This window comes from Ursus americanus, chromosome 27, assembly GCF_024610735.1.
Source record: "Ursus americanus isolate L20-20 chromosome 27, mUrsAme1.1.p, whole genome shotgun sequence".
Classification (NCBI taxonomy): Eukaryota; Metazoa; Chordata; class Mammalia; order Carnivora; family Ursidae; genus Ursus; species Ursus americanus.
The window spans coordinates 31,354,963-31,427,051 of record NC_142153.1 but is presented as its reverse complement, the minus strand read 5'-3'; the positions used below and the strand labels follow the sequence as shown (position 1 = coordinate 31,427,051).

Below are 72,089 nucleotides of genomic sequence, written 5' to 3'. Positions count from 1 at the left end.
TGTGCTCCTGCTGACCCCTGTCTGCCCCCAAACTAGAGTATCTTTTCCTTTGTTTTTCAGGATCATTTGTATCCACTCAACCTGGATGTCTTTCTTCCTCTCCCCATTTCTACCTGTCGATCTTCATTGTTTCAAAGCTCAGCCTCAATGATACAGTTTCCTTCAACTGAAACTTACGTTTCTTCCTTCCTGGAAACTGCAGACCTCCACTGCACCGCTCAGCACTTGTATTTGTGCAATTTACACCTCTTTGCCCATAATCCTTGAGGATACTTGTCCTGTCTTACTCATCTATTTCCTAGTAGATCTCTTAGAGACACAATGGTTTAACATTTGGTAATGGATCGCGGCTGTTTGAATGTCAGGCACGCCGGCAGAATTAAAAAAAAAAAGAGAGAGAGAGAGAGAGAGAGAGGGGGAACTTCTTCCCTTCCTTACATATTCAGAATGCTGCAGCACTTAGAAAAAAGGCTTCACATCTACCATATCTTCTTATGCTCATACAATCATGAGTTACAGTTTCAAAAATTAAAAGTGACAGAAGATACCTGACTCTTTTAAGTTCACATAGTTAACAGAATTTTTTAAAAAATATCCTATCTCCAAATCTGGAACAGCGTCCCCCAGGTGGTACTGAAATCATGGTACACAGGTGACAGCTGCCCCTCCTACAGGAGAGACTATGGGTCGTATGTCACCGTGTGAAGCACAGATATTTCACAGACTTACAGGAAAAGGGCTCCTTCCTCTCTTATCCAAGACCAGGAAATCTCGTCTAATATAAGAAAAAAAAAATGTTTCCAGGGACTCACAGCATAGGAAGATCTCAAGGATGACCCCAAAGGATTCATCAAGAATTGCCCTCGGAAAATGCCTGAGAAAGTGTGCCTTCCAGCCTCTCAGTCCTGACTTCCTGCTTCCTTCCAAGGGACGCGGTGCCTCCTTATTAGAGACAATTCTCAAAAAAGGAATGTTAGGAATGCAGAATGTTTAAATCGCAAGGATCTCTAAAGTACATTATCCAATCCCTTACTTATATCTGAAATCACATAGCAAACACATAAACTGAGTGAGTCCAGAAAAGAGCTCCATAAATAAAAAACTAGCCTGCAATTATACCCGGTCCACGTTTGTTTGTTTTTTTTTTATCATAAGATAAAGTCACACAATATGTGTTTCTGATGTTGTTCTCCACAATGCAGGGTATTCTCGTCTCCTCTTTTTTGCAGAATAAAGACATTGCCTTTTATTTCATAAAGAATCAGCATAACCGGCAGAAGGATGCTCTGAGTAGTATCAAATTACCAGAAATAAAGGAGGCCTCAGGCTCACACATATTCAGCCTCTTCCATCCAAAGCAGGGACGGTTTGATTCCTCCCTCCCTGGGGTCATCATGTTAGGAGTTAGTTGGACAATCAGATAGTCAGGGCCAGGTCCCCAGCAAGAAAACAGGGAGCCGGGACAGCTAAGACAAGACCCCAGTAGCATCCTGTCTAGCAGCTTCTGCAGAAGTGACTTGTGCAAAAGATCCTGAAACAAAACAATTAACCATAAAACATTTGTCACTATCACTAGTGAAGACCTAAGTCTGCATATGTCAGATCAAAAAGACCACGAGCACTAACATTAACCCGATCGGCAGCCGTGCTGATCAGGCTATGCCTTAGCAGCCAATCTGCAGGAGCCCACACTCTGGTTGCTTAAAATAGTTCCACAAAAGAGCTTATAACAACCCCTAGATTTAAACACCAAAACGGCAACCTTCTTGGGTCCCTTCCTTCACCAGAGGCTTTGTACTATGGCTCAATAAGTTTTGCTTTGCTGCCCACCACTCCTGGTCTGGTCTATCTCTTCATTCTTCCAAGTGGCGTGCCCAGGAACCTCGGGCACCAAAGGAATAGCCATCCTGTAACAATCACACTCCCCTTCCCGCCCATCTCTCTCACAGAGCAAGGCAGGGAAAAGTATGTCTCCAAGAGAAGTGGAGCTCTAGCTGAGCAATTAGAAAATACTTACTCATCTGTGATGGAAACTATACCAGAGGAGCAGAGATTACCATTCAGACTCTTAGAACCTGACGCGGGACTGCTTTTATGAGCACAAGGAAGTGGCAGATAATAATGGCCCCTGGAGACTTGCACGAGGGCTCTCTACCTGAGTGCCTCCTGGATCCCTGGAGGCAGGTGCACAGATTGGAGTGGGCACCAGGACGCCTCTCAGTGCAGATGATTCCCACGTCCTGCAGGGCTGTTCCCAGGGCCTTGGAGACACACCTTTGGGATGTCGGGCACAGGTCCTGAGACTTGCTCCCCCAATTCCTGCCTCGGCTCCTGAGCACCTAGCCGTCCTCCAGTGGCTCTGGTACCATTGTAGTTCTGCTTCAGGAAGTCTCATCAGGAGTCAGAACCGCTCCTCTTGGCCCACAGCTGAGTGCTCAGAAACATCTCGCAACCTTTCCCCACCATTAGAGGGGATGCAGTTCACTAGTTTCTTCCTGCTCTGCCACAGCCAGTATATTCGTCCTTAGACTCTAAAATTCCCCGCATATAATCAAACTCTCTAACTGGCTTTTTCTCCGCTGACTTAAGGAGAAGCATCCTCATTTCCTTCCGGAGCTGGGGAAGCTGATATAGCACACCGAGTCTCACCAAGGAAAGTTCATGCACAGATTAACTCTTCAGCCACTGAATGAGTTCATTAAATATCCCCTTCTTTGCGGGTTATGCATAAGTTGGATCAGGACCTTGCTTTTGGTAGATTTGCTAGTTGGCTTTGAGATCTCAGCTGAAACAGAGACATATGTCTTAACATCCCAGAAGACACACAGAGTGTAGTGAGTGCTAAAAAGCTTTTCAATAAAATTGATGGAGGCACAGAAATATCTGGAGACCACTTCTCCTGTCACCATGAGTGTTCTCCCTCCCGATCCACATGTTATGACCTTAAGCCATTTTCAAAACAATTTAGTTCCTAATGTGACAATGATGACTTTATAATACCATCATTCTGTCATCTGTCCCATCATTATGTATCAGAAAGGTTATCACTCTAGGAAGCTAAAGCTAATGCTGAGAATCATGACAATCGCCTGGCCTGGATGTACCTCGACTCAGAGGGGACTTCTCTGACAGCACAGTAAAGCTAACACAAAGCAAAAATAGCTTCACAAACTGTAAGTTGCACAAAGTTGATCTTCAAATTTCTACTATTATCCCCAATTGCACCCGTGCCATGCACAACAGCATGCAAGGTTGAAAGTACTTTATTTTCAAATCATCATCTCTATTAAGTCTTTATTACGGACTTTTCCATTTCTATCAATCTTTGCCTTTCTGACAATTCACCGTCTTCTTCTGACGGTAGCGTTTCCCCCGAGTTTGTTGGTACGTGATGTGGTTCTGCCTCGGCATCATCTGACCATTATCGACCTTGTGAAAAAGCTCAGAATTCCTCGTGGATTTGTCTTCATTCTCTGTAACTTTTGTTTTTATAATCATCATGGTAAAATTTCTGGTGAATCAGTGATACATTTATTTCTTTCATTGTAGGTTACACTTCCGGGGGGGTTCCAACTGAGAGAATGTAAGGAAGCCCCCATTCCCACTGTTGCCATTTCTGAGAGATGGATTCTGTGATCTGGCATCCCGCTCACAGAAGGGAGTCAGACCTGCTCAGGGGTTTGAGGAGCTGGGGGCATCCCCTGGCTACTGTCACACACACCACTTGCCACCCTGCTTCTCTGGGACTCCTGGAAGCAACCTGCGTGTCAGCATGTGAGCAGACACGTCAGTGCAGATCTTTCTTCATTCCTGATACTGGGTATCTGTGCCTTCTCTCACTATCATTGATCAATCTTGCCCGAGTGTGTAAATTTATTAACTTTTTTATTTTTTGAGTACAGTTGATACACAGGGTTCCATTAGTGTCAGGAATACAACATAGTGATTGACAGATCGAACATCCTGCTGTGCTCAGCAGGAGTGCAGCTGCCACCTGTCCATACATCACTGTCGCAGTATCATAGACTACACATCTGATGCTGTGCCTTTCCGTCACTCCTGTGACTTAGTCATTCCAACCCTAGAAGCCTGAAAGAACCAGCACTTCACGTTGTTAATCTTACTATCATGTCTGTTTTGTATTGTATTATTTTCTGTCTTTATATTTATTCTTTCAAATCTTCTGCTGTCTTTAAGCTTGTTATTCTCTCCCTGTGAAACTTAATTGAGATGGATATTTACATCATAAATTTTTAGGGTTTTTTTCAATTGTAGCATATGTGTTTAGGCTATAAATTCCTCTTTTTTTATTTTTATTTTTTATTATATTATGTTAGTCACTATACAGTACATCCCTAGTTTTTGATGTAAAGTTCCATGATTCATTGCTTGCATACAACACCCAGTGCACCATGCAATATGTGCCCTCCTTAATACCCATCACCAGCCTATCCCATTCCCCCACCGCCCTCCCCTCTGAAGCCCTCAGTTTGTTTCTCAGAGTCCATAGTCTCTCATGGTTCATTCCCTCTTCTGTTTACCCCCCCTTTCTTCTTCCCTTTCTTCTCCTACTGATCTTCCTACTTCTTATGTTCCATAAATGAGTGAAACCATATGATAATTGTCTTTCTCTGATTGACTTATTTCGCTTAGCATTATCTCCTCCAGTCCCGTCAGTGTTGCAACAAATGTTGAGAAATCGTTCTTTTTGATGGCTGAGTAATATTTCATTGTATATATGGACCACAACTTCTTAATCCAGTCATCTGTTGAAGGGCATCTCGGCTCCTTCCACAATTTAGCTATTGTGGACAATGCTGCTATGAACATTGGGGTGCATATGGCCCTTCTCTTCACTACGTCTGTATCTTTGGGGTAAATACCCAGTAGTGCAATGGCTGGATCATAGGGTAGCTCAATTTTTAACTTTTTAAGGGACCTCCACACTGTTTTCCAGAGTGGCTGTACCAACTTGCATTCCCACCAACAATGTAGGAGGGATCCTCTTTCTCCACATTCTCTCCAACAATTGTTGTTTCCTGCCTTGTCAATTTTTGCCATTCTAACTGGCGTAAGATGGTATCTCAGTGTGGTTTTGATTTGAATTTCCCTGATGGCTAATGATTTTGAACATTTTTTCATGTGTCTGTTAGCCATTTATATGTCTTCATTAGAAAAGTGTCTGTTCATATCTTCTGCCCATTTTATGATTTGTTTATTTGTTTCTTGTATTGAGTTTGAGAAGTTCTTTGTAGATCTTGGATATCAGTCTTTTATCTGTAGCATCATTTGCATATGTCTTCTCCCATTCCGTGGGCTGCCTCTTAGTTTTTTTGACTGTTTCCTTGGCTGTGCAGAAGCTTTTTAATTTAATGAAGTCCCACAAGTTCATTTTTTCTTTTGTTTCTCTTGCCTTTGGAGATGTGTCATGAAAAAAGTTGCTATGACTGATGTCGTAGAGGTTGCTGCCTATGTTCTCCTCTAGGATTTTGATGGATTCCTGTCTCACATCGAGGTCTTTCATCCGTTTGGAGTTTATCTTTGTGTATGGTGTGAGAGAGTGGTCAATTTTCATTCTTTTGCATGTAACTGTCCAATTTTCCCAGCACCATTAATTGAAGAGACTGTCTTCTTTCCACTGGATGTTTTTCCTCTTGAACACAGCTATAACAGCATCCAATAACTTTGAAATGTTGTCATTTATCTCTCATTTCAAAATATTTCCTTATTTTTAATGCAATATTATATTAACCCATGCATTATTTAGAAATGTAGTCCATAATTCCCAATAAATATATATATTAATTTGGGACTTTCTATATTACCTTATTTTTTGTTGTTGATGACTACCTTAATTATATTGAATGGTTTCAATTCTTTGAATTTGTTAAAACTTTTAATGGTCCAACGCCCAAATTTTACAAATATTCCATGTGGGGTTTGAAAAACACATGCTCTGAATCATTGGATTTCATGTCCTATGATGAACCTTGGCTCAACTGTAATTTAATGTTGTTCGAATATTTGTCTTTATTGGTTTTAGTCTGCTTGTTTTAAGAGTTACTGAGTGAAGTGTAACAATTTTACCATATAATTATAAATCTATGTATTTCTAAATTTGGCTTTGTAAATTGTTTATACATTTTGAGGCCACTTGAAAACAACTTTAGAACTGTTTCATCTTACAGGGAAAATTCAAACACACTGATTTTTTAGTGATCCTCTTTATCACTTGGTATTGATCAAGGTTATCCAGAGAATCAGAACCAAGAGAATGTGTATGTGTATGTGTCTTACTTTATGTCTATCTATCTATCATCTATCTATCTATCTATTATCATCTATCATCTATCTACAGAGAGAGATTTTTTATGAAGAATTGTCTCATGTGATTTTGGAGGCCAGCAAGTCCACAACCTACAGAGTTGATGTCCCAATTCAGATCTGAAGGCCAGCAGGCAACACTCAGTGGCCATCAGGCGTAAATCTCTTGCTTAGGAAAAGTCACCCTTCTGTTCTGTTCAGGCCTTCAACTGCTTAAATGAGGTTCACTCACATAATGGAGGTCAATCTACTTTACCAGTCTACCAATTTAAATGCTAATCTCATACAAATACACCCTCATAGAAACATCCAGAATATCTGGATATCTCACCAGCTATCTGGGAACTCCATGGCCAGTCAAGTTGACACATAAAAATAACCATCATATTCTGATAATACCATCCATCCTAAAATTGTTCTGCTATAAATATAGACACATGAGTTTTCCTTTGGTTAATATTTGCATGATATGTAGCAGCAATGTCCGCAATAACGAAACTATGGAAGGAGCTGTGATGTCCTTCAACAGATGAATGAAGAAGATGTGGTTCATATATACAATGGAATATTACTCAGCCATCAGATAGGATGAAAACCCACCATTTCTGTCAACATGGATGGACCTGAAGGGTATTATGCTAAGTTAAATAAGCCAAGCAGAGAAAGACAATCATCACATAGTTTCACTCATATGTGGAACATAAGGAACAGCACAGAGGACCACAGGGGAAGGGAGGGAAAACTGAATGGGAAGAAATCAGAGAGGAAGACAAACCACGAGAGACTCTGGACACTGGGAAACAAACTGAGGGTTACAGAGGGAAGGGGGGTGGGAGGATGGGGTAACTGGGTGATGGGTACTAAGGAGGGCATGTGCTGTGATGAGCACTGGGTGTTATACGCAACTAATAAATCATTGAACACTACATCAAAAACTAATGATGTACTATATGCTGGCTAACTGAACATAATAAAAATAAATAAATAAATGAATAAGAAGACATTACAACTAAAAAAAAAAATACATTCAGCCTTTCTTCTGCAGGCCAAATCCTTTAAAATAGACCCTATAAGCATTTTCGAATTTTCGAATAAACCAGCAAAAACACATGTACCATAAGGTCTCATGAGAGGAAGGAAAGGCCCATCTGCTTTGTCTTCCTGGGGTTGCAATGATTTGGAGGTTTATTAGATACACTCATTAGTGGGCCAATCAACTAGGCAGTGAAGGCTCACATTTGTAGATTACACATAGAATTAGTCACATTTTATATATTATAGAGGGTGAAGATGGCAGAAAAAGACATGGTGGTACCAGAGATTGATACTGTGTTTGGGGAGTAGTTCCATAAAATGTAGATGAAAGTTACAGTTAATCATAACACACAGATCCTACGATTCAAGGGTCTGAACATCCAGACTGGGACTTGTACATTCAGGTGATATAAACAAGCCCTGGCCATTGAAAACCCCTGTAAGAGGAAAGAAGCTTCTTTGTTCATGGAGAACAAATGCATAGTCCATCTGTCATTTACTGTGTGAGGTTGTTCCTACACTGTATGCTTTACAAATCACTGCAGCAAGGGTGCATTGACCGAGAGTTTCCTGGTTCAGAATGGCCCACTGTTAATTTGTGGGAACTTGCAAGCCAGTTATTACACACAGCCATTATTAACAATGAAGTCACATAAACATACAATTAAATAAACTGTATTAAAAACAGAGGTAACATGGGCACCTGGCTGGCTCACTCAGAAGAGCATTGATCTCAGGGTCGTGAATTTGAGCCCCACATTGGGTGTTGAAATTACTTAAATAATTGTATAAATAAATACATAAATATATATATATTTTTTAAACCAAAAAACAGAGGTAACAAATACACAAAATATCGTTCCCTAACTGTTTCACTTGTTCCCGTGATCTGTGCTTTGGGGATTATTACTGTTACTGCATCTGTATGATGGAAATGCCACAAAGGGGGGTGTCCTAACTACCGCACACCTGTTCTCAGCGTTGTTTGTGCTCACTAAATCAGCCATAACTCGAAATAGGCCATACGGAAGTATCTGTGCCACAGAAATCAGCAGATGCTATCAATTAGGGCTTGATTCATGGTTTTGCTGATTGTCTAGGGTTAAGAAATTGGTGGGAAAATGTTAATGATGCCAATTATACTTATGTGTGTCCTGTTTGCAGCCTTTATGTTGTGAAGAACGTGGAAAGAAGATGAAATGTTCTCTCCATGTTCGAAATCTGGTATCTGCCTTAGGAAAATTGTCACTCACATCACTGACAAGTGACCAAAATTCAGACACACTTCTTGGATCCATTTTTGTCTTACCTATTAATATAGACAAAATATCAACCACTAATGGCATTCATCAGTGATGGGAGAGACTTCTTTGTCAAATCAGATTGTATTCAAGGACTTATTCACAGTCTAACTTGATCAAATAGCGGTGGAATTTCAGCTATAGTTTGGTTTTGGAGTCAACAAGAGCATTCTGTGAGCATCAGTTGGTTATATGGAATTGACAATAACAAGTTTTGTTTATTTCACTATTATTTGTAAATTGTATACTATACATTCTTTCCATGGGTGAAATTTATAATAAACGTGTGTGTGTGTGTGTGTGTATTTTTTTTCCTGGAAAACCAGTTGTCAAACATTTATCAGCCTACCACTGGCTACAACTCCTGAAGTTATTTCTCCTAGTATGTTGGGACCTAACCAGTTCAGCTCAATAAATAACTTGCTCAAAGGCCAACAGACAGGAAAAAATGCTCCACATCACTTGCCATCAGGGAAATACAAATCAAAACCACGATGAGATACCACCTTACACTAAAATTAACAAAAGAGGAAACAAGTGTTGGCAAGGATGTGGAGAAAGGGGAACCCTCTTACACTGCTGGTGGAAATGCAAGCTGGGGCAGCCACTCTGGAAAACAGTATGGAGGTTCCTCAGGACATTAAAAATAGAGCTATCCTATGACCCAGCAATTGCACTACTAGGTATTTATCCCAAAATTACAGATGAAGTGCAAAGAAGGGGCACATGTACCCCAATGTTCATAGCAACAATGTCCACAATAACCAAACTGTGGAAGGAGCCAAGATGCCCTTCAACAAATGAATGGATAAAGATGTGGTCCATATATACAATGGAATATTACTCAGCCATCAGAAAGGATGAACACCCACCATTTATGTTGACATGGATGGAACTGGAGGATATTATGCTGAGCGAAATATTAATCAGAGGAAGTTAATCAGCAAAAGACAATTATCAAATGGAGCATATGTGGAACACAAGGAATAGTGCAGAGGACAATGAGGGAGGTGAAAATGAATGGGAAGAAATCAAAAAGGGAGACAAACCATGAGAGACTCTGGACTCCAGGAAATAAAGTGAGGGTTGAAGAAAGGGAGATAGTTGAGGGAATGGGGTAGCTGGGTAATGGGTATTAAGGAGGGCATATGATGTGATGAGCACTGGGTGTGATATTAAACTGATGAATCATTGAACTTTATATTAAAAGCCAATGATATACTATACCTTGACTAACTGAATTTATTTTTTATTTATTTATTTTTTGACTAATTAAATTTAAACAATAAAAAAAATAGTAGATTTCGCATGTGGCCCTGACCTCATTCCATGAGCCCTTTAAACCTGGGTCTAAAGGTTAGAGTCGAAGCAGAAGCAACAGTCAGGGGTGTTGACCGAAGGGGGAAGGGGACACATGACAAGTGCAGGCAGCCTCTCATGGTCCAGAGAAGCTCTGACCAAGAGCCAGCAAGGACACAGTGCTCTCAGCAGTGCAACTACCAGGAACTGAATTAGGCCGATCACCCAAATGAGTTTGGAAGCAGATTCTTTCCCATGGATTCCAGACAGGAATGCAGTGTAGCCAACACCTCAATCTCAGCCTTTCACCAACCTTAGCAGAACACCCAGACACACCAGGCCTGGAATTCTGACCTATGGAACTATGAGCTAACAATGATTGTTATCGTAAGCCACTGAATTTGCAGTTAAACAGTAGTAGAAAACAAATAGGGTGGGACTCATAATTTGTGTTACAACATCATTGACTATATTTCCTATGCTGTATTTTTCATCTCCATGAATTATTTATTTTATAATTGGAAGTACCTATGTCTTAATTTTCTTTACCTATTTTGCTCACCCCCCCCCTTCACCCCTCTGGGAACTATCAGTTTCTTTTCTGTATTTTTGAGTTTGTTTCCATCATTTGTTCATTTGTTTTGTCTCTTATATTTCACATATAAATGAACTCATATGGTATTTGTCTTTCTCTGTCTGAGTTATTTCACTTAGCATAATACTCTAGGTTCATTCAAGTTGTTGTGAATGGCAAGATGGTGTTCTTTTTTATGACTGAATAATATTCCATTGTAAATATATTCCACATCTTCTTTATCCATTCATCTGTCAATAGACATCCATCCTCTGCCCATTTTTTAAATTTTTTTACTTAAATTCAATTAGCCAAAGTATAGTACATCATTAGTTTTTGATATAGTGTTCAATGATTAATTAGTTGAGTATATGATCCAATGCTCATCATATCACATGCTCTCTTTAATGCTCCTCTGCCTATTTTTTAATTGGGTTTATTGTGGGGTTTTGTTTCTATTTTTGTTTTTGCTATTGAATTGTATGAATTCCATATATGTTTTGGATATCAACTTCTTATCACATATATGATTTACAAATATTTTCTCCCATACCCTTTCCTTTTTTGATTGCTTCCTTTTTGATACAGAAGCTTTTAGTTTGGTATAATCCTACTTGTTTACTTTTCTATTGTTGCCTACGGTTTTGGCATCTTATCCAAAAAAAATTGCCAAGACCTATGTCAAGGAGCTTTTTTCCTATGTTTTCTTCTAGAAGTATTATGGATTCAGATCTTACATTTAAATATTTAATCTTTATTATTATTATTATTATTATTATTATTATTATGTTATGTTAGTGACCATACAGTACTTCATTAGTTTTTGATGTAGTGTTCCATGATTCATCGTTTGTGTATAACACCCAGTGCTCCATGTAATACGTGCCTTCCTTAATACCCATCACCCATCCCCCTACCCCCCTCCCCTCTGAAACCCTCAATTTGTTTCCCAGAGTCCATAGTCTCTCATGGTTCACCCCCCCATTCCCCCATCCCTTCATTTTTCCCTTCCTTCTCCTAATGTTTTCCCTGGTATTCCTTATGCTCCACAAATAAGTGAAACCATATGATAATTGTCTTCCTCTGCTTGACTTATTTCACTTAGCATAATCTCCTCCAGTTCCATTCATGTTAATGCAAATGTTGGGTAATCATCCTTTCTGACGGCTGAGTAATATTCCATTGTATTGATTTTGTGTATAGTGTAAGATAAAGGTTAATTTCATTCTTTTTATTTTTTTATTTGTTTTAATTTAAATTCAAATAACCAACATATAGAACATCGTTAGTTTCAGATGTAGAGTTCAGTAATTCATGAGTTCCGTATAACACACAATGCTCATCACATCACGAAGAGCATGGATGTCCATGGACAGATGAATGGATAAAGAAGATGTGAAACATATATACAATATATATAGGATAGCTCTATTTTTAGCTTCTTGAGGAACCTCCATACTGTTTTTCAGAGTGGTTGTACCAACTTACATTCCCATCAACAGTGTAAGAGGATTTCCCTTTCTCCACATTCTCACCAACATCTGTTGTTTCTTGACTTCTTAATGTTAGCCAGTCTGACTGGTGCATGGCGGTATTCCATTGTGGCTTTGATTTGTATTTTCCTGATGCCAAGTGATGTGAAGCATTTTTTCATGTGTCTGTTGGCCATTTATATGTCTTCTTTGGAGAAATGTCTACTTGTGTCTTCTGCCCATTTCTTGATCAGATTCTTTGCTTTTTGGCTGTTGAGTTTGAGAAGTTATTTATAGATCTTTGTTACCAGCCCTTTATCTGATATGTCATTTGCAACTATCTTCTCCCATTCTGTCAGTTGTCTTTTGGTTTTGTTGACTGTTTCCTTTGCTGTGCAGAAGATTTTTATCTTCATGAGGTCCCAAAAGTTCATTTTTGCTTTTGTTTCCCTTACCTTTGGAGAGGTGTCTAGCAAGAAGTTCCTGCAGCCAAGGTCAAAGAGGTTGCTGCCTGTGTTCTCCTCTAGGACTTTGATGGATCCTTGTCTTACATCGAGGTCTTTCATCCATTTTGAGTTTATCTTTGTGTATGGTGTTTCATTCTTCTGCATGTGGCTGTCCAATTTTCCAGCACCATTTCTTGAAGAGACTGTCCTTTTTCCATTGGACATTCTTTCCAGCTTTGTTGAAGATTAATTGACCTAGAGTTGAGGGTCCATTTCTGCGTTCCTTATTCTGTTCCATTGGTCTATGTGTCTGTTTTTGTGCCAGTACCATGCTGTCTTGATGATCACAGCTTTGTAATAGAGCTCGAAGGCAGGCATTGTGATGCCCCCAGCTTTGATTTTCTTTTTCAACTTTCCCCCGGCTGTGTGGGGTCTTTTCTGGTTCCATACAAATATTAGAATTATTGGTTCCAACTCTGTGAGAAATGTTGATGGTATATTGATAGGGATTGCATTGAATGTGTCAACTGCTCTGGGCAGCATGGAGATTTTAACATATATATTCTTCCAATCCATGTGCATGGAATTTTTTCCTTCTCTTTGTGTCTTCCTCAATTTCTTTCATAAGTGTTCTATAGTTTTTAGAGTACAGATCCTTTACCTCTTTGGTTAGGTTTATTCCTAGGTATCTTATGGTTTGGGGTGCAATTGAAAATGGGATTGATTCCTTAATTTCTCTTTCTTCTGTCTGATTGTTCGTGTGTAGAAATGCAACTGACTTCTGTGCATTGATTTTTATATCCTTCCAATGTGCTGGATTGCTGTATGAGTTCTAGCAATTTGGGGGCGGGGTCTTTTAGGTTTTCCACATAAAGTATCATGTCATCTGCAAAGAGTGAGAGTTTGACTTCTTTGGCAATTTGAATACCTTTTATTTCTTTTTGTTGTCTGATTGCTGGGGCTTGGACTTTTAGTACTATGTTGAAAAACAGTGGTGAGAGTGGGCATCCCTGTCACGTTCCTGACCTTAGGGGGAAAGCTTTCCATTGAGGATATTTGCTGTGGGTTTTTTGTAGATGGCTTCTATGATATTGAGGTACGTTCCCTCTATCCCTATACTGTGGAGAGTTTAATCAAGAAAGGATCCTGTATTTTGTCAAGTGCTTTTTCTACATCAATTGAGAGGTTCATATGGTTCTTGTCCTTTCTTTTATTAATATGATGTATCACATTGATTGATTTGCAGATGTTGAACCACCTAGCATCCCAGGAATAAATTCCACTTGGTCGTGGTGAATAATCTTTTTAATGTTCTGTTGGATCCTATTGGCTAGTATCATGGCATGGGCGCATGCACAATCGATCCGGTGATCACTCCCAGGTCAGGGGCCCAGCAAGTGGCAGAACCACGTTGAGACGCTTCTCTTTCCCACAGGAGGATTCGCTCAGGTATGTGCCACTGGAGTCTGCAGGCTTTGGAGCACACAAAAGGGACTGACAGCTTTTCCCTGAGGATGCACTGAAATGTGGGGGGCTCAATCTTTTAGCTCCAGGGCTGGAGATCACTGTTTTTATTTTTTGATCATCCTCTAAAATGGCACAGAAAGCCTTCTGGAAACAAAAGCCACATAGAGCACCTGGAAGCAGCTTCCACTGAGCTGGGCTCCCTGGCAAGTGGCAGTGCAGCTCCACCCAGGCAAAGATGCCTGAGAATCAGTGCGACAGGCCCCTCCTCCAGAAGAGCATTTTCCCAGTAAGGGAAATCCTCTTACACGGTTGATGGGAATGTAACTGATGAATCATCGAACTTTACATCAGAAACCAGGGATGTACTGTATGGTGACTAACATAATAATAAAAAAACATTAAAAAAAAAGAAGAAGAAGAGCAGCAGGAACATCAGGCTAATACCAAGTTTACAGATCACACAGAACTGAAAAACTCCTGTGCTAGGGGAAAATAGTATATAGAATTCGAGGTGTTTTCTCATGTTTCATTAGTCTTTCAGTTTAATTTTTTTTCTTTTTTCCCCTTTTCAATTAGTTTCTTATTTTATCAACTTTTTTAAGTCTTTTTATTAATTTTCATTTTTACATTTACATTTTATAGATATATTCTTCATATTTGGCTTTCTTTCACTGTATTCAATTTTATTTTTGTATATCTATATATGTATATCTATATCTATATATGTTTTTCTTTCTTCACAGTTTTGGGATCTAGTGTCTTGTAACAAACAGACCAAAATACACCTAGGACCAAGTGTATCACCATTTTGTGCACCTGTTCAATTTCATTCTTTTTAATGTGGATATCCAGTTTTCCCAACACTATTTACTGAAGAGACTCTTCTTTCCCCATTGTGTATTCTTGGGGCCTTTGTCAAAGATTATTTGTGTACATTTTGATTTATTTCTAGGCTCCTTACTTTGTCCCATGGTCTATGTGTCTATTTTTACGTTAGTATGATATTGTTTTGATCACAATCGCTTTGTAATATACTTTGAAATCAGGACATGTGATGCCTCTGGCTCTGTTCTTCTTCCCTAAGATTGCTTTTGTTATTTGTGGTCTTTAACGATTTCATCTCAATTTTATGACTGCTTTTCCTATTTCTATGAAAAATGACATTGTACTTTTGATAGAGATTGCACTGAATCTGCAGATTGCTTTGGGTAGTATGGACATTTTAACAATATTAATTCTTCCAATCCACAAGCATGTAATATGTTTCCATTTGTCAGTGTCTTCTTCAATTTTTTTTTTAGCAATATCTGACAGCTTTCACTCCCAGATCTTTCACCTCCTTGGATAAATTCATTCCTAAGCATTGTATCTTTTGATGAAATTGTATATGGTGTTGTTTTCTTAATTTATTTTTTTGGATTGTTTGTTATTAATGTATATCTGTGTATTGATAGAGTTTCCTGAATTTCACTGAATTTATTCGTTCTTGCTGTTTTGTCTGGATTCTTTTGGGTTTTCCATATATATAATTATACCATCTACAACTTTACTCCTTCTTTCTGATTTGGAGCATTTAATTTTTTTCCTTTTGTACCTGCTCTAGCTAGAACCTCAAGCATATGTTGGATAGAAGGAAGGAATCATCGGTCTCAACTTGTTCCTGTCTTAAAGGGGAAGTTTCAGCGTTTCACCATTTAGTATAATGCTAGCTGTGGTCTTGTCATATGTGGACTTCATTGTATTGAGCGGCAGTCTTTCATACCTAACTTACTGAGAGTTTTTATCTTGAGAAGGTGTTATGTTTTGTCAATTTTGCTTTGTATTTTTTGAGGTGATAATATGATTTTTACCCTTCATTCTGTTAATGTGATACATCGCATTTACTGATTTGTCTATTTTGTACCATCCTTTCAATCCAGAGATTAATCCCACTTAAAACTGTGATTCGTGATCCTTTCAAAATGCTGTTGAATATAGTTTTCTAGTATTTTATTATGGATTTTGCATCAGTATTTATCAGGCATATTGGCCTGTACCTTGTCTGGCTTTGGTTGAGGATAATGTTTGCCCTGCGATATGAATTTTGAATTGTCCCTCCTCTTGGAAGGATTTGAGAAGGAATGACCTTAATTCTTATTTAAATATTTGATATAAATCATCTGTGGAGCTGACTGGTCTTTAGCTTTTCTCTCCTGGGAGGTATTTTCATTCCTGCTGTAATCTCCTCACTCATCATTGGTCTATCCAGATTATTAGATTTCTTATTTCTTCATGATTGAGTGTTGGTAGGTTGTATGTTTTCAGGATTTTGTTTCATTTTTTTCTAGGTTATCCAATGTGCTAATGAGTAACTGTTCATAGCAGTCTCTTTGTATTTTTGTGGTTTCAGTCTTGTCACCATGTTCATTTATAATTGTATTTGAATCCTCTCTCACCCTTCTTCCTGGTTAGTCTAGGTAAAGGTTTCCCAATTTTCTTTGTTTTTTCAAAAACCCAAAGCTGTTTTGATGACTTTTATATTCTCTTACTAACCTCTGTCACTCACAGTTGACCCTTGGATAACATGGGGCTCAGAGGCACCAACATAGAAAAGCATACCTGCCTCATCCCATTACGTAGCCCAGAGTGGCTTAGTGCCAAAAAGGCTCACCTGAGAGGTTTCACCATCTGGGGAAGAGAAGAACCCCAGAACTTCTTGTCACCACCATGAATATCTGCAGCTTTTGCTACTAAAAAGATCCACAGTCTTCCTCAACGCTCAGCCTTCACCTAGTGTCAACGCTAGCTGACAGTGCTTCCTTGGGTCCCACCACTGTGTCTCCTCCACAGGGAACCGTTACCCCCAGGGACCCATTCACTGCTGTTCCTGCTCTCTGGCTTCAGGTTGCCACAGAGTCTTGCTATCTGTGGTGTCCAGGCTGTTGCTAGGCTGTACCTCACCCCCTGGGTCCTGATTTGGGCCTTTGACCTATGATCCCTGGGCCATGCTGTTATTGGTCTGCAATCACCCCCTGTGTCCTGTGTCCCCACTTTGATCTGATATCCTTGGGACTGCAATGCCACCTGCCACTTCTCTGCATATTTCTGATAAGCTATCCAAAATGTATAAAGAACTCATACAACAAAATATCAAAAACCCAAATGTTCCCCCCCCAAAAAATGGGCAAAAGACCTGAACACACATTTTTCCAAAGAAGATATATAAATGGCCAGCAGGTGTATAAAAAGATATCATCATTTTGCTGTAAACATAAAAAGGTGTAAACTTTGCTAATCATTAGGAAAATGCAAACCAAAACCATACGTCTATCAGAACGGCTATCATCAAAAAAGACAAGAAATAACAAATGCTGGCCAGGATGTGGACAAAAGAGAATTCTAATTCACTGTCAGTAGAAATATAAATCAGTGCAGCCACTGCAGAAAATAGCATTGAGGTTCTTTAAAAAATTAAAAATACGGGGCGCCTGGGTGGCACAGCGGTTAAAGCGTCTGCCTTCGGCTCAGGGCGTGATCCCGGCGTTCCGGGTTCGAGCCCCACGTCAGGCTCCTCCTCTATGAGCCTGCTTCTTCCTCTCCCACTCCCCCTGCTTGTGTTCCCTCTCTCACTGGCTGTCTCTATCTCTGTCAAATAAATAAATAAATAAATCTTTAAAAAAAAAAAAATAGAACTTCTCTCTCTCTCTCTCTCAAATAAATAAATAAATCTTTTTAAAAAATGGGGCATCTGGTTGGCAGAGTTGGTTAAGCATCCAACTCTTGATTTTGGCTCAGGTCATGATCTCAGGGTTTTGGGATGAAGCCCTGCATCAGGCTCCATGCTTAGTGTGGAGTCTGCTTGTCCCTCTCCCTCTGCACCCCCTCTCAATCTCTTTCTAAAATAAAATAAATATTTTAAAACTTAATTAAATTGAAATTAAAAATAGAACTGCCCTGTCACCCAGCAATAGCAATTCCATTTCTGAGTATATACCCGAAGGGAACAAAATCACTAGGTTAAAGAGATGTCCACATCCCCATTTTCATAGCAGCATTATTCACAACAGCCAAGAGATGGAAACAACCTAGGTGTCCATCAACAGATGATGGATAAAGAATACATGGTGTATACACACAATGGAATGATATTCAGTCATAAAGAAGAAGGCAATCCTGCCATTTGCAACAACATGGGTGGACTTTGATGGTATTATGCTCAGTGAAGTAAGTCACACAGAGGACATATACTGCATGATTTCATTTATATGTGGAATCTAAAATTTAAAAATCAAACTCATAAGAATAGATCAGATATGTGTTACCAGAGGTGGGGGATAGGGTGAGTGAATTGGGTGAAGGTGGACAAAGGGTACAAACTTCAACTATTTAGATAAATAAGTAGTGGGGTTGTAATACAGAACACTAGGACTATAGCTACCACTGCTGGGTGGTTTATTTGAAGGGTGCTAAGAGAGTAGATTCTAAAAATATTCATCACAAGGAAAAGAATATTTATTTTATTCATAGAAAGAAATTTATATAACATGATGGATACCAATAAACTTATTATGATAATCCCTTCACAATATATGTATGTCAAGTCATTATACTGCACAGCTTACACTTACACAGTGCTGTATGTCAATTATATCTAAATAAAACTGAAAGAAAAAAAGATCAAAAGAAAATATTTAAGAATTTTTCACTTCTCTTAACTTTAATGATGATTTTTACATCAGTAGTATCTCGTGGGCCAGCACACAGACTGTTATACCTTTGTGATAATCACATCAAGTATATCTGATAAAATATGGCTTCTACTTCAGACAAATACTTTCTGTGCTTCATTTCTAATTTGTAAAGAGGACTAATTAATGGGAAGGAAAACAATTCCAGCCACTCCCACCATGAGAAAAGCAAATCAAAACCTTTATCACACCTTGTTATGCTCCTAGCCCAATTTATCTATACTCCCAGCATTCCTTGGCGTTCACATAGATAAATAACAACTGGTAACCATACTTGATGCCTCTTCACACTACACATCTAAGCTACCAGCAAATACTGAAGGTTTTGTGTTCAAAATGTATGTAGAAGTTAACTTAACTTGCTGGCAGGTCTTTGCAAAGGATTATATGGGAATCCTACCTGACTCCTTGACCCCCGTTCTGTGTTCTGGACATTGTGCTCTTTCACCACCCAAGTTAGTTCAAGTCTGTTTTCCTTCAGATGCTGTATCACCCAGAGTGTGTGCTGAAGCCTTCAGATGGCCGACATGATGCCCATGGCATGGCTACCTACACCTCGCTACCCTCATTTCCCGGACAGCACCAGGCACCCTGGGCGTCTTGCTGTCCCTCACATACAGGAAGCACCCCGTACACCAACGTTTTTTCACTTGCTATTGTTTCTTTTTTTTTTTTAAAGATTTTATTTATTTATTTGACAGAGATAGACACAGCCAGCGAGAGAGGGAACACAAGCAGGGGGAGTGGGAGGGGAAGAAGCAGGCTCATAGCGGAGGAGCCTGATGCGGGGCTCGATCCCATAACGCCGGGATCATGTCCTGAGCCGAAGGCAGATACTTAACAACTGAGCCACCCAGGGGCCCCTCACTTGCTATTGTTTCTGAATACAATGCTACGTCCTCATGCACCCACATCACTCTTCCTCACTTCCTTCTACATTCTGCTCGAATGTCATTTCTTAGCGAAACTTTCATTGACCCAGCCACTCCACGGAATGCTCACCTTGGTGAGCTGATTCTTCCTCATTTCCCATGTTTTACTTTCTGAAAGAGAGGTGCATTTACTTATTCATCTTTGCATTGTCGGCCCCTCAACTGAACCAAGATCCACATCCTCATTTCACGTATTCATGGGTCTTTTCCACTGTAAAATCTTCCGCAAAATATTTCAAGTGAATGAATGACTACGTAAAGAGTAATTGGAATCATATACATGAAGAACATAGCTACCAATGGCACAAATTACTGGAAGGAAAATAAAATTCAAGAAATGTATCAGTTGATTACGGATGAGAAAATAAACGTGATAAGAATAACATACAATTTTGGCTTCTTCTAGTGTTGTCAGTGACTTTCTTCAGCTTCCTCCCAAACAATCTCCTCAGAGCCAAAGCCACCTCCTTGTTCCTAAGGGTGTATATCAGTGGATTCAGAGCCGGGGTGACAGTAGTGTGTGTGACAGCTGCAAACCGTTCCTGTATTACGGAGCCCGCGGAGGTCGGGGGAATGTAGGTGAACCCCACGGTTCCATAAAAGAGAGACACCACCATGAAGTGGGAGCCACAGGTGGTCAGAGCCTTGCGGAGCACCCCGCAGTTCTGGCTCTTGAGCAGAAGAAAGCCAATGATGTAGAAATAGGACAGGAGCGTGAGGAAGCATGCCGCCATAGCTAAGCTGCAAGTGACCATGAAAATGAGCCACTGATTGAGCTGTATGTCACCACAAGCCAATTCTAAGAGTGGCTTCACATCACAGAAGAAGTAGTTGAGCTTCAGAGAATGGCAGAAGCTCAGGCGTGCGGTCATGACAGAATGCATCAGAGCGTAAAAGAAGCTGGTGAGCCAGGCCACGGCTGCCAAGAGGACGCACACCTGGGGGCTCATGATGACAGTGTAGCGAAGTGGGTAGCAGATGGCCACGAATCGATCAAAGCCCATAATGGCCAGCAAGATGGCTTCAGTGCAGCCCAGAAAGTGGAAGAAGTGCAGCTGCGTGATGCAGCCTAGGAAAGATATGGTCCTGCGAGTGGAGAGGAGGGTTGACATTAGCTTCGGCAGTGTCACCGAAGAATAGCAGATATCCAGACAAGCGAGGTTTCCCAGGAAAAAATACATAGGGGAGTGGAGTCTTGGCTCTGAGATGACAATCACTAATATGGACCCATTTCCAAGAAGATCAGTCATGTACAGAATGAGGAAAGTCATAAAGATTACAGGCTGTAGCTCTCGCACGGAGGTCAGTTCCAGCAAAATAAACTCATTCACTGCAGTGATGTTCTCCATGGCTTTAAGGAGAAAAATAGCTGATAATTAGCAAAACTGTTCCATACAATGTATGGGTTAAATGAAACAATTTTTTTTGTCTGCAAGTTTATAAGGGTCATCTGTGGTGAGAAAAATGCTTAGCAATGTTAAAATTGAATTCATTTGCAACATAATTAAGGAAGACAGCAATATGTGAGAAAGTCTGGTCACTGTGATGTATGTAGTATACAGAAGTAAGAAGCATATTCAGAATGCTAAGCCGAACCCAAAGAACAGCCCATATGGAAGAAATGCAGATATCTAATGAATACATTTTAAAAAAGTAAGATATGGCAAAAATTAACAAGTCAGGAAACAACAGATGTTGGTGAGGATGTAGAGAAAGGGGATCCATCTTACACTGTTGGTGGGAATGTAGGCTGGGGCAGCCACTCTGGAAAACAATATGGAAGTTCCTCAGGACATTAAAAATAGAGCTACCCTACAACCCAGCAATTGCACTACTAGGTATTTACCCCAAAGATACAGATGTAGTGAAAAGAAGGGCCACATGCACCCCAATGTTCATAGCAGCAATGTCCACAATAGCCAAACTGTAGAAGGAGCTGAGATGCCCTTCAACAGATGAATGGATAAAGATGTGGTCCATATATACAAAGGAATATTACTCAGCCATCAGAAAGGATGAATACCCACCATTTGCACTGACATGGATGGAACTGGAGAGGATTATGCTAAGTGAAATAAGTCAAGCAAAGAAAGACAATTATCATATGGTTTCACTTACATGTGGAACATAAGCAATAGCATGGAGGACATTAGGAGAAGAAAGGCAAAAACGAACAGGAGAAATCAGAGGGGGAGGTAAACCATGAAAGACTATGGACTCTGGGAAACAAATTGAGGGTTTCAGAGAGGAGGGGGGTGGGGGATGGGCTAGCCCAGTGATGGGTTTTAAGGAGGGCACGTTTCACATGGAGCCCTGGGTGTTATACGCAAACAATGAATCATGGAACACTACATCAAAAACTAAGGATGTGCTGTATGGTGACTAACATAACATAATAAAAAAGAGAGAGAGAACGGGACTCAATGTCAGCTTCATTGATAGCATTAAAATTAATATATCTGATGGGTCCATCTGCCATATTTGTAAGAACTGAAATATTTCTGGGTACTGGTAGAAGCACAGCAATAGATTTGAATCTCCTCAGTGTATTCTAAAATAATAATAATAAAGTTCCCCACAACCCAAACCTCCATGAAACTAGAAGACATTTTTAAAAAGCCACAAACTTCAAATAGTGTGCAGGCAGAGGGCATATGAATCAGCGGTCACCTGGGCATCCCAGCGGCAGGGTGGAAACCCCACTGCACTGAGAAGTCTTAGTAGCAGAACGTTGAAAACAGCAGAAATAATCAGTCTCAAAAAGGCAGTGCCTCACACTGACTGTGACTTTCTTGGGAGCTTCAAAAAGGGCAAGCTGGGGGTGCAGACAGTATCAAAGTGAAGGGGAAAGCATGTTAGTGCATGGACATTACAAGTGTGGCAGAAGGGGGACCAGTGAGCCAGGCACCTGGGGAAGGGGTCCCTTCCCTTTTTCCATACAAACCACCTGCAGGTAACTTGTTCCCCCCAAATCCAATTTACTCATATGTGAACAATAAGTAGGGAAACGTCTGCAGCCACATGACAGTACAGTAAGAAAACAAGCCAGATGGTTTCACTCATACGTGAAACTTAAGCAAGAACACGGAGGACCACAGGGGAAGGGAGGGAAATCTGAAGGGGGAGAAATCAGAGAGGGAGAGGAACTATGAGAGACTATGGACCGTGGGAAACGAACTGAAGGTTTCAGAGGTGAGGGGGTGGGGGATGGGGTAACCAGGTGATGGGTATTAAGGAGGGCACGTGTTGTGATGAGCACTGGGCATTATACACAACTAATGAATCACCGGACACTACATCAAAAACAAACAATGTACTATACAGTGGCCAACTGAACACACTAAAAAGAAGAAAAGAAAACAACACAGAAAAAAAAAGAAAATCAAGTTTTCTCAACAGAATATATGTCATCTGAAAAAGTGTTTGTAGTGAAAAATAGGAAAGTTATTCTGTACTGTTCCTAATGGAAGCAACTGAAACCATAACAGAATGTTTTAATCGGCAAAAAATATACAAATATGTTAAACAGAAATTTAAATGAAAATACAATGATATGCAACTTTGACAAAAATCAAAATGTTTGTCAAGACATATTTGCTTGAGGGTGGCACAAATACACCAGGTAGGAATGTCAATTGATTTAACATCTGAGACAATTTGGCAAAAACTATCAAATACAAAAATCTCACAGACTCTCAACTAGCACTTCCACTTCCTAGACTGCTCTTCAGATGTGTCTGCAAATGCCAAACATTATATTCATTTAAGCATTACAAGACCACAGACCAGCTAAATGACCAAAGGCGACTAGTTAAATAATTTTAAGTACATGGGAATGTTAAGTTAAACAAGGCAGCCCTCTATGCACTGTACTTAGTCATTTGCACACACACACACACACACACACACACACTCACAAACACACAGGGTAAATGCATATATGCAGGTATATGCCCTTAAACAAAAAATTAATAATTAAACAAATCAAAAAATTTGAAGCTTTTCCAGCAAAAGATTTGTTCCACAAGCCTGCTTGTTCCTTTCTGTCATTTTAACAATCTAAATTCGAAGAGATTTCCCAGTTTCTCCCACTCACTCTTTCTGATGGTCTCAATCCCTTTCTGTTAAAAAAAAAACAAAAACAAAAAACAAACTCCTAATCTAATCTCTTTCATTCTACATTCTAACTGTGAATTCACCCTACTCTTTACTCTCTTCTATACACACCTTGAATTAAATATGTATTTTTGGAGCATAAGGAAATCCAAGAATCAGTGCTGTAATATATTGATTATCTCTTTGAATAAAATAAGCAAAAAGCTTTCGCTGCTCAAAGTCTTATATGACAAACATCTCATATCTAAGTGTAGAATACATCACAAGAGACTTTGCCCTCCTTCCCTTTCTGACCACAAAACAAACAAGCTGAATCCCCTCTGACTCCCCCTAGTGAGGTCTCAGGCACAGATGTCTTGGGAACTCCTCTCAAAGGATTATTCTATTTTTCTCTTTCAATAAATAATTGTTTTCATGTTGTTGGTGTACTTATGAGACCATTTTGCTACGTCTAATGTGAAATAAAAGTTGTGGCAGAGCCTGTGATGTTCACTAAAAAAGTAAAGAAAAGAAAATACATAATAAGAATAAGACACAACTCATATCCTTAAAAATTCTAACAGTGAATGGATACAAATTGTGTCATCATTTAGAGAAATATATTAAGAAACCAAAGGATGATAAAGTTTAAACTGAGCCATTTGGATACAGAAAGGGTGCATGATTTAACTTAAGAAATGTCAAATGGAAAAGAGAAACAACCAAAATGTACTATTGGGGCTTCATCAAGATGGAAAGCTTTTGAGCAGCAGAGGAAACAGTCAACAAAACTAAGAGGCAAACCACAGAATGGGAGAAGATATCTGCAAATGACATTATGGATAAAGGGCTAGAATCCAAGATCTATAAACAACTTATCAAACTCAACACCCAAAAAGCAAAGAATCCAGTCAAGAAATGGGCAGAAGACATGAACAGACATTTCTCCAAAGAAGATACAAATTGGCCAAAGACAAATAAGAAAATGCTCCACATCACTCAGCATCCGGGAAATACAAATCAAAATCACAGTGAGATACCACCTCACACCAGTCAGAATGGCTAAAATGAACAAGTCAGGAAACAATAAATGTTGGCAAGGATGTGGAGAAAGGAGAACAGTCTTACACTGTTGATGGGAATGCAAGCTGGTACAGCCACTCTGGAAAACAGTTTGGAGGTTCCTCAAGATGTTAAAAATGAGCCACCCTATGACCCAGCAATTTTACTAGCTGGTATATACCCCAAAGATTCAACTATAGTGATCCGAAGGAGCATCTGCACCCCAATGTTTATAGCAGCAATGTCCACAAAAGCCAAACTGTGAAAGAGCCCAGGTGTCTATCGACAGATGAATGGATAAAAAAAGATATGGCATATATCTATATATACAATTGATTATTACTCCACCATCAGAAAGGATGAAATCCTACCATTTACATCGACATGGATGGAACTGGAGGGTACTATGCTGAGTGAAATAAGTCAAACAGAGAAAGACAATTATCATATGGTTTCACTCATGTGGAATATAAGAACCAGTGCAAAGGATCTTAGAGGAAAGGATGGAAAACTGAATGGGAAGAAATCAGAGAGGGAGACAAACCATGAGAAACTCTTGACTCTAGGAAACAAACTGAGGATTGTGGAAGGAGAGGTGGGTGGGGGGATGGGGTAACTGGGTGATGAGCATGTGATATGACTAAACCCTACATCTGACACTATGTACTATATGTTGGCTAATTGAATTGCAGTTAAAAAGAAAGAAACAACAACAACAACAACAAAAATAACAACTTCTTAGTTGTCCCCCTGCTTGTGTTCCCTGTCTTGCTGTCTGTCTCTGTCAAACAAAGAAATAAAGTCTTTAAAAAACAAAAATCATGTGACCATCTCAACTGACACAGAAAAAGCACTTGACAAGAGTCAACATCTACTTATAATAAAAACTCTCAGAAAAAATGGATATTGAGGGAATGTACCTCAACATAAAAAAAGCCATATGTAATTTCCTTTGAATTAGAAAGAATGTTTTGTATTTTCTGGATGCTAATTTTACCTTTTTGGCTGTATGTATAGTAAATATCTTTTCTTATTTTGTCTTATTTTCACCTTTATTAATAATGTCTCTTTCATACACATTTTTCCCTTAATTGCAAGTGGTCCAAAGATAGCCACTTTTCCTCATTGATTTTGATTTTCTAGTACCACGAATATATTCTCCTAAAGATCTTTCCAAATATTTAAAACTTACTTTTTACATTCATGTCTACATATATTTGTCATCTTTATGAGAAGAGAGATGATATGAAATAATGAGTTTTTAATTCATTTTTATTTTTTAATTAAATAGCAGTCAATTCTTCTAGCATGAGCTTTCCCCTACATAGCCGCCCCTGGTATGTAATACCATATCTCTCAAATACCAAAATTCCAGTGGCATTTTTCACAATAGAACAAGCAACTCTAAAATTCTTGTGGAACTGCAGAAGACCCTAAATGGCCAAAGCAATCTTAATAAAAAAGAACAAAGCTGGACAACATCACGTCTCGATTTCAAAGTATACTACAAAGTTAGAGAAACAGTATGATATTAGCATAAACACAAGCACACAAATCAATGAATAGAATGGAGAGTCCAGAAATAAACCCATGCAAATATGATAAATTCATTTATGACAAAGGAGCCAAGAATACACAATGGAGAAAGCACTCTCTTTAATAAATGGTGTTGGATTAGCTTGTGCATTTGGGATTTTTCTAATTTTTTTTAGAGAGGCTTGGATTTTCCTCTTATGACTGCCTTTGCAGTATCCCATAGGTTTTGGACCAATTGTGCTTTCATTCTCACTGGTTTCCATGAATTCTTTAAGTTCTTCTTTAATTTCTTGGTTGACCCATTCGTCCTCTAGCAGGGTGCTCTTTAACTTCCAAGTCTTTGAGTTCCTTCCAATTTTTTTCTTGTGATTGAGTTCCAGTTTCAAAGCATTGTGGTCTGAAAATATGCAGGGAATCATCTCAATCTTTTGAGATCACCTTAAATCAGTTAAGACCTGATTTGTGACCCAGTATGTGGTCTATTCTGGAGAATGTTCCGTGTGCACTTGAGAAGAATGAGAATTCTGTTATTTTAGGGTGGATTGTTCTGTATATATCTATGAAGTCCATCTGGTTCAATGCATCATTCCAAGCTCTTGTTTCTTTGTTGGTCTTCTGCTTGGATGTTCTGTCCATTGCTATGAGTGGAATGTTGAGGTCTCCTACTACTAATGTATTATTATCAATATATTTCTTTCTCTTGGTTATTAATTGGTTTATATAATTGGATGCTCCCCTGTGGGGGGCATAGATTTACAGTTGTTAGATCTTCTTATTGGATAGACCCTTTAAGTATGATATAGCGTCCCTCTGTATCTCTTACTATGGTCTTTGGTTTAAAATCTAATTTGTCTGATATGAGGATTGCTACACCGGCTTTCATTTGAGGTCCATTTGGGTGGTAAATGGTTTTCCATCCCCTCACTTTCAATCTTGAGGTGTCTTTAGGCTCAAAATGAGTCTCTCGTAGACAGCATATATGGCCCTGCTTTTTTACCCAATCTGCCACTCTGTGTCTTTTTGTGGGAGCATTCATCCCATTTACATTCAGAGTAACTATTGAAAGATATGAATTTAGTGCCATTATATTGCCTATAAAGTCCCTGTTTCTATAGATTGTCTCTATTTCTTTCTGGTCTATGTGACTCCTGGAGTCTTTCTTTACTTACAGTATCCCCCTTAATATTTCTTGCAGGGCTGGCTTGCTGGTCACATATTCGTTCAGTTTCTGCCTGTCCTGGAAGCTCTTCTCTCCATCCATTCTGAATGACAGCCTTGCTGGATAAAATATTCTTGGCTGCATGTTATTTTCATTTAGTACCCTGAATATGTCTTGCCAGCCCTTTCTGGCTTGCCAGGTTTCTGTGGACAGGTCTGATGTGATTCTGATGTTCCTCCCTCCATATGTAAGGAACATCTTTTCCCTGGCTATTCTCAGGATAGTTTCTTTGGCTGTAAAATTTGTAAGCTTCACTATTATATGTCTGGGCGTTGATCTATTTTTATTGATTTTGGGAGGGGTCCTCTCTGTTTCTTGGACTCGAATGCTTCTTTCCTTCCCCTAGATTAGGGAAGTTTTCAGCTATGATTCGCTCAAATATACCTTCTAGCCCTCTCTCCACCTCCTCAGGGATCCCAATAATTCTGATATTGGAATGTTTCATGGTATCATTAATCTCTCCAATCCTTTCTTCATGTGCTACTAGCAGCCTATCTCTGTTTTCCTCAACTTCCTTCCTTTTCATCAGCTTATCTTCTAGATCACCAATTTTCTCTTCTGCCTCCTTTACTTTGGCAGTTAGAATATCCAGTTTAGACTGCATCTCATTCATAGCATTTTTTTAGTTCATCCTGATTAGTTCTCATTTCTGCTCTTAGAGATCCTATCTTTTCACTAATCTTTTTTTTCAAGCCTAGCTCTTGACTTTACGATTGCTATGCTGAATTCTATCTCTGACATCTTGCTTATATTCATATCCATTAGTTTTGTGGCATAAGATATTGTCTTTGTTTCTTTTCTTTGTTGAGAGTTCCTCCTCCTAGTCATTCTGTCAAGGGATGGTTGAGTACATAGGCAGAGTCCAAAATATCAACCACAACCAAAGCAAGATGCACACTAGCAAAATCCAGAGTGGTCCGAAGCCACCACTGAAAAATGAAGTGCAAGAATAACATTTAAAATTTTTTTAAAAATTTAGAAAGCCCCTTTCTAAGGGGCTATAATCTCTGTATGGACAAAATAAGGTGTTTCAGTTGTTCCTGGGTGTATTTTGGTCTGTGTGTTAGAGGACACTACGTTCAAAAATCATAAGGAAAGTAGGGGCGCCTGGGTGGCACAGCGGTTAAGTATCTGCCTTCGGCTCAGGGCGTGATCCCGGCGTTCTGGGATCCAGCCCCACATCAGGCTCCTCCGCTGGGAGCCTGCTTCTTCCTCTCCCACTCTCCCTGCTGTGTTCCCTCTCCCGCTGGTCTCTATCTCTGTCAAATAAATAAATAAAATCTTTTTTAAAAATCATAAAGTAGGGGCGCCTGGGTGGCTCAGTCGTTAAGCGTCTGCCTTCGGCTCAGGGCGTGATCCCGGCGTTCTGGGATCCAGCCCCACATCAGGCTCCTCCGCTGGGAGCCTGCTTCTTCCTCTCCCACTCCCCCTGCCTGTGTTCCCTCTCTCGCTGGCTGTCTCTGTCTCTGTCAAATGAATAAATAAAATCTTTAAAAAAAAAAAAATCATAAAGTAAAACTTGTATATATGTGAAGGTAAAATCGAATAGTGAAAAAAGGACTACAATGAAGAATGTATCTATAAAAATATAGGTGTGAAAAATACAAGATATTGTGCTATGAAATATAAGTTTATATAATAAATATCTAGTTGAATTGAGAAGGTAAAAGGAAAAAATCGAGAAAAAGCATAAAAGAAAAATAGAAAAAATAAAAAGAAAAGGAGAATTTTATATGAAAAATAAACAAGTCATGAGGCCACACCTGGAGCTCAATATACAATTTTCCCCTGGCGTTGGGATTTTACAGTCTTATGGGATCCATAGGATTGTCATCCACCTATTCTTCCAACCTGTCTTCTGGGGGAGGGGCCTGCCCCCTGTTTCTCAGGTAACCCTGCCTGGGCGGGGTTGCCCCGCCCCTGTCAGGGGGAGGGGCTCAGTGGAAACTGGCTTTCTGTGTGGCTCTTGTTCCCCGGGGGCTTTCTGCTCCTCTTCAGAGGGTCAGAGCATAAATGGCCACAGCCAAACCTCTGGCCCAGAGCAGAAAAATCTCAGTCTGCCGTCTTTAATAAACCCTCCAGGGCAAACAGTCTCCACTTCTGCCTGCAACGCTGAAAACCACAGCCTCCTGGCTGTGTGTGCCCACAGCAATCCTCTCAGAAGTGTTTTCGGGCCTGGGAGAGTCTCGGCCCTTTGTGATTCTAAAGCCTCCAGCAGCCACAGGCTCACGTATGCACCGAAGCTCCTTGATCAAGTCTGAGCGCCACTCTTAAGCCCTTCCTGGACCACTACCGCTCTGCGAGTTTTTGCCCCGTCACAGGTGTAGGTTCCAGATTTTTTCAGGCTGCCCAAGAGAAGAGGGATTATCCACCAGCCCCGCTGGAGGTTTGTGGCAATCCAGGCTGAGAGTCCATTCCTGGGCTCACTGACCATAACCTGCTTCCTGGCTCCAGTGCTCGTGTACTCTACTGGTTCAGGGACCCCCTTTCACTCTGCAGCTCCTTGTATCCCAAGACCATAATGCACTACATAGAATTCTGGCTTTCCATTTCCAGAGCCCCTTTCAGAGAGGGATGTCTCTCCCTAGAGCAGATTTCTCAGTGTTCCAATTTTGTGCTCTGATGTTATATCAGTTTCCAGGCTCTGGCTTATGGAGGCTCTTCCCCCTTCTGTTTATCTTCTGATAGCTCCCCATAGAGTCACAACTCTGCATGTCCTATCGCATAAAACAGTAGTTTTTCTGCTTGCAGAGATCCAGATATATATTCTTACATCTCAGGCTGACTTTGTGGGAGTTCAAAATGATTTGGTAGATATCCAGCTAAATTCAAGGGACCAGTTGAAATGGGGTGCCCTCCTTGCCCACCATCTTGCCTCCTCCCCACCAAAGTGGATCTCATTGTGGTTTTGATTTGTATTTCCCTGATGCCAAGTGATGTGGAGCATTTACTCATGTGTCTGTTGGCCATTTGTGTGTCTTCTTTGGAGAAGTGTCTGTTCATGTCTTCTGCCCATCTCTTGACTAGATTCTTTGTTTTTTGGGTGTTGAGTTTGGTAAGTTCTTTTTTTATGTTCCATTAGCCAACATATAGTACATCATTAGTTTTTGATGTAATGTTCAACACTTCATTGGTTGCATATAACGCCCAGGGCTCATCACATCATGTGCCCTCCTTAATGAGTTTGATAAGTTCTTTATAGATCTTGAAATCTAGTCCTTTATCTGATGTGTCATTTGTAAATATCTTCCCCCATTCCGTAGGTTGCCTTTTAGTTTTGTTGACTGTTTCCTTGGCTGTGCAGAAGCTTTTTATCTTGATGAAGTCCCAATACTTCACTTTTGCTTTTGTTTCCCTTGCCTTTGGAGACGTGTGTAGCAAGAAGTTCCTACAGCATAGGTCGAAGAGGTTGCTGCCTGTGTTCTCCTCTAGGATTTCGATGGATTCCTGTCTCACATTGAGGTCTTTCATCCATTGTGAGTTTATCTTTGTGTATGGTGTGAGAGCGTGGCCTAGTTTCATTCTTCTACATGTGGCTGTCCAGTTTTCCAGCACCATTTATTGAAGATTTTGTTTCCTTGCTGATCTCTGTGCCTGTGTTTATAGCAGATGGTTTGACAGGATACTAAGAATAGAAAGCCCCCCAGGGGCGCCTGGGTGGCACAGCGGTTAAGCGTCTGCCTTCGGCTCAGGGCGTGATCCTGGCGTTATGGGATCGAGCCCCACATCAGGCTCCTCTGCTATGAGCCTGCTTCTTCCTCTCCCACTCCCCCTGCTTGTGTTCCCTCTCTCGCTGGCTGTCTCTCTCTCTGTCAAATAAATAAATAAAATCTTAAATAAAAAAAAAAAGAATGGAAAGCCCCTTCTATCAGTTATTATTAATATGTATAAGTTGCTTGATATTACATAGATTCTTGGGATTTTTACTGACATATAATTGATATATAACAGTGTTTTATTTTTAGTATACAACATAATGATTTGATATTGGTATAAATTTTTAAATAAGTTTAGTTAACTATCAATATTGCACATAGTTACCAGTTTTTTTTCTTGTGTTTAAAACTTCTAAGTATTACTCTCTTTTCAATGTTCAAGTAAGCAGGACAGTATTGTTAACTGTAGTCACATGCTGTCCATGACGTCCCAGACTTATTTGTAACTGTAAGTCTGAATCTTCACCCATTTCTCTAGGAGGATTTCCTCTGAAAAGTGTCAAAGCTCCTTGTTATGCAGTCTTCCCCGCAGAAGCAGAAATGGATTCAGACTTTTCTTAACAACAAGGTAGTTTTAGAAATGCTGTAATTTTTGGAAAATGTCTTGAGACGAGTTTAGTGTGGCTACAGATCTCTTCAGAGTAAGTAGTCTCAACACTGCACACAATTAAGTAGGATGACCTTGTGCTAGCGTGACCTTGTAATACCTGATCGTATGATGCATCACTCGCTTTCTTTCTAATGAGGCCTTGTGGCTGATGGTAACATCCTGCTCTCAAGCCATCCCGTTGCATGGAAACCGCAAAACGCTGCCCCTCTGCACAACGCAGATGCCCTCATCAGCACACTGCAGCTCCGCTCATGTCTCGGGAAATGAAAACCTGCAACACAACCGGTCTCAGCTGGGCTCTGTGGCTGCAACGGGAATACCCCTGAACAGATTCCTAGCTCCCCTGTCCCAGAGAGAGCTTCCGACTTCCCGCGCTAAAGACCTTCCTTTTCACTGTCACTAAACAGTCTGGATTAAACTAGTGAAATTCCAAAGTTGCATGATTCCATGCTTTCCAGCTTCTGTGGACTCTCCAGGGTTTGGACACAAGAGACGGTGCCGTCAGCATAATGCCTCAGACAGAGCTCAGCATCTGCCGTCAGGATGCCTGGGTTTGAAATCCTAACTCCATCACCCCCAGTGAATGATGGGCTTCATTCACTTTGGGCTGCTTGTTTAACATCTGCAGTGTCTGGCTTTCACTACTGTAAAATTGAGGTAACGGCATCGTATAGCACTGTAATTACTGAAACCAGTAATTACAATATGGGAATCACAAGTACTATGTACCAGTAACCGCTCCCGGGAAACTTTCAAGGGAGTGGGAAAGAGATATCACAGGAAAATAGACTAATCAAAGGTGTGATATAAAGCAACAGCTTAAGGAATAGAGTTTTGCTTCAGTGCCACAAATGTCCTCTAGAGTCAGTGAGAGCCATAGCTCAGAGGTACCCCAGTCAGGGACCAAAGGAACTGGAGTGTTTATACTCCCAAAGCCGTCAGTCCTTGGTTAATGCTTACCCCCAGTGGAATGCAAATTCCCCGACGTTTCTAGTTCTATTAACACACAGGATATGCAGGTTCCGGCTGTCTATGGTTGATCTCCTGACAAAAAGATGGAGTAACTGGCTATTGGGAGTTAAAGAAAGCAGCAAGGTGGTATGCATCAAAATAGGAATGGTTTCTGAAAGATCATGGGCAGAGAACTTGCAGGACCTGCCACAGCGCCCTGGCCCCACTGTCGTAAGCTTCTCACTTCAACTCCTCTCCAGTTATGCTTCAGAATACAAGCGGGGCACCAATTTCTAGGGGAAATATAATAACAAAAGAAGGATTTATGGGATGAAATATGGTCTCCACTACTGTAGCTGAGCCTTATGTCATAATTGATATTTATCATTTCCTTCCTCTACCACTATTCTAAATCCCCTTAACCCTTGGCCAGTACTTCCACTCATCTGGGTTTTGTAGTGTTTTAATCTGAGGGCCCTGAGCCTCTGGTTATGACTTTGTCAGCCTATGGCTACTAATTCTTCCCACTCTTGGTTAAAATCTGTCATGAGGGCCCCAGAGACGTCCCACAGGGTCCCCTGAATTCCAGACATACTGCCTCTGGAACCCATTATGCAGCAGGAGCTCTGACCACTGGTGAAGATCAAAGGCAGTTGTCACTACCGCCGACTGATAAATCACGTGAAGAGTGACAAATGACGAGGTAGCAGCCATAGCTTGTGGCTTGTATCTCCCGGGGGGAAGCATCACACCCTCCTTGGAAAAACGCACCCTAGCTCCACTGCGCTCAAAATTATGAGACAGTGACACAACACACCCAAGTGATCATGAGAGGCGATGCTTCCACCCCCCCGCCCGTGACTGGACCCTCTCCTCCACCACAAAATACCCTCTGTGGACACCTATCTCAGAAGCTGGGGCAACACATCATAGGCGCAGAAGACGTGCTGTGGAGTGGCTTCCTTGGCGTGAGGCAGTGTTACACATCTTCCGCATGAAATTAATCAGACCCTCTACAAGCCGTCAGATATCAGTGCTGAGGGAACCCTGCAGGAAAGAGTCCAGTGTATCTGACTTGCTGCCTAGAGACTGATCTGCCCCCTTAAAGGTTGGGCACCATGCCAGCGGCTAGGGCTGTGCTCCACTGCTGGAGATCAGACATTCACTAGCAGGGGTGGTAATGATATCCGCGTTGGTGAGAGAAGCCAACACTCACACCGGCCTGTGTATAGCTTCATTCTCTGCAGCCACAGCTACTCAGTGTCTGAGCACAGGAACAGCAGCTGCCTGACACCTGCAGCGGAGTTAGGCTGTTAATATGCTTGTTTGGTTCTCCTCTGGAGCGCGTGCTGCGCTGAGCACTAAGGCTCAGCATAGAGATTCACGTACTTCACGTACACTCCTGTACGTCCATCACCATGTGTCCTCCAGAACCCTGTGGCTCCCATCATTCAATACTGACCCTTCCGATCCCATGAACAGCCAGTCAAGATCTTTGCTGCCTGTGCGTCTGTGTAAGCTCTTACTTGGGGCCATGATGGTCTCCAGACAAATAATGACCAGATGCCTTGTATGGATCTTTGCCCATTTGAGATATGGCCCCTCACCACTATTTTCAGAAACTCCCCTAATGGGAACTTTAGTGCAGTAGCAATTCGCTTTCAGTTCAAAATAAAATCAGGGCTTTTTTTTTTTTAAGATTTTATTTATTTAGCTGACAGAGAGAGAGAGGGTGTGCACAAGCAGGGGTAGTGGCAGGCGGAGGGAGAAGCAGGCTCCCTGCTGGGAAGGGAGCCCGATGTGGGACTTGATCCCAGGACCCATCATGACCTGAGCCAAAGGCAGCTGCTTAACCGACTAAACGACACAAGTGTCCCAAATCAGGGCATTTCAACCATGAACTGAGTCAATGTGTTTTTTCCTCTGCACGTGCACAAGGGAGACCTCATGTGAAGTCATGAGTTTAGGTACAGTTTTTGGTACAACTGAAGAAATTGACTCAGGTTGGGAGGGTGGTCTTGGAAACATGTTCACATACTTATTGGGCCCTGGACATGCTCTAAACTTAGTCCGTCACCCAGCTACCCCACTGGGTATCGAGGAGAGCACATGTTGTGATGAGCACTAGGTGTTATATGCAACTAATGAATCATGGACCACTATATCAAAAACTAATGATGTATTATTATATGTTGGCTAATTGAACATAATCAATCAATCAATGTAAAGGGGAAAAAACTTATTCCAGATATACCACTTTCTTGAATGAAAGGTTGCTTTGTACTCATGCAAACTTATGACCTGATGGGTCCGAGAGCAGCCAGCTTGTGGAGGGAAATTTTCTTCACGTAGTTGCTCGATTCTGTGACCAGCTCCTCAGGCTGTAGCACAGTGGGAGCTGCTTTAGAAATCATAATCAGTTCTAGGCTGCCAATGACATAGTTCACTCTAGAGCCCCAAGGAGCTTGTACTGAAGCTCTCCTATTGGATATCCTAAAGAATTTTTATCTGCACAGGCACGTCTAACACCATAGTATCTTCTGGATCATATCGTCACCAGCCTGACCCCCTGAGCTCAGGAAATTTCTTGTAGAAGCTTCCCTTAACTGTCAGTCTTACCTTTTAGAAACAAACTAATGCACTGCTGGAACAGAAAAAGAAATATTTGAGGAATATCCCCAAATCTGACTTATGCTCATTCCAAAACCCAAGAAGGCTTACCAAGAATGTTGCATCTTAGTTAAGAATAGAAGATACAAGACTCAATAATATGTCCTTTTCATTGAAGTGGGTATTCATGCGCTCCAGACCCCTAGACTTATAAAAGCCTTATCAGCTCAGAAAGCCTATGGATCTTTGAGAGTTCATGTCCCTGCCTCTGAAGCACGTGAGTCTTATCAGAGCCTCTCACTACTTCCTGCTCAGTAGATGCAATTAACACAGTGTTATTGGTACACAAGAGATACTTTCTGCATAATTATCAGACGGCCAAGATCCCTTTGGACTATTTTGTGACAGAATTAGAGAAGTAGGGGTGCCTGGTTGGCTCAGTCGGTGGGGTGTGCAAGTCTTGATCTCGGGGTGTGGGTTTGAGCCCCACATTGGGTGTAGAGACTACTTAAAAATAAAATCTTGAAAAAACAAGAATTAGAGAACTAATATAGCCCCAAAACAAGACCATGAATGTGTGCTGTTGGTAATTTCAAGTGAAGACCAAGTATTTCTGATTCTCCTTACTAATGATTATTGAACTTCATGCAAATCACTAACCACAGTTGCCTGGTGTAGCCAACTCAGTTACATAATCAGAGACCTCAAAATGATGAGTGGGTGGTCCTGTGAGAACACAGAATTCACTGTGGGATGGATTTAGACCAATGACCCTTTCGTCATCTGCCCTTTATACAACACCCGCGAGTCTAACAGAGAATCATCATATTTGGAATTACTTGTTCTCATGTTAGTTTAGACTCTCTATCCAAAACCTCTTAAAAGATGAGCATTTTTCCCTTTCCAAAACATGTAATTAGTGAGATAAAGGGTCATAGGTCTCTCTCAAATGAGAACTAGGAAAACTGCCACCATATAAACTTTCTATGACATGGCAGGACTTTCCTGAAGGGGACCTTGCATCTCCTTGAATTGACAGGCTTTGAGAATGGGTTCAGATCTGGAAACTGAATGAGAAATCATAATTTTCCATTAAGATGGCTTATATCAGCCTTCCACTCACCCATTCTTGATACATAACAAGCAACCAATATCTTTGTTGTTTGTGTAGAAATTTTCTTATGATATATTTTCCAGTACCATCAATTCATGCAAGTCAAGATCCCCTAATGTTCATTTCAACCTTGCTGCCTGGTATAAGTTCATCTATTTTGTCTGACAGACATTCTGTTAATCACATCTCTGAGGAAATGTACCAAGAATTGTTTAGTTATAATCGGCTAACATCAACACACTATCAGAATTACTTAAGGCTGTGAATTACAGAAGGATTTAGTGTGTGTTTGTGTGTGTGTGTGTGTGTGTGTGTGTGTGTGTAAAAGAGGGACACCAAGACAGAGTATAATGACTTCTAATACCAACGACCTGGAATTAGACCAAACTCCACAAGAGTGTCCTCCCTCCAGACACTAGCCATAAGTTTGGGAGTCACCAGACCCCTGCTTCTGACTATCTGGCTACAAATTTGGAGGTTACTACATCCTTAGGTGTAATAATTTGCTGGAATGACTCATAGAACTCAGGAAACTATACTTATGATTAGAATTTTATCATAGAAAAGGATACAAATCAGAACAAGCCAGAAGGAGAGATACATAGAACAAACTCTGGGAGGGTCCCAAATGCAAAGATTCCTTGTCCTCAAAATGTGTTACCTTCCTGGCATATTGATGTTTGCATTATGCAGGACCCTCCAGAAAAGCAGAATCATCAGAATATATCACTATCTAATCTATCTATCTGGGGATATTTATTATAGGAATGGCTCATTCACTTATAGAGACCAGTAAGTCCCATGATCTTCCAACTGCAAGCTGGAGAACCAAGGAAGATGGTGGAATAATTCAGTCTGAGCATAATGGCCACCAGGATCACCAATGCCCAAGGGTAGGAGAAGATCGATGTCCATCTTCTATCTTTTTATTCTACTTGGGACTTTGGTGGGTTGTGTGATGCCCCCTGCAATTCACGAGGGGGACCTTCTTTACTAGTTATTCAGTTCACCAACTCAAATGCTAATCTCTTTCAGAAGCAAGTGTTTGCGTGCACACACACACACACACACACACACACGCACGCACACACAGAGCAATAATGTTTTACTAGCTCTCTGGGCATCCTTTAGCCCAGAGAACATCCCAGTCAAGTTGACACAAAAAATTAACCATCACATGGACACCTGGGTGGTTCATTCGTTAAGCATCTGCCTTCAGCTCAGGTCATGATCCCAGGGTCCTGGAATTGAGTCCTGCATCAGGCTCCTTGCTCAGTAGACAGTCTGCTTCTCCCTCTGCCTGCCACTCCCCTTCTTGTGCACTCTCTCTCTCTCTGGCAAATAAATAAATAAAATCTTTATTTAAAAAAAACTGACCATCACAATGTTCAGAATGTGCAGTGCCAACCAAGGAAGCTTGCTGGAGCCTCGGCGTCCAGAGTTTTCATTAAATTTTGTTGCACAGGTGGGATTGACAGAGTCATTGCCATGGGGCTGAGCTCACCCTCCAACCTCCCTCCTCTCTAGAGATCAGGCTGCTATCAGCATAACTCAAAGCCTCAAACCTCTAACCACATGGCTGGTATTTCTAGCAGGACCAGCCCCATCCTGAAGCTGTCTTGGGGCCATACGAGTCACCGTATGAGCATAAGCCCAGGTGTGATCCAAGTGGCTCATGAATAACAAAGACACCATGTCACTTGGGGAATTCTGAGAGTTTTAGAAGCTCTATTTCAGAAACCCAGGACAGAGACCAGATAAATTCTTTATTCTGTTGTAGGTGCCTGTCCTCATCTCTCCCCATCCTTCCTACCTCCTTTTAGTTCTCTGTCAAATGTGTACTTACGGATTTGCTTATTGTTACACCAAACTTGAAGCTTCATGAGACTGTGGAATTTGTCTCACTACTATGTTTCCTGTCCCTACTACACTGTCTGACATAATATATGCTCAATGACTATCTCTTAAATAAATGACTGGATGAATAAACACTGACCAAATAATGATTATACATTAATGAGCGCAGAACATAGTGACAAGGGCTACAGATGCCTGAGAGAAAAATAGAAATCGAGTAGACCATTCATTACAAGGAAGGGACGACTGCCTCAATGGACATCAGATGTCAGTCCCATTAGTCCCAGAGGTGCTTCTGGCAGTCTTTCAGCAAAACTTCCTCCCAAAGATCTTCTTCAGAGCCAACCTCACTTCTTTATTCCTAAGAGTGTATATCAGTGGGTTCATCACTGGTGTGACTGCACTGTAGATAACAGCCACCATCCGGTCCTGAGTCATGGAGGTGCCTGAGGCTGGACGGATGTATGTGAAGCCCACGGGTCCATAGAAAAGACACACCACCATGAGGTGGGAGGCACACGTGGACAGAGCCTTGTGGAGCATTCTGTAGGACCGATGCTCGAACAGAAGGAAGCCAACGACATAGAGGTAGGAGAGAAGAGTCAGGAAGAAAGCGCCCATGGCAATGCTGCCTGTGACAATGGTGAGAAGCCACTGATTGAGCAGTGTGTTACTACAGGCCAGCTCCAGGAGGGGCTTCACATCGCAGAAGAAGTGATTGAGCTTCAGAGAGTGGCAGAAGCTCAGGCGTGCGGTCATGACAGAATGAATCAGAGCGTAAAAGAAGCTGGTGAGCCAGGCCACGGCTGCCAAGAGGACGCACACCTGGGGGCTCATGATGACAGTGTAGCGAAGTGGGTAGCAGATGGCCACGAATCGGTCAAAGGCCATCATAGCCAGCAAGATGGCCTCAGAGCAGCCCAGAAAGTGGAAGAAGTGTAGCTGCGTGATGCAGCCTAGGAAAGATATGGTCCTGCGAGTGGAGAGGAGGGTTATTAGCACCTTGGGCAGCGTCACCGAAGAATAGCAGATATCCAGACAAGAGAGGTTTCCCAGGAAAAAATACATAGGGGAGTGGAGTTTGGGCTCCAAAGTCACAATCACCAATATAGCTCCATTTCCAACCAAGCTTATCAAGTAAAGGACGAGGAAAATCACAAAGAAGAAGGGCTGCAGCTCCTGAACACTGGTCAGTCCAAGTAAGAGAAACTCATTCACGGTCGTGACATTCTCCATTGCTTGGGGCGGAAATGTGACAATAATAATGAGTTAACTTTTCTGAATTTGGTTTAAAGATTTTTTTTTTATTTTTTCCCTTGCTCTATCATTCATAGTGCAGCAGCAATCAAGTTTTTAAAAAAAATTTTTATTATGTTATGTGAGTCACCATACAGTACATCATTAGTTTTTGATGTAGTGTTCCATGATTCATTGTGTGGTATTAAGAAGGGCACGTATTGCATAAAGATTTTATTTTTAAGTATTCTCTACACCTGACATAAGCCTTGAACTTAGAACCTCAAAATCAAAGAGTCACCCGCTCACGCGACTAAGACAGTGAGGCGCGCCCTGAATTTTCTATTTTACATAGTGGGTGTTAAAGCAAGTTTACTATTTGGAAGAACCTAGGAGTGAACTACAATGTAAAGAATATTTAGGAGTGGTAAAGCTAAATTTACTTGCAACAAAATTAGGGAAGAATAATGTACCTCGTAAATTCTGAACTGGTAAAATGATATGAGACTAGTCAAAGCAGCACGTTATGAAGAAATCAAATATAGATAATGGGGACTTTTTAAAAGTAGGAAATGTGGGACATGACCATAACCTCACATTAGGCATTAGAATTCAAGATTGGGCAAATTTAACACATGTAACTCAGGGAAACTGTTGTTCAGCTTATGATTCTAGGTTCTGGCAGCAGCACAGATCTAACCTTGTGAGGATTTCCCTTCCTCTCCTAAGAAACATCAAACCCACAGGAAACTAGCACATCCTCCCTGACCACCAAAACCTTCAGGAAAATTAAGAGACATAAAACCCGGAAACTTCAAATATTACATGAGTAGAGGATAAAAACACAAAATTAACATCAGCAGTCACAAGATTGCAGGCCGGCAATGGGGCTGTGGCTATAGTTGAGAAAAACTTGAAATAGTGAGAAGTCCTAACAGTAGGAGAACTGTGAAAACACCCCAAAGTTTTTAGCCCTTGAGAGTGCCCCACACTTACAAGGGAAAAAAAAATTGAAAGAAGGCAAGGCATAAATTCTGAGGGAGATAGAAAAGGTATAGTAAATATAAGAACAAAGAAAGCCTTGCTATTTGTAAAATCTAATAATCACCATCCTGTCGACCAAAGGGGAAGCCCTGCAACTAAGGAACTAGAAAAACTGATACTCTCTCTCATCCACCTATACTAAGATTTCCCAGCTAATAATTGGTCCAAAATAGCATATTGCAATGTAAGCTCCCAATAAAATAACTTCAAAAGCTGACAGAAATAATGAAAACATAATCAAATCCACCATCATAAAAAGAAGCTTTAACATATCTCTCTATATACTGATAGAAAAAGCAGCCAAGAGGGGCGCCTGGGTGGCACAGCGGTTAAGCGCCTGCCTTCGGCTCAGGGTGTGATCCCGGCAATCTGGGATCGAGCCCCACATCAGGCTCCTCTGCTGGGAGCCTGCTTCTTCCTCTCCCACTCCCCCTGCTTGTGTTCCCTCTCTCGCTGGCTGTCTCTATCTCTGTCAAATAAATAAATAAAATCTTTAAAAAAAAAAAAAGAAAAGAAAAAGCAGCCAAGAAGTTAGTAAGAATATCAACATCTGAACAAGATAATTTACAGGTTTGGTTCACACATATAGAACAAGAAAAAAATTTACACACACACAAAGAGAAAACACAAACCAAGAGAATATGTCATGACACTAGATACACCATAAAGGTAGTTCTTGAGGCAGAAGGAAAGGATCCTAAGCAGAAGAATGGAAATGCAGAGACGGAGAGCCTCAGAATGGGTACACAACTGGGCACACACAAAGGAAAGCAGACTCCAGGAAGGTGAGATACTGGTAAGGATACAAAGCCATGATGATGATGACTCGTGGATGTTAAGACTATTTAGTGTACAGTGCATGAAAGAAAAACAGGAAAAGAATTCATATTATTTTCAAGTGCACATTGAACATTTAAAGAATCAGGGGCGCCTGGGTGGCACAGCGGTTAAGCGTCTGCCTTCGGCTCAGGGCGTGATCCTGGCGTTGTGGGATCAAGCCCCACATCAGGCTCCTCTGCTGGGAGCCTGCTTCTTCCTCTCCCACTCCCCCTGCTTGTGTTCCCTCTCTCGCTGACTGTCTCTATCTCTGTTGAATAAACAAATTAAATCTTTAAAAAAAAAAAATAAAGAAAGAAAGAATCAGTGTAGGTTGGGTCTTTATTTAAAAAAAACAAACAAACATGGGGGCGCCTGGATGGCGCAGTCGTTAAGTGTCTGTCTTTGGCTCAGGGTGTGATCCCAGTGTTCTGGGATCGAGCCCCACATTGGGCTCCTCCGCTGGAAGCCTGCTTCTTCCTCTCCCACTCCCCCCGCTTGTGTTCCCTCTCTTGCTGGCTGTCTCTATCTCTGTCAAATAAATAAATAAAATCTTTAAAACAACAACAACAGCCTATGGGGTGCCTGGCTGCCTCAGTCAGGGGAGCATGTGACTCTTGATCTCAGGGTTGTGAGTTCAAGCCCCACATTGGGTGTAGAGATTGCTTAAAACAAACTTAAAAAAAAATAGCTTCAAAAATTTCAAATGATGGAACCATTCAAAGAATGTTATTTGAACATGGTTGAATTAGAAAACACTAAAAAGATACCTAGAAACTCACTAAATGCTTGAAGTTAGGCAACACACACCTAAGTAATTCACAGATAAAAGGAGAAATAAATATTAGAAAAGATTTTTGAATGATAATGAAATGAGTTATGTTGAAGCTCTTGGTCCGCAGCTAAAGGAAGAAACAGGAAAATTTTTGGCCTTAAATTCACATGTTAGGGAAAAAATGTTGAGAATCAATACCTTACATTTTCATTTCAAGAAGCCAGATGAAGGAAGGACAGAAAGCAGCAAGCCAAGCCTGAGGAAAGGAGGAGGAAAGGAAGAAGAAAAATTATAACGAGAATCATTAAAATAGACAATATTTTAATGGACAATAGAGCGATAAGAGGACAATAGAGCGAAGTCAATGAAGTAAAAATCTGGTAATTTGAAAAGATTAGTGAAAGTGATAATAACGCCCAGGAGGACAGAGAGGAAACTTGAGGTACCAATTTAAAAGGTCGCGTCACTACAGATGCCATCATTGTCAAAAGCTGTAAGAGGTCATCGTGAGCAGCTTCCCGCCAATGAACTCAACAATTCAGGCAAAATTTACAAATTAATGCAAACCAAAAGTTGACGACAAAAACTGCCAGTAAATGAGGGAAAATTTAATTTGTTGGATAACTATATAGGAAGCTGGAGCTGCTATTTAAAATCTGCCCCAAAAGGAAACACCAAGTCCAGATTGCATGGGTGAATTCTACCAAATAGTTAGAAGAAGAAATAATAGCAACTTACATAGGTTCTTCCAAAAAAGAAAAGGGGGAAACACCTCGACTTCTTTTCTAAGGCAGCTTAACTTTGTATATCAACACTTTGAAAAGGACTTAACAGAAAACACATTACAAACTACTCTGTTTCATGAACACACATGCAGAATCTGTTTTTTCCTGTCTGCTGCATGATTCTGGACATGCAAGCCATGGTCACCACTCCTCCGGATTGTTGCAGGTCTTTCCACTTTTGCCCAACCACCATTCTCTGCAGCATCCAGGATCGTTCTGCTAAATAGAAGCCTAACGCCCTACGCTCTCTAAGTGATTCCCATCTTACTCAGAGTCAAAATTCAAAGTCAGCACAGTAACAGCGCTACGTGAGGCTTCTGCTTCCTTCCTGGGTCTACTTCCACTGCCCTCGTGAGCGCCCAGCCACCCGGCCTCGCTGCTCTTCCTGCAACACACCCATCACAGCCTGCTTCGGGTCCCTCTGGGCACGGCTTTCTGCTGCCTGGGCACTTGTACACTTGTGAAGTGTGCATGACTAATTCCCACATCTCTTTCAAGTCTTTGCCCTACGGCCGCTCCCTCATTGTGAATTGCTCTGATTGCCCTATGTTAATTTACCAAAAAATGAGAAAAGCATACTGTGTCATTCTTACCTTCTATGGTGTTACCAAGGGCACTTATCTCGATCTGGTGTATTGGATTTTATCACACCTATTGTCTTTCATCTTAACTGTAGGCCCCAGAAACAAACAAAGCTATTGTCCATTTTATTCACTACTGCACCCCCAGCATCTAAAACTGTCTAGAACTCTTTTTCTTTTTCTTTTCTTTTCTTTTTTTTTTTTTTTTTTTTTTTTTGGTGCTATCTCTATATTGATTCAATTACTGAGTGGATTATTATTACCAGTTCAGTGTTTGTCAACTACTAAAACTACCCCCAAGAGGTCAGATTTGGCTTTACTAAGCCCTGTAATCTACAGCCTATCTGCAATATTCCCCTGACTGTGACGTTAAGTCACAAAGGACTCTTCTGCTTTATCGGAGCACCCAGAACATAGAAAGTGAGCAATGCATATCTGCAAGCAAGTAAATGGTTTTTAACCATATGGGGCCAGTAGTTTGAGCAATTCACTTTTGTCACAAACAGACTTCAAGAACGTTAATGATTCTTAGTGATTAATTCGCATCAGTAATCAGTATTTAAAACTTAGGTAATTACATGATAGGTGAAAAGTCCAGGAGTTGTGTTCCATGGATGTGGATAATAGAAGAAATATTCTAATTGGAATTATCGGTAGCAAAGGGAAGAAGGTTCATCTCAAGAATCACAAATGTAATTGAAAGACATTGTAACCAGTGCATACAGCAGGGATTTGGATGTCCTCATGTGAAAACACATGATGCTACAGTTCTGAAATTATTTTCCTTTTTCCTGCATGATCCCATCACCCTCTTCCACTCAAAATACTACCGCATGTAATTATTTGACACGAGAGGCAATGTAGCACACTGTCTACTGCTAGAACTGGGACCTGCTACTTTCATGAATACCAATTTCACATATATTGAGACATTACTCCACTAATCCTTTTCTCTCTCCCTCACTTCCTTCTTCCCTTATCTTCCTCTATCCCTCTGTAACACACGCACTGACACATTCAGTCCAAACATACACCTAAACTTGACCACAAAGGGAATCTACTCTGAAACAAACTATAGCACAAAAAGAAAACAAAATGCACACACAAAGATATTAGGAAGTTTGAAGCTTCCCTGCTGATGACTTGTGCCAGGAGCCACCTGGTGTTCAGCTCTGCCATTTTCACAGCCTGGATTCAAAGAGCTTCCCCGGTTATTTCCCACTCAGGCCCTGCAGCAGTCTTGACTCCTGTCATCAGAAAATTGTACTTGCCTCTGCACATAACTTACAATGAAATAACATCTGCTCACAAAGGATACCCAGAAATCAGAGATCCAGATGTCTTTATTGTCTTCCTAGGTAAAGTTATCAGGGATCACTCTGGCTGCTCAAAACTTCTTATATACATTTTTATTACAAACAGCTTATACCTAAAAGTAAGATTGAATCTCAGGAAATCTCATCGCTCATTCTGACCAGAGAACAAACAAGACTAAGTCCTAGAAAAGCTCCCCAGGGTCATCCTGGGCATTAATGTCTTGGGAATTTTCTCTCCAAAGACTTATTCTCTCCATATTTCTCTTCCCAGAAGTATCAATTTATGCTATTTTTCTTGGCGTTCTTATGAAGGCACTACATTGATTTTTTAAAAAAATAATAATAAATTTTGAGTAGAGCACTTTGTTGGTCATGAAAAAAAAAAGCCTACTATCTAGTAAATGCAAAAAGTGTTTGCACTTCGAGCAGTATGATGGAAACTAAAAATGATAAATTATACCCTGAGTTCTACAAATAAAGAAGAGAAAGATCTGGGAAAATGATGGTCAGACAGGGAAGAACAACGGTGAAGGTGAATCTGTTTGACTTACATTTAAGAGTTAAGTGTTATAGGGACTCTAGGAAGAAGTTAGAGAATAAAGACCTTCTCTGTAGGGGATGTGTTGAAATACTTCAAAGAATCTAAAGACACTGTTTTATTATGATGATAAACCCCCTTTCTTTAGGTGAAGAGAAAAATGATATATTTCCTGGTTGCTATGTCAATTCACTAAAAACCAATAAGATCAATTTTATGATTTATTAGGAACATGGCCAAAATTTTGGTTTCAAAATGATCCTTGTTATTTCAGGATAACAGTCAAAGACTGTCAGTATAATACACAGATTAGTTACAGAATAAAACTCAATAAAAGGACTCTCAGGTAAGTGGCTTTTAGATAATTTAGTTTTCAAAAATTAACCTATTCCCCTTTCAGAATCCTTTACAAAGGGGAGTTATGTAAGTTCCTACCCGGCCAACCCACCTTAAAGGAATAGATAGAATGCAAAACCAAAGAAAAAGTGAACAATCTGGACAATCTGAACAATGATCTCTGTAGGCACATTTAGGGGGGAGTCATAGATTAGAAAAAGAAGCTGTTGGATGGTTTTCCAGTTTTTATGGCTTCTAAGAAGAGAGAAGGACACTGTTGGGTCCACATGCTAAGACTTGATAGAAAACCCACACATTTTCTGGCTCAGAGAATGAAAGGGCAGAGCTTGAGACACCAATCATAGAAAATCAAGGGAGAAATCTAGGAAACCCTAAATCTTTGGACAACTCTGTCCAAATTTCTGACAGAGGGGAGGCTCGAAAAGTAGCTCAGTTTCTGATAAAAAGAACCAAAATGGGACTGGAGTTGCCACCTAAGAAACCAAGTTTGCAACTGGAGCACTAGCAAGTTATTTTCTGGCTAATGCTGACGTACAGACACACGGGCAAGAAGTATAACAGAAACCAGTCTCCACGCATCACACTCACAGGACGCCTAGTACAATCCAGAATTATGTCACATATAAATCCTGGGAAACTATGATTCACTTCAAAAGGAAAAAGTGACCAACTGAGGTCAGCCCAAGATAACTCAGATGGCAGAATCAGCAGACAATGACTGTCCCCCATTCATTAACACTCATTGCCAAATTTTTCCTTTTCTTCACAAAGTTTTTCCAGGGAAGTCCCCAAGGTGAGAAAGGGATAAAAAGTAATTGCACTAAGAAAATATAGGAGGACACTGGGAATAGTGCCGTCCAGAATTCTCCAACTAAGGAAGAAACATAGTAAGGGGGAAAAAATGGAACTCAAGATAGGAATTCCCCAAGAGGGATTTTCTTGAATTGCAGGTGTGGGGAAGTATCCTGTTTATTCTCACAGGGCTCCTGCTCAGACCCAGAAGACACAGTGTCTCCGTATTTATATGTCTAAAGTCTGGGGCTTATCGGAGGAAGGAGAAATTTCAGAAAGAGACGAAGAGGTTTCTGATGATGAAGAGCTCATGCTGCCGTCCCAATATGAACAGTCGCTTCAAATATCTTCCTACTCTTTATAATCCCTGGGAGCCTACACCTGAAAAGCTTCCCAGACTGTGAATTGGAGCACTCGATCAGGTAAGAGAATGCCACAGGAGACAGGCTGGAGAGGGGCCTGTATTTTCTGTGGGCTGGCTCATATTCAAGTCAAATGCCCAGGATTCAGAGCTGGTTTCCTAGCTCATGATGGATTCCTCTTTGCATCTGTGGATTGTGAAGGCTCTTTATACATTTCCATTGCCCTATCTCATTCTCAGTTCAGCATGCCTGCTTCTCTATTACTCTCTCAAGTAAGTGTGTAATCTCTGAGTCTTAAAATTGCAATGAAATAAATCATTCAGTACAGATGAGTCTGATTGCTAATTTTCTTTAAATGTTAGAAAATGATTTCTTCCCCCAAATGAATTTTTGATACAATTTACTTTTATGAGTCAGAGAACCAAAACTGATACTTGGCATATCATTTTATGTTAAACAGGAGTGGTAGGTTTTACCAGTGTGTAAAACACACGTGGCTCTCAAAGAAAGCTATTCTGAACCGCCTGAAGCCAGCCTTTCATGCATCTACAGCATAGACTGGATAATTGCTCAAAATCTCTTCCAGCTATATCGCCAAGAATCCCATGGGTCACCGAAAAGTGTTCCCTCATCAACCCGCTCTTTATTCCATTCACATCAAATCTTTCTATTCTCCTCTCGGGGATTTCCCAAACGTGGAAAGAGTCCTCTTTTTCAGGAGGCACTCCAGTGTCTGCAATCTTGATTCGGACCTCCTTATCATTCTTAGCATTCTCTCCTTGTCTGTTTTTCTTTTCTTTTTTTTTTTTTTTTTTGATGCGAGCATTTGCATTTCTTTTTTTTTTAATAATTATTTATTATATTGTGTTAGTCACCATACAGTACATCCCTAGTTTTTGATGTAAAGTTCCATGATTCATCACTTGCGTATAACACCCAGTGCACCATGCAATACGTGCCCTCCTTACTACCCATCACCGGGCCAGCCCATCCCCCCAGCCCCCTCCCCTCTGAAGCCCTCAGTTTGTTTCCCAGAGTCTATAGTCTCTCATGGTTCATTCCGCCTTCTGTTCACCCCCCCTTTCTTCTTCCCTTTCTTCTCCTACCGATCTTCATACTCCTTATGTTCCATAAATGAGTGAAACCATCTGATAATTGTCTTTCTCTGCTTGATTTATTTCACTTAGCATAATCTCCTCCAGTCCCATCCATGTTGCTGCAAATGTTGAGAAATTGTTCTTTCTGATGGCTGAGTAATATTCCATTGTATACATGGACCACAACTTCTTAATCCAGTCATCTGTTGAAGGGCATCTAGGCTCCTTCCACTATTTAGCTATTGTGGACAATGCTGCTATGAACATTGGGGTGCATATGGTCCTTCTCTTCACTATGTCTGTATCTTTGTCAGTTTTTCTTTTTTTTTTTTTTTAAAGATTTTATTTATTTATTTGACAGAGATAGAGACAGCCAGCGAGAGAGGGAACACAAGCAGGGGGAGTGGGAGAGGAAGAAGCAGGCTCATAGCGGAGGAGCCTGATGTGGGGCTCGATCCCGGAACGCCAGGATCACGCCCTGAGCCGAAGGCAGGCGCTTAACTGCTGTGCCACCCAGGCGCCCCTCTTTGTCTGTTTTTCTTAAGTAAAAACCTGTCAGCTGGTTTTATACTAGGCTCAGAGGTAGCACTGTGGGGGAACACTTAGAAATTTGTCCCTGTTAGAGCTGACTTAGGAAGATTAAAGGAAAGTTGTATCAGAAAGTAGACGTTCAGGACACCTGGGTAGCTCAGTTGGTTAAGTGTCTGCCTTCAGCTCAGCTCGTGGTCCCAGAGTCCTGGGATCGAGCCCCACATCAGCTCCCTCCTCAGCAGGGAGTCTGCTCCTCCCTCTCCCTCTGTCTGCCACTCCCCCTGCTTGTGCTCACTCTCTCTCTGCATCAAATGAATAAATAAAATCTTTAAAAAAAATTTTTTTAAAGAAAGTAGATATTTAGAACCAGAGAAGATGGTAGGCTGGCAATATGCTCTGAGTCTCTGGAGAAAGAAAAGTATTAATGACAAATCTAATAAGGAAAAAAACAGTTCAGTCATGGCCCATAACCAACATGTCACCTTAATACTCAATAGTCTAATGGTCCAAATCTTGTACATTGTCTGATCTTAGAACTATGTAAAACAGCAATGCTTTCCCTCAAAATTTGTTGTGTAGGTGGGCAAATCCTCAGCTGCAAAGACTCTGATCTCATCACAGGTAGCATTCTATATAATATTTCATCTTCTCTTTTAAGCAATGCTGAATCAAACCTCAGTCACTGAATTTCTCCTCCTGGGAATAACAGACATCCGAGCACTGCAGCCTTATCTCTTCGTGCTTTTCCTTGCAATCTACGCTGTCAGTGTGGTTGGGAATGGAGCTGTCCTGACGCTTGTCATCTCTGATCCAAGACTTCATTTACCCATGTATTTCTTCCTGGGAAATCTGTCATGTCTAGACATCTGCTACTCCACGGTGACACTGCCAAAGATGCTGGAGAACTTCTTCTCTACACACAAGGCAATTTCCTTCTTGGGATGCATAAGCCAACTTCACTTCTTCCACTTCCTGGGCACCACAGAGTCCCTGCTGTTGGCCGTGATGGCCTTTGACCGCTTTGTGGCTATCTGCAGGCCACTGCATTACTCTGTCGTCATGAATTATCAGCTCTGTACCCAGATGGCTGTCACCGTCTGGACCATTGGTTTTTTCCACGCCCTGCTGCACTCCATAATGACCTCTCGCTTGAACTTCTGTCGTTCTAATCAGATCCAACACTTCTTCTGTGATGTCAAACCTTTGCTGGAGTTGGCCTGTGGGAACACTGAGCTCAACCAGTGGCTTCTCAATACAGTTACAGGGACCATTGCCACGGGCCCCTTCTTCCTAACACTTGTCTCCTACTTCTACATTATCATTTCTCTTTTCTCCAAGTGCCATTCTTGCAGCGTGCTCCACAAAGCACTGTCCACATGTGCCTCTCACTTCACGGTGGTCATTCTTTTCTATGTTCCTGTTCTCTACACTTACACCCGCCCTGCCTCACGCAGCGCCATGCAACAGGACCTGGTCACTGCTATCATGTACAGTGCAGTCACTCCTGTCCTAAACCCGCTGATCTATACTTTGAGGAACAAGGACGTGAAGGGGGCCTTGAGTACTGTGCTCAGAAGGAGGGGCGACCTGAACAAATCTAGAGCTCTTTTAAGACATAAATAACCAGGCAATGAAAAAGTTGAGGTATGAGGTTATATTGCTTCTCAGATCGTGTACAATATGTATAATAGAGGGAAGCAGCTAAGGAAAGGTAAATGGGAAGGGCCAGCCTGATCGCATTCGAGGTAGCATAAGGGAAATGTGAACACGAGATGCCAGTCATGGCGTCGGAATGTTGAATTTGTTTCTGGGATATCAGCTGATCAAATTGATTGGTTATGTATTCTTTAATGAAACCAGGTATAGAAATATGCCTGTATTACCCAGCTATTGCGTAGTTGAATAGTACTTGGGGCTGCTGACCTGTGTGGTCCTCCTAAGTTAACATATTTTAATGTGAGCAATATAATTAATATGCTTTATATTCTCAGGATTTGAATTTTGAGCCACAGTTACTCAATTGGATACGAAATGGTAATTCACAAATGAGTTAAGAGGAATTTTTAAGCCGTGTGTCATGACTTCTTTTTCTCAAGGCAGGGAGGAAAGTAAATAATTAAAACAAATAATTTAAGCACTAATGAACAGGGATAAAATAGCCAATGGTTTATCTAGAGAGTTCTGGAAACTCTATCCCCAGAAATGTTTTAATGCCAACCTGACAAACTGTAAAGGATTACTATGAAATATCACTGAAAGTGGAAGGAAACTGGGGGAAAAAGTCTCAGGAATCCCTCTCAAGCTCATTAGTACATCATTTTCCCCTCAGGCTTTGGTCACAGAAAATGACGAGTTTCAAAACCCTTCCTAATTTTTGTTTTGTTTTCTTATTTCTATACTTATTTCACAAATTGTAATGTGATGTAATACGATGTAATACTGGCGAATGTGCAGAATTTGACAAAATCCTGTCTTGTTTTCCTTACTTGTCACTGACCTCACATGGAGGTGAAGCTACTACAGCATAATGCCTGAGGCATTTCGGGAGCTCATTGCAAGAGGCACTATGTGCCTTACTTTCTAAGTGCCAGGGAGCAGCTGCTGGGCTTGCAGGATGGTGGGGGCCAGCATTTATGACTATTTAGAGACCAGATAAAGACGGTGACAGGCTTTCATGAGCTGATTGTTCAAATTCTCCACTTTCACCTTCATGAATCCAAAACAATGTGGTTCGGATCTCACTCCTATGCTGGTTTTATCTTCCCCTTTTACTCTTTCTGGTCCCTTAATTCTAGTGTGTATGTGTCTGTGTCTGTGTATATATAGAGAGAGAGAGACAGACAGACAGACAGAAGACACCTTCTACCCTGAACTCTCTCAAGCCATCATTTCTCTTGATCAGAATTTTTTTACATAATCCAGCCTACACGGAGGCTGTGAACCAGAGAGGAGCACAGCATTATCTGGGTATCTAGTGCTGCACCCACACACTAGTATCCCCAAACACAGAAGCTTCGAACACTTCTTTAACTAACCTGCATTATCCCGAGGCTCAGAAATTGGGAAGAACACAGCGGGGAAGTGTTGGTTCTGCGTGATAATGCCTCAGGCTGAGGCTGGGCCCACTTGAGCATCTCGGCGTGGATAGCCAAGAGCTCGCAAACTCTGTGCCTCTCTCTCTCCAGTTTCTCCTTGTGGCTGTCCTGTGCTTTTGTAGCACAGATGTCTCAGGGTTGACTCTCCACATGGGAGCCAACAGACCAGGGCAACATCTGCCGGTCGTCTCAGGGACAAACACAAGGACTAGTATTAACATCACTGTTACCGTACTCTCTTGGTCAAAATAGTCACAGGCCAACCAAACGTCACAGAGAGGAAATCCCTACTTTTCACTGGAAAGAACATCAAAACTTTTGTGGACATCCTCAATCCATCATAGTTGCAACTCTGACTACTAATAATTAACACTGTTCCCACATACAAAGCACACTTACTCTCCTTCCAAATAGTCCCAATATCTCAACCCATTATAGCATCAGTTCAAAGTCTACATCTTTTCTCCCACATCAGATCAAAGTACAGATGGGTTTGTTGGGTATGATTCCTCGAGTATGGTTTCTTACTGAACTAAATGGTCAAGTTATCACCATAGGTAGATATAAACATAGAATTAGGTATATAACGGAGTATTTTTTACTCATGAAAAAAAAGAAAATCTTGCCATTTGTGACAATGTGGATGAAACTTGAGGGTATAATACTAAATGAAATAAGTCAGACAGAGAAGACAAATTATTTCACTTATATTTGAAATTTAAGAAACAATACAAATGAATAAAAAGAGAAAAAAGAAAAGAAAAAACGACTCTTACTTACAGAGAACACACTGGTCATAGTCAAAGAGGAGGTGAGCGGGCGATGGGGGATGTGGGTGAAGAGGATTAAGAGGACACTTATCTGATGAACACTGAGAAATGTATAGAACTGTTGAATCACTATATTGTACCCTTGAGACTAATATAACACTGTGTGTTAATTATTCTTAATTTTTATAAAGGAAAATATGAGGCACCTGGGTGGCTCAGCTGGTGAAGTGTCCAACTCTCAATTTTGGCTCAGGTCATGATCTCAGGGTCATGAGATCGAGCCTCCACATTAGACTCCATGCTGAGTGTGGACCTGCTTGTGATTCTCTTTCTCTTTTTCCTTCTGTCCCTCCCCCCACCCCGTTCATGCTCTCTCTCTCAAAAAAAAAAAAAAATCATGAATAGATGTGAAAATTATTAGGTGAAAGGTTGATTGGAAATTGAATAATATGTGGAGCATACTGACACCACCTGAACCCACTGGTCAAAAGCAGAAATAGCGTCACTGTAAGTGGGACAACAAGCACGGTCTCATGAGATGATACAACAGAAATAACAGCAACTTTGAGATACTCTGCCTGAAAGTTAACAAAGATCTAATCGAGCTTGTATCTCACTATCAGTTTTATAGTGTAAGTGCCTAACAATTAGCTTTTTTTATTGTAAAGTAGGTGCCTGACATTAACCTTTTCATTGCTAAGACATCCATTTCAAAGATAGTCTCCTGCAATAAATGTACTGCCAACCACACAACTACATAAGGAGCAGGCCACCCCACCCACAAAGTTCCCCTTTTAGAAAGACCTGGTTACATAAATAGCTGGCCACTTGAGTGACCCTTCTTTGCCCTTCTTGTGCTTTAATTCCTGTTCTTATGCTTTAAATTCACCAAAGAAGAGTGAACCCACAATGCCCTAGACACTCCGCCCTTGATCCCAATTAAGGCAGAGCCCCAGGCCATGCTCTCTCTCTCTCTCTTCACCCAAAACCATGTGGCCCCAGGTGTGCTGTGTACCCCCAGGACTATGAGTAATAAAACTTGTCTTCTCAAATTTACCTGATGGTTATTGCTGGGGTGTGTCTTGCAATCATAATAAGAACGACAAGGAGCAGTTTAGCCACAACATTGACTCCCATCAGGAAACTGTGTGTGCAGACCCACGAGAGCATCCCAGCCATCCCTAGCCCCCAGCATCACATTCAATAGGCTGAGACTGACCAAAACAAGTCTACATAGGATATGGGAATAGAAGTTACACAAAACCATGCATAAGCAGTAAGTCTGGTTCAGAAAATGGACCATCCACAGGACATGTAATCAGAGAGGAGGGGACTGCTATGAAATAAGAGACGAAGAAACATTAAAACAAGATGCATTTAGGAAATTGAAGCAGTAATCAAAAACCTCCCAAAAAACAAAAGTCTATGGCCAGATAGCTTCCCAGGGGAATCATACCAAACATTTAAGAAAGAAATAATACCTATTTCACTGAAGCTGGTTCACAAAATAGAAATAGAAGGGAAACTTCCAAACTCGTTCTATGAGGCCAGTATTACCCTGATCCCAAAACCAGGCAAATACCCCATCCAAAAGGAGAATTACAGACCATTATCCCTGATGAACATGGATGCCAAAATACTCAACAGGATTCTAGCCAATAGAAGCCAACAGCACATTAAAAGGATAATTCACCATGACCAGGTGGGATTTCTTCCTCGGGTGCAAGAGTGATTCAACATTCAGAAATCAATCAGCCTGACAGAGCACATTAATAAAAGAGAAGACAAGAATAATATGATCCTCTCGATTGATGCAGAAAAAGCATTGAACAAAATACAACATCCTTTCTTGTTTAAAATTCCTCAAAATATAGTGATAGAAGGAACATTCCTCAATATAATGAAAACCATCAATGAAAAGCACACAGCAAATATCATTCTCAATGGGGGAAAGCTGAGAGCCTTTCCCTTAAGGTCAGGACACAACAGGGATGCCCACTCTCACTGTTAGTGTTCAACATAGTACTACAAGTCTCAGCCTCAGCAATCAGACAACAAGAAGAAATAAATGCATTCAAATTGGCAAAGAAGAAGTCAAGCGCTCTCTCTTCGCAGATGACATGATACTTCATGTGGAAAACCCAAAGACCACCCCCAAATTACTAGACTTCATACAGAAATTCCGCAACATGGCAGGATACAAAATCAATGCACAGAAACCAGTTCCATTTCTATACACTAACAATGTAACTGTAGAAAGAGAAATTAAGGAATCAATTCCATTTATAATAGAACCAAAAACCATAAGATACCTAGGAATAAACCTAACCAAAGAGGTAAAGGATCTATACTGTAGAAACTGGAGAGCACTGATGAAAGAATTGGAGGAAGACACAAAGAGATGGAAAAACATTCCATGCTCATGTATTGGAAGAATAAACATTGTGAAAATGTCTATGCTGCCCAGAGCAATCTACACTTTCAATGCCATCCCTATCAAAATTCTAAGGACATTTTTCAGAGAGCTGGAACAGACAATCCTAAAATTTGCTTGGAACCAGAAAAGATCCTGAATCACCAGGGGAATGTTGAAAAAGAAAATCAAAGCTAGGGCATCACAATGTCTGACTTCAAGCTACATTACAAATGTGATCATCAAGACAGCATGGTACTGGCACAAAAACAGACACATAGATCAATGGAAGAGAATAGAGAGTCCAGAAATGGACCCTTAAATGTATGGTCAACTATCTTCAACAAAGCAGGAAAGAACATCTAATGGAAAAAAAAGTCTCTTCAATAAATGCTGTCAGGGAAACTGGACAGCCACATGCAGAAGAATGAAGCTGGACCATTCTCTTACACCACACACAAAGATAAACTCAAAATGGATGAAAGACCTCAATGTGAAACAGGGATCCATCAAAATCATAGAAAAGAACCTCTTCCACATCTGCCACAGCAACTTCTTTCATGACACATCTCCAGAGGCAAGGGAAACAAAAGCAAAAATGAACTTTGGGACTTCATCAAGATAAAAGGCTTCTGTACAGCAAAGGAAACAGTCAACAAAACTAAGAGGCAACCCACGGAATGGGAGAAGATATTTGCAAATGACACTACAAATAAAGGGCTGGTATCCAAGATCTATAAAGAACTTCTCAAATTCAACACCCAAAAAACAAATAATCAAGTCAAGAAATGGACAGAAGACACGAACAGATAGTTCTCCAAAGAAGACAAACAAATGGCTAACAGGCACACAAAAAAGTGTTCAACATCACTAGCCATTAGGGAAATTCAAATCAAAACCACACTGAGATATCACCTTACGCCAGTTAGAATGGCAAAAATTGACAAGGCAAGAAACAACAATTGTTGGAGAGGATGTGGAGAAAGGGGATCCCTCTTACACTGTTGGTGGGAATGCAAGTTGGTACAGCCACTCTGGAAAACAGTGTGGAGGTCCCTTAAGAAGTTAAAAATTAAAATTGAAAGTTAAAAATTGAGCTATCCAGCCATTGCACTACTGGGTATTTACCCCAAAGATACAGACGTAGTGAAGAGAAGGGCCATATGCACCCCAATGTTCATAGCAGCATTGTCCACAATAGCTAAATCGTAGAAGGAGACGAGATGCCCTTCAACAGATGACTGGATTAAGAAGTTGTGGTCCGTATATACAATGGAATATTACTCAGCTATCAAAAAGAACTATTTCTCAACATTTGCAGCAACATGGACGGCACTGGAGGAGATAATGCTAAGTGAAATAAGTCAAGCAGAGAAAGACAATTATCATATGGTTTCTCTCATCTATGGAACATAAGAACTAGGAAGATCGGTAGGAGAAGAAAGGGATAAAGAAAGGGGGGGTAATCAGAAGGGGGAATGAAGCATGAAAGACTAGGGACTCTGAGAAACAAACTGAGGGCTTCAGAGGGGAGGGGGATGGGGGAATGGGATAGGCTGGTGAAGGGTAGTAAGGAGGGCACGTATTGCATGGTGCACTGGGTGTTACACGCAACTAATGAATCATCGAACTTTACATCAGAAACCAGGGTTGTACTGTATGGTGACTAACATAATATAATAAAAAAACATTATTATAAAAATAAAAAACAAAACCACAATGATATATCACCTCACACTGGTCAGAATGGCTAAATTTAAAAACTCAGGAAACAACAGATGTTAGCAAAGATGCAGAGAAAGGGAAGCCCTCTTACACTGTTGGTGGGAATGCAAACTAGGTCAGCCACTCTGGAAAACAGTATGGAGGTTCCTCAAGACATTAAAAATAGAACTACCTTATGATCCAGTAATCACACTAGTGGGTATTTACCTAAAAAATACAAAAACACTAATTCAAAGAATTCATGCATCCTGATGTTTATAGCAGCATTATCTACAATAGCCAAGATGGAAACAGCCTAATTGTCCATCAACAGACGAATGGATAAAGAATCTGTAGTGTATATATACAATGGAATATTACTCAACCATCAAAAAAATGAAACCTTGCCATTTGCAATGACATGGATGGAACTAGAAGGTATTATGCTAAGTGAAATAAGTCAGAGAAAGACGAATACCATATGATTTCACTCATATGTGGAGTTTAAGAAACAAAAGGAGTAAGCCAAAGGGAAAAAGAAACAAACAAGAAACAGACTCTTTTTTAAAGATTTTATTCATTTATTTGAGAGAGTGAGCAAGAGAGTGCGCACTAGTGGGGGGAGGAGCAGGGGGAGAGGAAGAAACAGACTCCCAGCTGAGCAGAGAGCCTGACACGGGGCTCCATCCCCAGACTCCGGGATCATGACCTGAGCCTAAGGCAGACGCTTAACAAACCGAGCCACTCAGGTGCGCGTGAAACAGACTCATAACTATAGAGAACAAACTGATGGTCACGGGGGCGGGGGGGGGGGGGGAATGGGTGGACCAGGTGATGGGGATTAAGGAGTGCCCTTGGTCATGAGGAGCACAGGGTGATCTACGGAAGTGATGAATCACTATATTGTACACCTGAAACTAATATTACACCATATGTTAACTATACTGGTATTAAAATTAAAACTTAATTAAAAATGTCTTTGCCAGTCATAGAGCACAGTAAATATTTGCATGTGGAATATGTACTTACACAATGTACACATCTTAATCTGCCCTAAAATTTTGCAGAATAAAAGGAGGTATAGGTCATTGAAACAGGGTTGGCAAATGCAGATACTGATGCTGTATGATTGCTACATGGGGTTGCTAAATTTTCTTTTTTTTTTTTTTTTTTTGCTTGATCCTTAATACAATTTTATTTTAATTTTTTAATGATTTTTTATTATATTATGTTAATCATCATACAGTACATCCCCGGTTTTCGATGTAAAGTTCAATGATTCATTAGTTGCGTATAACACCCAGTGCACCATGCAATACGTGCCCTCCTTACTACCCATCACCAGTCTATCCCATTCCCCCACCCTCCTCCCCTCTGAGGCCCTCAGTTTGTTTCTCATAGTCCATAGTCTCTCATGTTTCATTCCCTCTTCTGATCTCCACTTTCATATGTTTGAAACTGTCTACAATAAAAAATTAAAAAGAAATAAATAAAATGCATTCATCTTTAAGTTTTAAAAAATATTGTAAATTCTTAGAACAGGCAATTGAAGTTCTAAAGATTTATTATAGTAAAGTCTGGATGTAAATCATGTTTAGCCATTCTAAAAAACCCAGAAGAATATATAAGTACATACTTATTGAAATAGAAAGATGTTTAAGACACGGTGTCCAGTGGAAAACCAGATTACCAATTTTCACAATCCACACACAATACTAGTAGCCAATATTTCCAGGTCGGCTTTCTGTTGCTACTTTTGTGTATATATTTTCTCTATTAAATATGCATATCCTATTTTAAAAAGAATAATAAAAGATAAAAGTAAATTTTAAGTTAGCACTTGAAAATTGTTGATCTTTTTTAGAGTAACTGTAGAACATTTTACAAAGGGAAATGTCAAAATAGAACAAAGTTCTTCCTCCCCAGCCAGTCCTGAAAGACACCCTAATGGAGACATCCAAAGTCCAAATAAAATCTTCACCACCATCCTCCTTCAATCACGTGTTTCAGTGTGCTTAATATACAGAAGCCTCCGCAATGCATAATGAACCTCCTTATTCCTCAGGGTGTAGATCACAGGATTGAGAAGAGGGGTGACCACAGTGTAGAGCAGGGCAAAGACCTTGGAGAGGAGCTGGGAGTGGACAGCAGAGGGTGCAATGTACAAGACCATGAGGGTTCCATAGAAGGTGGACACTACTGCCAGGTGGGAGGAGCAGGTGGAGAAAGCCTTTCGCCTCTGGGCCCCCGCAGGGACTCTTAGCACAACTACCACGATCCGGGCATAGGATGTCAGAATCAGTCCAAAGGGGACAGTGAGGCAGACCACAGAGAGAATGAATGTTGTCATCTGAGTGACGCGGGGATCCGAGCAGACCAGGCCCATCAAAGGCATGAAGTCACAGTAGAAGTGGTCAATGTGGCTGGGGCCACAGAACGTCAGTTGGCCCATTAGGGCTACAACCAGTCCATCTACCATAAAGCCAGAGAGCCAAGCAACGAGCACCAGCCCCAAGCATCCTCTGGGCCCCATCAGGAGAGGGTAGCGGAGTGGATAGCAGATCGCCAGGTAGCGATCATAGGCCATGATGGCCAGCATGAAGCATTCAGCCGTGGCTAGAGAGCCGAAGATAAAGAACTGGAGCAGGCATCCAGCCACAGAGATGGCTGCCTCCTGCAAGAAGCCCTGCAGCATTTTTGGGACCACTGTGGAGGTGTAGAGGATCTCCAGGAAGGACAGGTTAGCCAGGAAGAAATACATGGGTGTGTGGAGCCTCTGTGAGCTAACCACCGCCACAATGATTAGCACATTCCCCGCGACAGTGGAGACATAGATGACAGTGAACACGATAAAGAAAAGGAGACGCAGCTCAGCTACATCATGGAAACCAAGGAGGACAAATTCTGTGATAGTTTGGTTTTCTAGAGTGACCGCTTCCATGGGGATCATCCAAGCTGATCTCTGGCAGAGATTAATGGAGAAATTCTAGTGCATCTCTTCTCCTACACCAGCTCCTAGATAAGTAGGGCTAAAATGAAAACAATGAGCGTGAGTCTCCAAAACAAAAGTCCCTTGCACTTCTTCACCTTTCCCTCTTTGTAGTGGCTTACCCCTTGTCCAACTCCTGTTCCTGAGGCTGTCCCTAACTGTGCATGTTCGCCATGGCTCCAGAGAGTTCATCCAAACACCAGTGCAGTCTTCAGAGCCCTCCACCCTACTAATTCAACCCAGTGTTTCTTGACACAGTGAGTCCATGATCCTAATCTGTAGAACCAGCCACACAGTCCTCCCCCTGAACAACACCCTCCAAATGCCTGCTAGACACGCCCCACCCTCAGCTCCAAATCCGCATGATCAAACACAAATTCCTCTATCCTTCCCAACCACAACCAAACAGGTGAGTGGTACAAAATTCTGCCTTGATACTGAGCTTACCATATAATAGTCATTTTCATCTGAATGTCCTCTCCCGTTCCCCACCCCCAATCAGTGACATCCCTCACACATTCTCTCCTCCCTACACACCACTGACTTTACAGCCCCTTCATGACCATCTCAGCACAGTTACCTCTGTGTGACCTGCTAGTACCCAGTTTTCCCTCTCCCTTAGCAAGACAATCTTCTTTAAATGCTGGTTTCATCAAGTCATTCAAGATTTTATAGTGGAAATGTGATCAACGACAGTGCAGGAAGTATTGGTGCTGTGGGAACACAGAGACCAAATGCAGAGGAGTGGAGGAGGTGTGAGAATCTTGTCAGGGAAGGGAATCTGTAGGCTCAGTTTTGCAGGACAGGGAAGAGCTGGCCAGGCAACAGGCAGGAGAGTGGGCAGAGCATTCCAAGCAAGGGAGGCATCCACGAAAGCAAAGATATGTCATTGAGGTTTGAAGATCTAAAAATGGGTCTGTGTACATACAAGGAAAATCTCCTATGCTATGCAAAGGGATGTGTGGGGTTTTATATTGAAAACAAAGAAAGTACATCAAATGATTGGGAGCATAATGGAAAGATACAGAAACAAACCCCAAATATTCATTTACATTCACACACACATGCATATATGCATACCAAATCCTAACAATGTTATTTTTTAGGCTGCAGGATTAATAGGCATATATTCTGTTTATTATCACACAAAATATAAGTTCTCTTTAATACAGTGAGGCTAAAACATCAGTTGCCTAAGAGGTGGACCTGGATGGCTGAGAGCCAAGGGTGGGTGGGAGACTTCACTTCATGCTATTTTGTACTTCATGCCCAAGGCCATATCTGCCTTTTGCATAGAATCCAGTGCCCCATTCTCCTGCCTGCTCTATTAAATATTCGAAGGTCAAAAGTTTATGTTTCATCTCCTCCATAAAACCTCCTTGACTAGTGGAGCCCTTTATTTCTTGAGCAATCCTGCACTAAGCATATAGTGTATAGAAGATATTATGCCAGGCGCTGAGTATTCTAGGTCAAATGAAACCAGTCCATATGCTCAGGGAGCTTACTATCTTATGCAGAAAATGGACACATCAACAAGTAATTGCAATACACTAAAAGAGAGCTCATGAATCTAACCTGTAAGAATCACTCGTGGGAGAAAGTGATCCTGGACTGACGTGATGGCTGTGGAGAACAGAAGGTATGGAGGTGAGGACATTTCAGGTAAAAGGAAAATGAGCAGCAGAAACTGAGACCAGAAACTACATAGAATGTGATGAGGGGAACAGGGTGTCAGGGGGAAGGTAGCCAAGGACAGTTAAAAGAATTTCACTTCTGGAGAAGCATTAGGATTGAGGCAAAGGACATGGAAGGTAAGGGTGGAGAGGTGGTCCAGGACCAGAGCATAGGGGTCCTGTCCTGTCACAAGGAGGAACTGGAACTCTATCCTGAGGCTTTTAGAAACTGGGGTGATGGGGTCCACTTGCACTTGGATGGTATTGAGGAAGCTGGGCTTAAAGTAACCAGAATGGAAGAAGGAAGATTCCACCCGGCTGGAACCTGGGGAACAGGTGCACTGCCTTGAAGTGATCATTCATTATTCTGTTGTTTGCACTTTCTACTCCTTGGAAAGACTGCTAGTTTCTCTATCACAGAGATTACAATTTATATCTACCACACTCAATAAAGTTCTAAACAAAGATGAAGCCTCAATGAACACTGATTTGGTTTAAAACCACCTGTCCCACGACCAAAGCCCATGTGAAATGATCAGTGGGGATTCTGCACTCCATGGACCTAGAAATCCCAGAAGTTCTGTTACTGTCTTATTCCATATCCTATACTTCGGTGTTCTTCCTTGTGGTATGAATTTGGCTTTCCTCTGAGGACCTCCTGTAGCCCCTAGATCATTTATGCAACCCAAACCCAATCTGAGGATTGGGTCCTTTCTACACCATTGCTCTCCCAGGAAAGGTAGGCATGCAAACCAGTCTAGAACCTCTGGTCATAAATAGCTCACAACCACCCCAGGAATCAGTTTTCAAAAGTGGATCATAACAACACAGCCATTTATCCCTGTAGTGAACCAAGATTTTCATCCTTACAGATTCTACTCATTCACTCTCCAGGTCATAAATGAAGGGGGATCCTTCTTTCCTGTGGCAGCACTCAGCTGGCTGAAACCAGAAAGAGGTGCAGTGGAGAAAAGCATGATGAGGACAAACATAAATTCAGTGATTTTGTTGTGAAATTCATGTGTGCCTATTGAAATCCATTTCATGACTTTGTTCAAGGGAGCAACGTTTTATTTCCCTCACTCCAACTATCCTGGAGAGGAACCAGGATTTCAGGGAATATGTTTTGGGGAACACAGAGTGAGGATGAGAGCAAGTCAGGGGAACCAAAGGAAAGGAAGTCCCATTGACCTCCAAGTGCAAGAGCATCAGCCATCAGAGGCATATGTCCCTGGATGGCAATCTCTAGGGCACCATTAATACCTGGGTCTTAGCAAAACCCAGCCCCCCCAGCACACACACAATATGAGAACAAACACATTACAATGTCCCTGACACCATTGACCTTCATTATGCCACTGAATAAATGCTAAACAATGCCGACCTATCCACGGATGTGGTCAGAAAACAAGAGACGAGAATAGAAACAAAGGGTGAAATAAAATGTTAGGGGAGCCTGGAGTATTAAGCCATTTCCAAAAGGCCAAGGTGGTATAATCCACCTATTCATGAGCTAGTCAACCTCACTTTCCATCCCCAGTGGAATATGTAACTTCAATAAGTGTGTGTGTGGTCGCAGAATCCACTAGCAGAATTTCTGGAAATACGGTTGTATTCTATCTCCCAAATCAGATTGTTCTTGGGAGTTTTTAAAAAGTTCATTCTTATGAAAACTAGTCTTATATTGTAAGATAACCCTGACCTTTTCAGACCACTGCACCCCAGACCTGTTTTTCAAGAAGTGAGGGGCAAAAGGAAAGCAAAGAGGTATGGTGTGTGTGCAGGGCCACTGGAGGAGAGGCCACCATCCCCTAGAAGCAGAGAGGGGCCATTGAGTAGGGAAGGAGTTGAATTTTGTGCTAGATGATTCCATTCTAACAGTGAAGGAAATGAAAATAGTGCAAAATATCCATTTTCTGAAAAACACCGAATCACAGGCTCAACCCTGTACAGGTAAAATTCATAGCAGAGGGTCCTCAGTTAAAACCATTGCCATTTATGGAAATGCAAACTGTGAATTTTAATTTTTCTTTGGAAAATGAAGAAAATTTATTCCCATATATTTTGCAATATATGGTAAACATGTTATTTTTATAAACAGAAAACAAACAGTAAATAAATTTTCTTTTAGTTTGAATTCTTTTTTTTTTTAAAGATTTTTTATTTATTTATGTGACAGAGAGACAGCCAGCGAGAGAGGGAACACAAGCAGGGGGAGTGGGAGAGGAAGAAGCAGGCTCCTAGCTGAGGAGCCCGATGTGGGACTCGATCCCGGAACGCCGGGATCACGACCTGAGCCGAAGGCAGACGCTTAACGACTGCGCTACCCAGGCGCCCTTTAGTTTGAATTCTTAATTTAACTCTCTTTGGTCCTCTTTGGCATTTACTCTGTAATAAAGTAGAAAATATACTAAAATTTTTAAAAATAACATCATGACATTAGGCATATCCCAGATCTGTTATCCCATGAGAAAGAGGATAAATCTCCATTCTGAAGGAAATTGGCATGAAGGTGTTGTACTCCAACTGAGGCTGTCCTCAGGAAGATCTATGGTTCACCTCCAGGAGAAAGGAAATGAGCAGGATGCAGAAGGAGATTGAAAACCAGCTTCTTGAGGTCTCAGTGATAGAACTGGCAACAATAGGATTCTGGAGGAAGACTGTAGAATATCCTTAAAGGTCTTTGAAAAAAGAGACTTTTTGACTCTGAGTTAAAGGAAATGTGTTACTGATTAGCAAAGAAAACTCCGCAAAGACCAATTCTTTACCATTCTAAAAGGATCCGTGAACTAAGCTGCAAAGAATTATACAAAAACAGGAAACTCACCTGAAATAGCAATTCTAAAGGAAAACCGTAAGGAGGTGAATATGTGCTAAGGTGGGCTGAGGGCTTCAGAATATTGACATTTCCTGCCTTCAGTGCCCTCCGTCTGGGAGCTCAAGCTGAAATCATGCAGGGCACTGATTAGCAACAGCTCGCCAGTGACTCTCAGTGCCCCAGATCCATTCTCTCCTCCACTCTCCATCTCCTCTGTTAGCACCTGAACTCCTGTGTCCTTTCCTTGTAGGCCCTTTCTTTATCACAGGGAAGCTGACAATTGCCCAAAGGGGAGAGGCAAGCCCCTGAGACCAATTATAGATTTTCTGGAGAGAAGCCCTAAATACACAAGAAAAACCAGCCTCCTGAGACACTTGTCTCTTTCCAGAGGAGGTTTCTGAGCTGTTGGCTTGACCAGAAATGGAGCAGAAACCAAGAATCAAATGGGAACCTACCTTTCCATCCACACAGGGACTGATGCACTGCCCACAGCAGCTCATCCGCAATCCCCAGTCTCTTCCACAGAACTCATCACAAAATTCCCCAGAGTTATCTGAAGTATCCCTCCACCACCATTGAAAGTGGTCCTCCCAGAAGACTGCTCTGAACCCTCACTCCCTATCATGCTGCCTCTATGCTCAATCACCATGCCAGACAATACAGCTGACCCTTGGACGATGTGGGGGTTAGGAGCACCAACCCCCATGTAGCCGAAAACCCATGTATAACTTTGACTCCCCAGAAACTTAACTACTAATAGCCTACTGCTACTGGAAGCTTTACCGGTAACATAAACTGTTTATTAGCACATATTCTGCATGTTATGTGTATTATACCCTGTTTTCTTATAATAAAGTAAGCTAGAGGAAAGAAAAATTTTAAGAAAGTCATAAGGAAGAGAAAACACATTTACAGTACTGGACTGTATTTGTCAAAAAAAAAAAGTCTGCATGTAAGTGGCTCCATCAAGAGTCAACTGTATTTCTATAGAGACAATGTTTTATGTGGATGGTCAGAGCTTGCCAGCACTGGGCCTGCTTTTAGGGGAGGAAAGCTGGCATGTTGCTACAATGTCCAAATGTCACAGCAATACAACCTGTCTTAAGGGTTAACTGGCTTCAAGCTTATGTGCTTCTTGCTTGCTGACCGAAGTCTGTAGCAGAAATAACCTACTTTCCTTGAGATTTGCAGATCACCTGCCTTTTAGGAGCGAAGGACCAGGCTTTCCCAGAAGATAAGGCCTGACTGCATTTGAAAACAGCTGTCACAGAGTCCAGCAAGTCTGTTCAGGGTCATGTCCACATATGAGTCATGGGCTGGGCACCTGCTCCTCCCGCATATAGCCCCCTCCCTTTCTCCGTGGCTTCCCCTTTATAGCTCCTGGCCTCACCTGGACAAGGAAGATGGTCTTTGAGACATTAGTCACCATATTCCCAGATTGCTGGCTTTCCTTTCCCATGGATACTTGTCTCTGAGTATTGATTTTCAAGTGGCAAGCAGTTGAACCTGAGTTGGGAAATGGTTGTCTGTCCATAATATAAATGGTTATACGGCCTTTCAATATTCTCTGAGTGGGACGTCTGCCCAGTGCATCTACTGCTTTGTAAGTAGTACACACCCAAGATGTATAATAAATGTTGTTAACCTTAAAACTAAAAGTTATTTTCACCAGCTAAAATGGGTATATTTGGGAATAGCAGAGAAGCAATTCGGGACATGCAAGCTACCATGTTAAAATTTCAGCACCTAGGAGAATTCTCCACATCTGAGAACCTGGAGGGTGGGCTTCCCCACAAGCCTAAGGTGAGCAAGACTCCACCTTACCCCCACACAACACACTGATGAGGAGTCTCGTCAACATCTGGGTTGGGGAACACATGTTTGGATATTTTGTACTCTCTCATCAATTTCACATATTCTGTTTTTTCTCACAACTGTTTTGTGGTTGATATAAGGGACACTAACCGTCTTGAGCAAAACAACTTGGACATCATCCAAACCAAAGGAAGTTCAAGATTGCTGACACTCATTTCATGACCCTGACTTGCAGCAAGGTTGTTCCAGACATGAAATTGATGGGGACACACCACTTCAGAGATGAGTCAAGTTTACCATAGAAAGTCTTAATCTCCTTAACTTTGAGAGATATTTGACAAACATTTTTGTCAAAATAGTTTTTATTGGGGCGCCTGGGTGGCTCAGTCATTAAGCATCTGCCTTCAGCTCAGGGTGTGATCCCGGTGTTCTGGGATCGAGCCCCACATCAGGCACCTCTGCTATGAGCCTGCTTCTTCCTCTTCCACTCCCCCTGCTTGTGTTCCCTCTCTCGCTGGCTGTCTCTCTCTCTCTGTCAAATAAATAAAGAAAATCTTTTAAAAAAAATAGTTTTTATTGTCTTGTTGAAGCCACAGGTCCAGACTAAAACTCCATGGTGGGAAGCAAAGATCATTTGTGGGCAGTAGATATACTGCTAATCATCCTGGAAAGCGATTAATCTTGGGCCAGAAAATGAGGCCTCCAAAATACGGTGTGGTATTAGCAGGAAAAATATATTTCTACCTTCCTTGGTGTGCTGGGGTCAGTTTGGCCTAGACTGGGAGGTGTGAAAAGATCATGAGCAGTCCCAGATGAGATGGGTATATAAGGCAAATTACGTGACCAGGCAAATTACCATGGGCAAAGACATTCAGGTACATGGGGGACAGTATGAGAGCAAATAGTAATCTGCATCGTCTTTATCTCCCATTAAACTAAGGCTACAGCAGATTCTCCTATAAACTACAACTTGATCTAAGTGGCACAAAGTGGGATTCTGGAATGGCCTGTTCCCTTGCTTACAAAAAGCAGTTACGGGGGCCAGCAGTCACCTTCCTCACAGCCAAGGTAGGGAAAGAGGTGACAACCATGCAAACAATGGCTAAGCAGAGGGAAGCAGTTGGCACTGTCACAGAGCAGGATCATGAAGGCACAAGGAGGACACTGGGCAGGAAGGACCAGGGAAGGCCATTCTTGAACGCACCTTGCCAATTCTCAGAACTGACTATGGGACAGTTCAGGGGGACTAATGTCAAGCTCAAGCCTGATGACCATCTATATCATTGTTGTTTGGGTCACATATACGCCCCACTTTGTATCAGTAATTCCACTTGAAAGAGAAGCACACATTCCCACAGGCTCTCATGTTGCTAGGATACTTCACAAGCGAGAGTTCAGTATCATTAGCTGAGTGTTAGATTCCAAGCCTGTCTGGGGCACCTTACACAACTTGCATCCAAGGAGCCTTTAACAACAGTGTCTCTTGGACCTAATTCAAAATATTGTCTTACCCCATATCTTCCAAGGTTTCTTGAGGATTACCAATTCATATTCCTACAAAAGAGATGGGATTCTATCCAGCAAGATTTATCAAGATAAATCATAGCCTTTATGGTTTCTATTTAAGGATTTACACCGTCTTGCGTTTAGATTTCTTCTTTACTAGACCACAGGCTGGAAGTAAATAGTGGCCAGGGCAGGTAGTATATGTTGTTCACCTTTCCTTCCCATGCACATTATAGCTGTTTCATGAAAGCTTAGTGAAAACATAATAGAAATACATGAAGACATGAATGAATGAATAAAAATCATCATTTGATTCATAATCCCCGGCCTTCTCAAAATGTATTAAACAGTATCAAATGGAAATAAAACACCACAGTTTAAAATGACCCCAAGGGTCGGAAAAAGATGGCAGAGGAGTAGGGGACCTTTTTACAGCTGGTCCCCTGAACTGAGCTGGATATCTACCAGACCATCCTGAACACCCACGGAATCAGCCCAAGACGTAGGAAGATACATCCGGATCTCTACAAACGAACATCTCCGGATCTGAGTATTGAGGTACAAAGCAGTGAGCTGTGAATCCGTGCCCAGATATTGGAAGATAAATGGAAGGGGGAGGGAGCTGCCGAGCTTGGGCGCCGGGAAGAACTAGCCACCTGCACTGGGGAGCGGGCTGACTCGTGGGAAAGCAGACTGATACCGGGAGCTCGGGAGCGCGTGCGCAACCAGACTGAAAACCGGCTCTCCGGAGCATGCGAGAACCACACTGAAACAGGAGCTCGGGAGCGCATGCAGGAACCAGGGGTGGCTGGCGGTGTTAGAAGCACAAAGGACAGAGACGTGCCCACCCTGGAAGTGAGGGCTGCGACACCAGCTGTGGGGCACACAACCCGGGACGCTGTGGGGTTTTTAGCAGCACCGACAGAAACAGAGTTAAAGTGGCCAGGAGAGCTCAGCGGAGAGTGGACTGCGATCTCTCTGTTCCGAGACAGAGGCTAGGATTCAGCCACTGCTGTTCTGACTCTCAGAAGAGGCACAGAAAACCACCAGGGAAAGCCGCCAGAGAACAAAACCCTGGAAATACCAGCTCACAGTGTGCCCATCTCCACCCCACCCCCTCGTAGGGGACAGGGAGACTCTACCCAAACAGGGTTGCCTGAGTATCAGTGTGGCAGGCCCCTCCCCCAGAAGGCAGGCTGAAAAATCAAGAAGCCCACATCCCTAAGGTCCCTATAAAACAAGTGCACACTGCCTGGGTCCTGGTCAATAATTTCGGCTCTGGGCATCCCTGCAACCTCTCCTCATCAGAATGATGATGAGGAGGAACCCTCGGCAAAGAAAGGACACAGAGACTGTGGCCTCTGCCACAGAACTGATGGATATGGATGTAATCAAATTGTCAGAAATGGAGTTCAGAGTAACAATGGTTAAGATGATGTGTAGGCTTGAAAAAAATAGTAATGAAAATATTAACAAGAATATAGAATCTCTAAGGGTGGAAATGAGAGTGAATGTGGCAGAAATTAAAAATGCTATGAATCAAATGCACTCTAAACTTGTTGCTCTGACGGCCAGGGTAAATGAGGCAGAAGAACAAATTAGTGAATTGGAAGATGGGATGATAGAAAAGAAGGAAAAAAACAGAAACTTCGCTCAAAAAAATCCAATCTCAAGAATGTAGATTACAGGAGATTACTGACTCAATGAAACGTTCCAATGCCAGAATCATCGGCATCCCCGAGGGGATGGAGAATGAGAGAGGTCTAGAAGAGATATTCGAACAAATTGTAGCTGAGAACTTCCCTAATCTGGCAAAGAAAACAAGCATGCATGTCCAAGAGGCAGAGAGGATCCCTCCCAAGATCAATGAGAACAGACCTACACCACGTCACATGATAGCGTAATTCGCAAATATTAGATCCAAGGATACAATCTCGAAAGCAGCCAGGGGGAACAAAATCCTAACCTACAGAGGGAAGAACATCAAAATAACGTCAGACCTGTCTACAGAGACCTGGCAAGTCAGGAAAGGTTGGCAAGGCATATTCAGAGCTCTGAGAAGAACATGCAGCCAAGGATCCTTTACCCAGCAAGGCTGTCATTCAGAATGGATGGAGAGACAAGGACCTTCGAAGACCAGCAGAAACTGAAAGAATATGCGACCACCAAGCCAGCCCTATAAGAAATATTGGGGGGGGTTCTATAAAAGTAAAAAGACCCCAAGAGTGATACAGAACAGAAATTTACAATCTATAGAAACAAAGACTTCACAGGCAACATGACATCATTAAAATCATACCTCTCAATAATCACTCTCAATGTGAGTGTCCTAAATGCTCCCATAAAATGTCACAGGGTTGCAGATTGGATAAAAAGACATGACCCATCCATATGCTGTCTACAAGAGACTCATTTTGAACATAAAGATACATCCAGACTGAGAGTAAAGGGATGGAAAACCATTTCTCATGCCAATGGACTGCAAAAGAAGCTGAAGTAGCAATTCTCATATCAGACAGATTAGATTATAAACTAAAGACTGTAGTTAGAAATACAGAAGGACACTATATTATTCTTAAAGGATGTATTCAACAAGTGGATATGACAATTATAAATATCTATGCCCTCAACAGGGGAGCAGCTAGATACACAAGCCAACTCTTAACCAGAATAAAGAGACATATAGATAAAAATACGTTAATAGTAGGGGACCTCCACACTCCACTCTCATCAACAGAGAGATCACCTAAGCAGAAAATCAACAAAGAAACAAGAGCTTTGAATGAAATACTGGACCAGATGGACCTCATAGATATATATAGAACACTACACCCCAGAACAACAGAATACTCATTCTTTTCGAATGCACATGGAACGTTCTCCAGAATAGACCATCTACTGGGCCACAAAACAGGTCTCAACTGATACCAAAAGACTGAGATTATTCCCTGCATATTCTCAGACCACAATGCTTTGAAACTGGAACTCAATCACAAGGAAAAATTTGTAAGAAACTCAAACACTTGGAAACTAAGAACCATCCTGCTCAAGAATGACTGGGTAAACCAGGGAATTCAAAATGAGATTAAGCAATTTTTGGAAATCAATGAGAATGAAAACACATCAGTCCAAAACCTATGGGACACTGCAAAGGCAGCCCTAAGGGGAAAATACATAGCCATCCAAGCCTCACTCAAAAGAAGAGAAAATTCTAAAATGCAGTTTTTATATTCTTACCTCAAGAACCTGGAGCTGGAACAGAAGAACAGTCCTAAACCACACACAAGAAGGCAGTTGATCAAGATTAGAGCAGAGATCAATGAATTAGAAACCAGCAGCACAGTAGAGCAGATCAACAAAACTAAAAGCTGGTCTTTGAAAAAATAGATAAGATTGATAAGCCACTGGCCGGACTTATTCAAAAGAATAAAGGACCCAAATTAATAAAATTATGAATGAAAGGGGAGAGATCACGACCAACACCAATGAAATAGGAAGGATCATTAGAAACTTTTATCAACAACGTTATGCCAATAAATTAAACAACCTGGAAGAAATGGATGCCTTCCTGGAAACCTATAAACTACCAAGACTGAAACAGGAAGAAATTGATTATTTAGACAGACCGATTAATTACAAAGACATTGAAGCAGTGATCAAAAACCTCCCCAAAAACAAGAGTCCAGGGCCTGATGGATTCCCCAGGGAATTCTACCAAACATTCAAAGAAGACATAATACCTATTCTCCTGAAGCTGTTTGAAAAAATAGAAACAGAAGGAAAACTACCAAACTCATTCTATGAGGCCAGTATTGCCTTGATCCCCAAACCAGGCAAAGACCCCATCAAAAAGGAGAATTACAGACCGATACCCCTGATGAACATGGATGCCAAAATTCTCAACAAGATCCTTGCTGATAGAATCCAACAGTACATTAAAAGGATTATCCATCATGACCAAGTGGGATTCATCACTGAGATACAAGTGTGGTTCAACATTCCCAAATTGATCAGTGTGATAGATCACATCAAAAAGAAAAGAGTTAAGAACCATATGATCCTCTAACTTGATGCAGAAAAAGCATTTGACAAAATACAGCATCCTTTCCCAATTAAAACCCTTCAGAGTGTAGGGATGGAGGGTACATTCCTCAGTTTCATAAAAACCATCTATGGAAAGCCTACAGCAAATATCATTCTCAATGGGGGAAAGCTGAAAGCCTTTCCCTTAAGATCAGGAACACAACAAGGATGCCCACTCACCATTATTATTCAACATAGTACTAGAAGTCCTTGCAACAGCAATCAGACAACAAAAAGGGAGAAAAGGTATTCGAATCAGCAAAGAAGAAGTCAAGCTGTCTCTCTTCGCAGATGACATGATACTTTATATGGAAAACCCAAAAGACTCCACCCCCAAATTACTAGAACTTATAGAGCAATTCAGTAATGTGGCAGGATACAAGATCAATGCTCAGAAATCAGTTGCATTTCTATACACGAACAATGAGACCAAAGAAAGAGAAATTAGGGAATTGATTCCACTTACAATAGCACCAAACACCATACGATATCTCAGAATTAACTTAACCAGAGAGGTAAAGGATCTATATTCTAGAAACTACAGATCACTCTTGAAAGACATGGAAGAAGACACAAAGAAATGGAAAAACATTCCATGCTCATGGATTGGAAGAATAAACATAGTTAAAATGTCTATGCTACCCAG

At 41.3% G+C, this 72,089-nt stretch overlaps 4 protein-coding genes across 4 annotated transcripts; 1 reads left to right on the top strand and 3 right to left on the bottom strand.

The window, feature by feature from the left end:
* Nucleotides 1-13,822: 13,822 nt before the first annotated feature.
* LOC123804149 (olfactory receptor 12D3-like) lies at nt 13,823-20,926 on the bottom strand. Its single transcript, XM_045816128.2, has 2 exons — nt 19,997-20,926; nt 13,823-13,924 (listed from the first exon to the last, which is right to left on the bottom strand). Exons 1-2 carry the CDS (start codon nt 20,924-20,926, stop codon nt 13,823-13,825), a joined length of 1,032 nt encoding a protein of 343 aa, XP_045672084.2.
* Nucleotides 20,927-38,624: 17,698 nt separating this feature from the next.
* LOC123804150 (olfactory receptor 12D3-like) lies at nt 38,625-39,583 on the bottom strand. Its single transcript, XM_045816129.2, is given in 2 exon segments — nt 38,625-38,660; nt 38,663-39,583. Coding segments are annotated over 2 exon segments (957 nt in total).
* A 9,633-nt stretch (nt 39,584-49,216) lies between these two features.
* OR12D2 (olfactory receptor family 12 subfamily D member 2) lies at nt 49,217-50,200 on the top strand. The gene has a single exon (XM_045816130.2). It carries the CDS (start codon nt 49,238-49,240, stop codon nt 50,198-50,200), a length of 963 nt encoding a protein of 320 aa, XP_045672086.2. The 5' UTR covers nt 49,217-49,237.
* An 8,336-nt stretch (nt 50,201-58,536) lies between these two features.
* LOC123804135 (olfactory receptor 11A1) lies at nt 58,537-59,500 on the bottom strand. Its single transcript, XM_045816110.2, is given in 2 exon segments — nt 58,537-58,563; nt 58,565-59,500. Coding segments are annotated over 2 exon segments (963 nt in total).
* Nucleotides 59,501-72,089: the final 12,589 nt, after the last annotated feature.

Excerpts from the sequence above, each read along its gene's own strand:
- LOC123804149 (XM_045816128.2), bottom strand. The coding sequence starts at position 20,926 with ATGGAGAACATCACTGCAGTGAATGAGTTTATTTTGCTGGAACTGACC. Across the intron at positions 13,925-19,996 it reads TTGGGAGGAAGCTGAAGAAA|CCTGCAGACTCCAGTGGCAC; the intron begins GTCACTGACAAC and ends TGTGCTCCAAAG.
- OR12D2 (XM_045816130.2), top strand. The coding sequence starts at position 49,238 with ATGCTGAATCAAACCTCAGTCACTGAATTTCTCCTCCTGGGAATAACA.